Consider the following 65,524-nt stretch of genomic DNA (forward strand, 5'->3'; position numbering starts at 1 on the left):
AACTCATTTTAACTGGAGAACGTGTGGAAAATGGTATTCGAAGTGGGAAGATTCAAGTGGGTTCTGCCTCTGGTACTACAAGGAAGCCATATCAAGGAAGAAACGAATCTAATGCTATTCATAGTCAAAAGAGTCGTAGTAAGGATGACCAGAATCAGTCTGTTGGTGCCGTCCTCATCTCTGCACCAATATCTCAACAAGCTCCTAGACAAGACTACCAACGCAAGACTGATAGACCAAGGAGGCAATTCACCAAGATCAATATGCCTTTATCTCAAGCCCTACAATATCTGCTGAAAGCCAATCTGATCACCGTAAAGGATCCTCCGAAGTTTCCCAACACTGCAAGCCCGTCTTACGATCCCAAAGCTACATGTGCTTACCACTCCAATGCTACTGGGCATGATGCTGATAGTTGTTGGGCCCTGAGAAACAAAATTCAAGATATGATAGATGCTGGGGAGATCGAGTTCGAAGCTCCTGAAACTCCAAACATCATTACTGCTCCCATGCCTAATCACAAAAAGATTGATTAATACCTAGAAGGATGAACTTTTTAGATCATTAGATTTACTTTCATTTGCAATTTCTATTCTGTTTGTTTAAACACTCCAAATTATGATAGACATTATTTGTTTTAATAATCATCATCAGTGCATTGCATATGTTTGTCTTGAATAAATTATTTCGCTATCACTCTTTCTAAATTATGTCTTTACTCTGCATATGTTTTGAGATACTCAACTCCTGCTAAGCTGTAAGCCTTTTAAGGGAGGATGACGAAAACGATACCGCAACCTCATACAGTATGCTTTTGAACGGACTATGCTGACGATGTAGAGGCATTGTTTCAATCCCTAAACAGTGGAGATATAAGGATGTTAATCCCTTGTCAACCCCTTTTGAGCCTAAGAAGTAGAAGTTTCTTTCTTGTACTAATTAAAACACTTGATCATAACCTGGGGCAGGGTAGTTCTCAGTTAATTCGGTTGTGCATTCTATTTTAAGAGAATCATTCAGTACATCTTTCAACAAAGGTTTCAATCACAAGCGTTCATACGCACACATCAAAGGAGTGTTGGAGATGTCAATCAAAAGCCAATGACGGTTCATCAATCATCAAACAAGGCAGTCAATATCTTTCAAAAAAAAGAAAAAAATGGAAAAAACATATATATAAAGAAAAGCCTGCTAAGTCAAAAATCAAAAAGATGACTTAGGCAAAAATCAAGGCACCCCGCTGACTGTAAACTCAAAAAAGACAGTTCAGGCAAAAGTTAGGTGAAAAAAGAGAAGTCAATAAACTCTTGAACAACTCAAAGTTGTGACTACCAAAATGAAGAAGTGACTGTCATCTCAAAAATTTTCTCTGCTTGTGGACCATCATCATCAAAAGTGCAAATCCAAAAGTCTCTTGGAACCTGAATGCATAAGTCAAATTAACTGAGCTTAGGACTGAAGATCATCACGAAGAGGGGTGGGTACAATAAAAATTTGAGCCTTTATCCTTTGTTTCTTAAACCGTGAACCAAGCCACATTACAACCCTTGAAAGTCCTAACTGAAGCATGGTTAGTTCAAAAGCGTACTGTCACCAAAAGGGTATCCCGACTCCTTAAAGTCTACTACAAATGTTAAGTTGATATCCTGTTTTTCACAAACATCACATTATTACAAATAGCATGTTTTTACGAATATCACGCTTTTACATCTCTTGTTTTAATGTTTTTTCAAAACTCAAGACAAATGTATGCATTGCATCTCATGAATTCGTTATTAAACATATTCTGCTACATAATTTCAAATGCTAGCATCAGAAAGAACTTGCACATGGTACAACTAATGACTAAAAGTTATCCCAACAGACAAGACTACTCCGAGAAGCAATGTCTCGTACGTATACAAGGGGCATGGCATGCTTCGCCCAATCAATCTGGGGCAATCCAGTCAAGATTATAAGAATCTCAAAAGCCAAACAATCAAAGGCATACACCTCAAGTGGGTTTCAAACTATTTGTCCAAACAATCTGGGGCAATCAAGTCAAGATTCCGAGAATCTCGCAAGGATGCCAAAATAATCAGGGGCACGCATCCAAGAAGATCTGAAGCTACTCCTCAACCAACATAGGACATCATATTGGGCATATGATTACTAGGGGCATGTCTCCTAAAGTGCACATCTTATAAAGTCCTCGCAAGGCGAATCTTTCCAAAGTTCCTGCTAACTGGGGCAAATCTATACAAGTCCCGTTCGACATTTTAAGTGACGTGTCCTAAATCAAGTAGTAGTTACTATAATACTGGGGGGCAACTTTCACCCATGTCTCCCCACAAAGCCGGATTCACAAGATCATATCCCCACAGAATAATCATTAAGAAGATATCTTCAAACGCTCCCGATAAAGACATGGCGGCCCAACAGAGTTTACATCTTCAACACTGTCGCTCTCCTCCAACATGATTTATCAATATCTTTATCACCAATCAAGTCACTGATCATCTCCAAGCAGAAATCATAAATTCCCAGCTGAGCATCTTCAAGACAAGATCAGACAGTACAATTACAAGGACATAAAGATTTACTTTCTTAATCAAAGACAACATAAATCATATTCACATATCATATGTCATAAACATATTCATACACTGCATACATTACCTCATAATGAACTCATACATAACATGCAAAAGCTCTCATTTATGTTGAGGGATTCATTACATAACCCATGCATCATGAACATTGCATAAAACTGACATTGTTACCAAGTGAATATTATCTGACAGGTACATTACAAAGATTCGAATCTTATTCAAAGCCTAACGCACGGCACTCCAGACATCTACGGATGCAAATTGGGTAGTCTAACGCACGACATATCCATCAACCTAACGCACGGTTTTCCAGACATCTGAGGATGCAATCAAGATTAATCTAACGCACGATTTATTCTTCGACCTAACGCACGGTCTTCCAGACATCCACGGATGCAAATTGGGTAGTCTAACGCACGACTTATCCATCAACCTAACGCACGGTCTTCCAGACATCCACGGATGCAAATTGGGTAGTCTAACGCACGACTTATCCATCAACCTAACGCACGGTTCTCCAGACATCTACGGATGCAAATCGGATAGTCTAACGCACGACTTATCCATCAACCTAATGCACGGTTTTCCAGACATCTGAGGATGCAATCGAGAATAGTCTAACGCACGATTTATTCTTCGACCTAACGCACGGTCTTCCAGACATCTACGGATGCAAATTGGGTATTCTAACGTACGACTTATCCATCAACCTAATGCACGGTTTTCCAGACATCTGAGGATGCAATCAAGATTAGTCTAACGCACGATTTATTCTCCGACCTAACGCACGGTTTTCCAGACATCTGAGGATGCAATTGAGAATAGTCTAACGCACGATTTATTCTCCGACCTAACGCACGGTTTTCCAGACATCTGAGGATGCAATTAACGCATGATTTATTCTTCAGCCTAACATACGGCTTTTCCAGACATCTGATGATGCAAACTAGAAACAATCTAACGTACGACATATTGTAATTCTCAAGCTTCTCAAGTCAGATGGCATCTTTAAACCCATCTCTAAATAACTACTTCTCAAACACTTCAGTCTCGACATCTAGATGGCATCTTTAAGCCCATCTCCGACAAAAGTCCCTACTCCAGCTAGGGCAAATTTCTTGGTATTCTAGTGTTCAATCATCTTCCACCTTCAGATACCGACTGGCATACAAACCACTCTACATCTTCAGGTTTAAGATAATTGAACAGGGGAAGCTGTCATACCCCAAAATTTGCCCATGCTATTTTTCATACATAAAACCAAATCAAAAGACAAAGCTCCAAAACACAGTCTCCTATACAAAAGCTCTGAACTAGGGTTTGATTAATTCGATGGAAAATTATTGAATCAATGGCTCAAGGTGGTTCCATAGGGTCATTAACATCCCAAAGTATCTCCATATAAAGTTTCAAGTCAAACAGAGCAAATTTAATCCCTCAAATCCTGATTAGGTCAACAGTTGACTCTCAAGGGCAAAACAGTCATTTCAAGTCAAAATACAGTCAAAGATACTTGGTCAACAACATCATCATAACCCTAAAATCATCATTTGATCAAGGGTTGATCATGATGATGCAAGGAAAGATCAGAAAAGTCAAAAGTCAAAAGTTACTATTTTGGGCATGAACTGAAAAAGTCAACCAAACTTTGAAGATTCACCAAATATTCATACATCATCAGAAAAATTCCCAATAAAGCTTATTTTGAAGGGGATTCATTCCTCTATCCAATAGTCCAAGAATCAGAGCTCATAGGTCAATGGTTTAAGAGATATGGCTTCATACATTATAGGTCCTTTTCAAAAGTCAACAAAAAGACATTTTTCTCAAAAGGACATAAAATGAAAATGGAGAATAATTTTGATATGAGACCAAAGACACTGGCTAGAAGACTCTTTAAGGTTTCCAAAAAGTCTACAAGCTTGAAAAAATATTGAGATATGGAGAAATGACGTGGTATACAAGTTCACTTATTTTTCAGATGGGTACAAAGAAGGAAAAGCCTAAAATTCCAAATATTTCTAAATGGGCCCATTTTATTTCCATCCAAACCTCATCTTAGGCCCATGCATGCCCCAAAATATATATTCTTATATTTTTATTATTTTTATTGATATTTATGGTTTTTTATTTATTAAAAACTATAATTTAATCATGAAAATATTAAAAATAAAATATATGATTTGTTTCTCCAATTATGAGCCAAAGATTCAAGCAAATATTCTCCAAAAGTCAATCAATTTTCGTGCACATAATAATTGGGAAGATATTGGATCATTTAAGCCAAATTTGGAAGGATTCCATAAAACATTTTCAATCAAATTTCTCAAAAATTCAATCAAAGATTCAACAAAGATTTGTTTGGTTTTATAACCCTAATTCATTCTCCCATATATAAGCAAGAGCTGCAGACCTAAAGAGGGGGGATGGGCTGCCTCCAAAGAACAAAAATTCGAGTTCATAAAAAATCCAAGAAACTTTAAATCTGATTTCGGAGTTTGGGTTGGTTTCAAAGATTTTCAAAGGCGCAAGCATGTTCATTGGGTGTTCTTGAAGCTATCCTGATAATTCTCAGACCCTTACAAGTCCAGAATCGGTGAAGGTAAGCGAAATTCCGTCTTGAACTCTTTTGATTCAATTACCATAATCCGTGATGCATAAACATGTTTGGATGGTGTATTCTTGTCCGTGATGATAGCCTGAATGTTTCTGGGTGTTTAATTGGATCGTTACATGCTTATAGCGAAATTCACCATTGTTAGGTTCGAAAGCTTCGAATTAGGGTTTAACGATATAGCCAAAATCAGGCCGTGATAATACTTTCGTCATAATCAGAATGAAAAACCCAATCGATCCATGGTGTCGCACTGTGTTTTTTGCGTGTGTTTTGTAGTTTTTCTTGGTACAGGGGCTATGGCAACGAACCCACGTCTGTGGGTAAAACTCTGGATCTAAGACGACGGATGCGACGAGGAAGACAATAGGTGGCAGCGTCTGGTTGGACCATTCGAATTGCCAAGCGCGCGCGTTTGACTGAAGCAATGTTTTATTTTATTTATTATATATTTCGCATGAGATATACACAAAAGGTGTGTTGGCTCAGTGGCAAGCGTGAGACCACAACCAGAGGGGAGCAGGTTCGATCCATCCCTCACGCATATTTTGGTTTTGTTTTCTTTGATGGTTCTTGTTTCCAGATCACATGTAGGAGCCTTATCATGCATACCGTGTCTCCTCAAAATACAACCGTCAGATTATCAAACGCCTTGGATCATACACACCATAATTGAAGGATCATCATATGGACGTCCAGCCATGCCACACTGGATCATCCAGCTAAGTTTTCAATTTCTTTTCTTTTTTATTATATAACATTGTTTTTTATTGCTAATATTTTTATATATTATACAAAAATCTCTTTTTTTCTCTACAAAATATAAAAACTCTTTTCCTATCTGAATTTTATTTTTATTTTCGATTATTCGATTTTTATTTTTATTTATTTTAAAATAGAGTAAAAATTGCTTGAATTATTTTTTATAGATTAATTGTGATTAATCAATTAAAATACACTTTGACCTTTTAAAGATCCATATTTTATTTTTAATCGATTTAATTAATTAGGTCGAAGACCAATAATTAATTAAATCCGATTGTTATTCAATTCAATTTTCACTCGATTTAATATTTGCAAGAATTAACCCTACGCTGAAAATATTATTTTTCTATGCCTTTTCAGGATTACTTTTCAAATACCGTCCGACTGCGCGCCACGTCAAATACGAAGCTAAGTCTTAACCTCTTCTATTTAAATATTCAGTTTCCTTAGTTTTTATTAGGGTTTAGTGCCCCGTCGATGGAATTCCTCCTACACTTATATTGTCTCCTGTTATTTTCTATGATCAGAGTCAATGCTTCTTACTCAAGGCAAACCTTTGCCCATCAACCTTCCAATCAAAGCTAAGTATTTTTACCCTTTTCTCGCATTTTTACTTTTGTTACTTTTATTTTATTAGGGTTAACCCTAATTGTTTCCGAATCGATAATACACTCACTCTATTTTTGTTTGTCTACCTTTTCAGGGTTCGTCAGTTGCCAAAGCTACGTTGTTGGTAACCTTAAACCCTATTTTTATTTTATGTCTTTTAGTTTTTATTACTTATGTCAAACCCCATTGGGGATCCGCTGGTTTCATTATCCCCTTCCCCTTTATTGCTTTATATTACTGCGTGGTTAGTAAAATAGGGAGTGCAACCCTAAATTAATTAGAATAACTAAACACAAGATAATATAATCCGAATTGAATCACATGATTGGTGCACACACGCACGCTTTTGGGTAACCCTCTCTGTTGCCTGTTGCCTGTTGTCTGTTGCCTCGTTGCCTTGTTGCCTGTCGCCTTTGTGTTTTTTTTTGCAGAATAAGCCATGTCCCTCGAATTCGAAGATACCTCAGCCATGTTGCCTCGATAAAAAGGTCACGACCCTAAATGATGCTGCCTTCGATACACAAATGACCTCGACCCTCGGAAGTTGCCTACGGAAAAAGGCTGAGGTATCTTCTGGTTGCCTAACGAAAAATGGCTTATTCTGATCCTTGCCTTAGATTACCTGCCCTTCTATGGCATGGGACAGTCTTATGGCAAAGGATGCTTCGATGACCCTTCAATCTCCAAACGAAAGGCTTCCTGCCCTCTTATGGCAAGGATAGACCCTTTCACCCTGAAAGGCTAAAAAGAACATTTTTCATCTAACTAGGTAATTTGCCCTTAATTGCATGCTCTGGTTTAAAAATCTTTTTCTACTCTTTTTCATAAACCTTCAAAAGGCTACGCTCATTTACGAGCTAAAGTCCTTGTTTCATCATCTTCTATACATTTCTAAGCTTTTGGTTTCAAAACGAGCAAAGCAATTAAGAGCCCATGGAAAACCATGGATGCAAAGGGTGCCTCACACCTTCCCTTTGCATAATTACCCCCCGAACTTAGATTTCTTTTAAAAGGTTTTTTTCTGTTTCTTTTTGCCTTTCCGAATATTGTTTGGATAAAATAAAAGTCGGTGGCGACTCTTGCTTAACCCGACATTTCGATCGATAAAAAGTCAGTTCACCGTATTACAGTCTTTTATTAAAGTTCTTCGAGTATTTATTTCAGGGGGAGATTATTTATCTCAGGGGGAGATTGTTAATCTCAGGGGGAGACATATTCAGATGCTTATGCTATAGCTGTGTAATTTGTCTTTTGCCGTCTGTTCTTTCTGATCGCAAATTCATATCATTTATATATGTTTTTGTCATCATCAAAAAGGGGGAGATTGTTAGAACAAGATTTGTTCTGATCAATTATCTTAGTTTTGATGATAACAATAATATGAATTTTGCTTAAGATAATATGGTACTCTAATCCAATGCAATTTCCCTTTCAGGAAATATATAAAAGAGTACGCATAATTCAGCGCTCAGAAGCTTTGTCTCAAAGGGTTCAGCATGCAACATCAGAACATGGTCTGGCAAGACATCAGAAGATGGTCGAAGCAGAATCAGAACATGGGTCTATGGAAGCATCAGAAGAACAAGAGAACAGAAGCACTGAAGTTCTGATGGTATCACGCTCAGAAGCACTTCAAGGTCAGAAGATCAGAAGATGCTATGCACCAAGCTGTTTGACTCTGATGATATTCAAACGTTGTATTCACAAACATCAGATCAGAAGAAAGTACAAGTGGCAAGCTACGCTGACTGACAAAAGGAACGTTAAAAGCTACTAAAGGCTACGTCAGTAGACACAGCGTGAACAAGGCTCGAGGTAGTTGACAAAAGCGTATAACATTAAATGCGATGCTGTACGGAACACGCAAAGCATTAAATGCACTCAACGGTCATCTTCTCCAACGCCTATAAATATGAAATTCTGATGAGAAGCAAGGTTAACGATTCTGCACCAAAACAACTCATATCAAACTTGCTGAAACTCTGTTCAAATCTAAACTCAGAATCTTCATCTTCATCAAAGCTCACTACATTGCTGTTGTAATATATTAGTGAGATTAAGCTTAAACGATTAAGAGAAATATCACAGTTTGTGATTATCGCTTTCAAGAAGCATTTGTAATACTCTTAGAATTGATTACATTAAGTTGTAAGGAACTAGAGTGATCGTGTGGATCAGAATACTCTAGGAAGTCTTAGAGGTTATCTAAGCAGGTTGTAACTAGAGTGATCGTGTGGATCAGTATACTCTAGAAAAGTCTTAGAGGGTATCTAAGCAGTTGTTCCTGGAGTGATCAGTGTGTGATCAGTAGACTCTGGAAGACTTAGTTGCTGACTAAGTGGAGAACCATTGTAATCCGTGCGATTAGTGGATTAAATCCTCAGTTGAGGTAAATCATCTCTGCGGGGGTGGACTGGAGTAGTTTAGTTAACAACGAACCAGGATAAAAATAACTGTGAAATTTTATTTTATCTGTTAAGTTTTTAAAGCTACACTTATTCAAACCCCCCCCTTTCTAAGTGTTTTTCTATCCTTCACAAGTAACTTCAAATTTCAAGTATGCAACTGAATAATCTTCTAACATGAAAGTTGTAGATCTTGATCCAATGAACATCTTTGTCACATATAACCTTTTCCCAAAAAAATGAATCATTTGAGAGTTATGGGATCATGAAGTTTCAAACAAAAGACTTAGAAAAATTCTAAGTGTTTTAACCTAGTTTTTTTCCTAACTTCATGGACATTTTCACCAAGATCCAAGATGAATTTGAAAGAGAACCAAAGACCAAAGTTGAAGAGAGTTGCAAGGGATTTCCAAAGAGACCATTAGCAAAAGGTTCCAATGCTTGAGCTAAGAGATATGAATTTGTGAATAGGGCACTATAACACTTGAATGCAAGCCATTCCATGAAGAACCAAGTTTCAAATTTTTGAATCAAATCTGCATAAACCTTGCTTGCAGACCGTATAACTTGTTCAAGGCATTATAATCAGATGATTTTACTTGCTTTTGATCTATGTACCAAGTGCTTTCACCATTGCCCATTGAATTACTCCATTTATGGCACAAAGTTAACACTTCCATTCTTGTAAAACCACTTTAATAACCAACAACTCTTGCATTGAGCTCCCAACTTGTTTGTTCTGCACCAAAAGCAATCTAAACACAATAATCAAGCTTCCCATTTGCAGAAGAATCTCTCCCAAGCATGCTTAAAGGTTGTACTTCACTTTTGAAACCATAACTTTCACATTTCTTCATCAATAAGCAAAGTGGGATAACTTTCACATGTGATCACCAATTGCTCTGATTTCCACCCCCTACAAACCACATTTATTGCCTATAAATAGAGACCAAAGCCTCTTGCATCAAACACACCTCAATTCTCCAAGTCACTCTCTCATTCAAAATCTCCAAAATTGTCACTTGTACAAACTAGTGAATTTTGAGTTCCAAGCTTGTTCAGTGTCAAACAAGCTTGATTTGCTCATAGTTAAAAAAACTCAATCTACTGTGTACATCTTTATTTTGGTGTATTTTGTCATATTTGTTGAGTTCGTTTTTTTGTGTGTGTGCTTATTTTCCATACAACCTGCAGTTTTTATTGTCGCTTCTAAATGCTTCACAACTAGTGTATCTAAGTTTGCAACTTTAATTGAAGGGGACTATTCTCTACTGTAATGATGAAGACAATGGGGTTTTAGTCATGAATAAGTAGTATGTTGCCAACTCTAGTTTATTGATTCCTTTTGCATTCATTTGATAAAATTTATTTTCATAATTTTTTAGGCAACCGTTAATTGATCAATGGGTAGTCAAAGATCACGTGTCTCTTGTAGTTGTAGACGTTAATTGTATTGGTAAGGAGGAGACTCGGTTCGATGCAAAAAATGAGAAAAGATAAATAGTTTTGCATGAAATCATAAAAGATGTTATATATTTTTACACATTACTATTCATTTTGGAGGTTTTTAACCGTAAAAAACAAAACTCCTATAATTTAAACAGGATATCAGTTTTTTAATACATTTGTCTACTCAGATTTTTACCAATTATCTTACTGTCAAGCCATGTCTGTATAAGTTAACTTTTTTTTCCTTCATAAAATGTAACAGAAAAGACCAATTAGATCGACAAAAGTGTTTTTAAGGGACTTTGGTATGTTGTATGTTCTCTTATTTGAATGAAATAATTATTATCATTATCGTTGATGCCATTAGGAATGATCTAGTTGGAAACGAAAGGGTGTGGCCATGTGGAAGGAGGAAAAACAACGACAAAGACAATATGAAAGGTGTGAATTTGATGAGAGAATGGGGAACCCTAGATCTATACAAACATTAGAGAATTTTTTTGAGAAATCTAGAGAGGAACACAAGTGAAGGCCTCGTTCAAAACTTGAATCCTTCCCTTCTTTAAACACCTCACAAGAGATAATTTTGACAAAGTACGCTAATATTGAACTCAAGGAGGCCGGTATAAGAAACCATTATCAAGTCAATAAGTCTGCTCAGACTGACCGATCAAAATATTGTTGCTTCCACAAAAGTCACATCCTTAACACCAACGATTAAATCCATCTTAAGGATACAATCAAAGGGCTTATAAAAAGGCGACTATTTGAATATACCGAAGACGATAAGATGGGAAGAGAAAATAATCCCTATTGAAGAGACAGTCCCCCAAAATGAATGTTGAGGTAGTGGCTAGGGGAAAGACAAATAAATATGCAATAGGGGGACAAAAGACATAAGGGCAAGTGTCAATATATCACCTCCGTAACCGGGGGAGCCCCTAGGTCAAGCAAACTTTTCAATAGCACTTTAAAGAGGAAGATTGTTGTGCTTATGGTTGTCAACAAAAAGGAGATAGGTACATCAATCACCAACCTAGAAATACTGGTCCTCAGATTCTGCAAAAGTGATAAGGTTGGGGTAGTCTTGAATGATATATTCCCTTTGGAAATAAATGTAACCTCGCTGATTAAGTAACTTAAGGGTATGTCCATTTAGCCTCCAACTAGGGATGTGAATAGGCCAGACTGAATGATAAGAGCCTATAGTTTAGTCTATTTAAGTTTAGTCTAGTATGGCCTATTTAATAAAAAGGAAAGACTTAAGCTTTTTTGAAAGTTATTTAATTAAATAGGCCGAGCTTAAGCTATTAAAAAAGCATATGAATCCTTATAGGTCGGCCTATATATGCATATCTATTAGAAAATAGGGTAAATAGTATATAAAAGGTCTTGTTTTCTATGTAAGAAATAGGTAAAATGGACTATTTGAAAGAGTTCAACCATTTGTATTTAAACTAGTAACAAACCAACAACCCAAATTAGAAGTAAAAGAGGAGCCTAAGGGTGACGATTCGATCTATCCTTGAAAATACAAGCGATTTAGATGAACTCGAGTGCCTTGGACATGAACGCTTCGCCCTAACCTGCAACTCTAAAGCCACGAGCCTGAAAGATTAGCGAAACATCTTAATGATATGGAAGACATTTAATGTGATTGTTCACATACTTCTTTAACTACTCCATGCCCTTCTTATTTCCTTTCATGTCCATATTTGATAATGAGTTATTGATCGTAGCTTTGAAAGACTTCTCGAATGATGAAACATCTGAAAAGTCTTATGGGCAAATGTTTTAGACCGTCCAAAGGCCCAATGCAGAGGGATCCATATGTTTAGCTCAACCATGCAAAACCCAATAAAAATTACCCAACATACATAATCAGTACACGTGAGATTCAAGGTACATTTTTTTGATCTCATAACTTCACTTCATTCATCTTAGACTCTGTAAGTGACTTGAATATTGAAATCATATCTTTGAAGATCAACCATACACCACCATATCAAGATCTCAACACCTCCGCTGAAGGAGTTCAACATCGTTATTCGACATCAATTCTGGCTTACCATTTTCCATTCAATTATAAAGGAAATTTCTCACTACACCCCATACATCTCTCACGCACCACCGAATTGGGAAAAATGTCCTCCAGCTTTTGTAGATGCATCTATGGAAGCACTTTTTTTTTACATTTACGTGAAAATGTTCCGTAGATGCACATACAAAACACTTCTGTAGATGCATCCACGTAATCAACCCAAACCCAGAAAACCAGACCAACAACATTTGTAATGATAAAAGAAACATTCATTGATTAAAATCGGCATTGCATCAAAATTTCTAACAGAAAAAGGAGAAATCAAAGAAATCTAAGAAATTACAACAGTCAAAACGATATCATCTGATCCATGCATCATTTGAATGGCATCAATGTTGTTTTCCACCTCATCCCCCCAACGTTACGTTTCTCTGGTCTCAAGGGATGCCTTTGTTCTAAGTCTCTGAATCCTTCTGATGACTTCGCCAGTTTTGTACTCCCCCTCTAACCAAGACATCAGAGCCCTTTTAAGTTGGTCCAATGAATGGATGTGTCAAAATTTTATTGGCATCAGGGGTTTGAGAGGAGAGAAAATAGCACGCCCATCCCTTTTGAAAATAATCGATTCAGGAGTGGGTCGCTTAGAAGATGTTCTCTGCCATGATGGTGGCCTAAGGGATGCCATTTTTGTGTTTGTTTGTAATGTTTGTGTGTAATACAACCCCAAAAACCCAAAATTTATAGAAGCCCTTTGGTGACTATGGATCACACAATCTTTGTCACAAAATGTTCCATAGGTATATCCAGAGAAGGATTATAGATATTTTGCTTCCGTAGATGCATCTACGGAGAAAACCATAATATATAAAATTAGAGCCTTCCGTAGATACATCTACGGAAGTTTTCCTGTTAGTTCTTTAACAGAACCGAATGCAATAGCAATATAAGTAGAAGGAAAAACACACAAACACATAAACACATAAACACATAAACTAATACTTGACAAAAAATAATTATATTGCAATGTTAAAGAGTGCATATATTACACTTTGAAACTAGAAAATACATCAAAAGATTTGTCGCCGACTAAATCTATTGGTGGTTCCAATTTTGACTTTCCTTATTCACTTCCTTCTCGATGTTGTTCAATCTTTCAAATTCGTGCATCCTATCAACAAAAAGATCCGGCCACGTCTCGGCATCTTCGGTATGATGAAGATCTCATTCTGGCGACATAGGTGGTACGGGGCATCCCGGTTTCAAGTAAACTTGCACAAAGTGATTCTCTTTTAAAAGCCATCCAATAAACATAATGCGAGCATTTGAATTTGTAGGCGGTGCGGTGCAGAGTGGGAAAAGGTTTCTAAAAAACCATGTCAAGTCAATGCACACCATATCATAGGGGCATGGGGCCATCCATATATGGGAATTTCATCCATTTTGACACAGGTGCGTAAGGGGTCATCCAAGGCACAAAAGCTTCGTTAACCGCTTTAAATTTAGCTTCCTCTCCATATAACCGGATGTATGATTATTTATGCGTCTTCAACTCTTGGATGAGTTGATAACGGACAACCGTATGGCTACTCTCTCCATTACCAAGCAACACCAAGACGGCTCGGTAACCGCAATTACCGTCCCCCGCAACATCTACGATCCGCTCGATGTAAGTGTGCATAAAAACCAGCATCTCTTTGATGAATGGAATGTTCGGTGGAATAGGCATCTCTTCGATAATTGGAATTTTGGGTGAAATATGTGTTGGTGGCGGTTTGCTAATGCGAGCTCCTTGTTTGAACTTTTATGAGATTTTTGCGATTTCGGAGTAGGTAAGTCGGAAAAGAGTTTGTCGACGTGCTCACAATATGAAGGAGAGCGTGTAGTCGAGTTGTCATTCAGCGTAGGCTTCACTTTCTTCGGAGCACCCTTTGTCTTAACCGATTGAGACGACGGTTTCATGTCGGTTGTTTCTAGAAATCCAATCTTCCGCAATTGTTCTTTGATGTGGAGTTTCATATTGTCATCAACCTTCGAAAACCTCTCTTTCTCGCATTCCCTAGTACCCGTATCGTCCCTTTTAAAATTCCGCAGAGGAGGATGATATTTCCCGCTTCTTTCGCACAACATTGTTACGAAAGGGTTTCTTCTTACCGTACTATTATCCGATCTTCCTATTACCGCACCAAAGTCAAGGTTAGTTGCATTCCTATAAATCTATGTTACCATGCTTTCACGATCATCAAAGTCTTGCTTGCTATTAAAGTCACCAGCGATATTTACCGCCTTTGCGACTACCCCTTCAACATCGACTAAAGGAACTACTTCTCGTGCCATATTATTAGGGTGCACCATACCTATTTGCAAACAATTTCCAAAATAACAAAAAATTACAACACTGTTGGAAAAAACAACACAGACATTATTCCGTAGATGCACCAACGAAAGTGTTCATCTTCAACACGTACCGTAGATATATCGATGGAAGTAACATTTTTTTATTAGATATTTAATGCATAATGTGAACAATGCAATGGTTGAAAATTAATATTTACCTAAAATTCAGTCTTCTCTTGCTCCCTTTAATTTGTTACACGAAAAAGTTTGAGTTTTGGAGTGAAAAATGATATTGGAGAAGTATGATTTTTAGGTTGTGGGGAGTAAATGTTGGTGAAGAAATGTAACAATGTGGGAGTGACCATTCTGATTCAAACTATATCAGATACTTCCGTAGATGCATCTACAAAATAATGTGGCGCTAAGCCATTCCGTAGGTGCACCTATGAAAAAATTCCTAAACTGAATTTATGTGTATTTTATCCACATTTGCACTAGTTTAATATACTTGTAGATGTAGCTATGAAAGATGACAATTTTTAAAAAAAAAGTGTTTTCGGATGTACATCTACGAAAACATGGAACATAATTAAAATTTCATGCGGTGTATAAGAGAATCATGAGATTTATTGAGAAATTCTCGTTATAAAATATACTCATTAAAATAAAGAAAAGTTAAAAAATATACTCATTAAAATAAAGAAAAGTTAAAAAAATTAAATCCTTAGCTTAACATAGTACAACCCCTTTCGTTGCTAAATACTTACAAAGGAAACCTTGTTTTAACATAATAAAATATGACCATTTCTCAACCAACCTCATGGATTTCTTAAACACCATGCAAAATTCTATTTTTGTCCGCAGCTTCCGTAGATGCACATTCGGAAGCACTCTATATTTTAAAAATTTTTAGTTTTTTCCGTAGATGTATCTACGGAAGCGTATGAAATATAATGAAACTTGGGATTTTACATCTATAGAACACTCTATTTTCAATTCCTTCGATAGATACATCTACAGAAGATTTCATGAACTTTTCTTTTCAACCCCTTCCGTCGATACATCTACGGAAGATTTAATGAACTTAATTTATTTGGAATTTTTCCAATTAATTAAAAAATTAATTTGAAAATTTCCCAATTAATTTGTAACTTAATTTGAAAATTTATCAATTAATTGGAAAAATCACACGCTTCCATATATGTTGTGAACTTAATTAATTTGAAATTTTCCCAAATAATTGGAAAAATCTAAAGAATTACTATGTTTTAAGGCTTCGGTAGAGACATCTACCAAACAAAATAACTTTAAATAAAAAAGTGCTTTCGAAGATGCATCTAAGGAAGTACGAGGACGATTTTGTCAATTCGGTGATGCGTAAAATACCTATAACGTGGTGGGTTAAGAAATCTTCTAAATTTTTTTTATTAATTTTATAAACGGGTCGGGAGCAAACCCGAAATAAAATCGGATCAGTTCACCTCACCCATATCTGCAAATAAAAGAAAATCCACTTTCTTCTTCGCTCACCCCCCACCCCACTCCTCATACACACGCACATCATATCATAACTCAACAAACAAAATTGAGGATTCTTCTCCGATCTGAAACTCTTCTCTCTCGCAACACCAACACACGCTCACAAATTCTCAATCCGTAACAGAAAATAAACGCACGCATTTAAAAAATGGGGTTAGGTTTGTTAGCTTCCAAGGCCATGAGACCAACAGCCTCCAGGCTCCTCAATTTTCAAAACCCTAACAATCTTTTCCTCCGAACAATCGTCTCCAAACCGGAGCTTCGTAAACCCGAACCCGCTGCGGCGCAACCTCAGCCGGAGCCGCCGCTTGTCGATCTGTCTCCCCGGGACCCGGTTGGTGGTGCTAGGGTCCATTTCTCTAATCCTGAAGATGCAATCGAGGTGTTTGTGGATGGATTTCCTGTTAAGATTCCGAAAGGATTTTCTGTTCTTCAGGCGTGTGAGGTTGCCGGTGTTGATATCCCTCGTTTTTGTTATCATAGCAGGCTTTCGATTGCGGGAAATTGCCGGATGTGTCTCGTTGAGGTTGAGAAATCTCCTAAGCCTGTTGCATCTTGCGCTATGCCTGCTCTTCCTGGTTAGCTTCATAGCTCTTCCTTCCGTTTTCCCTTTTGATTGCCTGATTTTCTGTTAATTCTGTTGCTAGATTTTCATTTGAGCGATTTATGTTATTTGTTTGAGTTTCATCTTGTTTGTGATTTGAGTGATTCTTTTGATTAGTTCAATGCCAACAGGGTTGTTGCTTTCTGTTATTTTTGAATTTTTACTTTTGAAATGTTATGAACTTTGATCAATTTGTGTTAATTAGTTTGTAGAAAATGGCGATACCGGATAACGGTTAACTCATATGCACATGGATTATTGATCCAGTTATGTATCTAATACATTTCCTTTTATATTGGAGAAAACCCACACACACCAATGGTTAACTCACACGTCCATGGATTGATCAATTGACACAAGCAACATTAGGATGATTATAACCCAACTGAATATGTTTATTACCCTACAATACTCTCACTCAAGAGTTATAAAGAATTAAACACACGTCTCACCTATCAAATGAATCGTTCAGACACCTCCTCTCTCTAGGACATGGTTGGGACTTGGGAATGGCTTGACTCACCATATGATCACACAAGAATGAGGGTGCTTCACCTCTTCACAAGTCTCTTTATGTGTAGGAAATGACATAACTCTCATTTATGTAAATAACTTACTGCATATTAATTGTTGCACGTTTCCTAGTTCCTTCATTTCATAATAGTGGAGTTCTCCGGTACTCTAGATACATCCACCCACATCTTAAATCTCCACTATTTGCATTGTTATTTGGAAATTATAATTGATTTCCCAGCACCTTTTAACCGCCAAGTTGACATTTCTGTTTTCAGTAGTAATAACTTATGTTTTGCCTATTTTTTTGTTCAAAAAAATTCTAATACTTTCTCTTTTACGTTTTTCTTTGTATGCGCTGGTTTTCAGGTTTTGCATTACAACTTATATTTTTTTACACATATATATTTTTAACCATTTATTGTTTTGATTCTCGTTCTTGTTAAAAGTGTAATATTATCCTATGTTCATATTTAGGGATGAAAATCAAAACTGACACACCTGTGGCCAAGAAAGCTCGAGAAGGGGTGATGGAATTTTTATTGATGAATCATCCATTAGATTGCCCAATTTGTGATCAGGGTGGAGAGTGTGATCTTCAGGATCAGTCAATGGCATTTGGCTCTGATCGTGGTCGGTTCACTGATATGAAGAGATCTGTGGTGGACAAAAATCTTGGGCCATTGGTGAAGACTGTGATGACTCGGTGCATTCAATGTACAAGGTTCGTTTTTGCCTGCACACTTGATTATCTAACACATTTTGAAAACTATATCATGCATTGGAAGTTTGAAATTCATTGCGACTTTTCCCTTCTAAAAGCAATTATCAAGTGCTCTGATAATTTATATTAAAAGTATGTTTATGTTTTTGATGTCTATCTACTATCTATCTATTACTAAGAAATTGACCAAACTGTCAAAATTACCCTTCCTACTAAAAAACATTACACTACAAATTGGACAAAATAGTAACTAACAAAATCACTCAACCACTTTTCTATTGTCCAATGAAAATCAACATTTTTGCCAAGTGTCAATTGCATATTTATGATTCAACTTTTTCTCCCAAACACACATCTTCTCTCTCTTACTTAAAATTTCAAATTTTTTTTACATTTCATTTTCCCACACTTTCTTACTTTCATTTTAATTTTTCTTAATTTATTTATTATCACAAAAAATATCAATAATCGATTTTTAAATTTTAATATTACTAAAAATTTCAAATTTCTTTCACATTTCATTTTTCCATACTTTCTTACTTTCATTTTAATTTTTCTACATTTATCTATTATCACAAAAAATATTAATAATCGATCATTTAATTATTATCCCCAAAAATATTTAATTATTTCACGGGTCACTATCAACTCAATATTTAATTGTTTTAATCGATCATCACACATTTTCTCTATCTTAATTAAAATTTCAAATTTCTCTCACATTTTTTCACACTTTCTTAATTTCATTTTAATTTTTTTCTCTATTTATTTATTTATTATCACACGGGTCACTATCGACATAATGTCTATTTTATTTTAATCGATCATTGTCTTTATTTGAGAGATAATATCTTTATTTTTATTTTTTTCTCCATCTCACAATTTTTTATTATTATTTAATACAATTAAATTTCCATGATTTTTGTTTATTTTACATTTGTTTTTAAATATATTTTATATCGCATCAAATAATTTTTTTATTTCACGGGTCATTATCAACATAGTAGCTATTTTATTTTAATCAACAATTACTATTAATTGAGAGATAATTTTTATTTTTAAATGTTAATATTTCATTTTTATTATCTCCATCTTATAGTATCTTTTTTTATATGATTATTTAATATTGAATTTATATGATCATTTTTCATTTATAATTAAACCATTCATTTTTAATTTATACGTATTTAATTAAATTTTATTCAATATTAAATAAATTTACCCGTGCTTCCGCACGGGTATCTTACTAGTTCTTGTAAAAATTAAGGACTTCCTTAGTTACCTAATTTTGTCTAAAATGAAGCAATGCCATTGTTACAATATGAAAGTTTGGGAGGGAACTTACGGGATAACTATATAATTTATTTGTATTTGATTAAAATGATATTCCGGGGTGGTAATTTATTTTGACTCTATTTTGTTACTTGATTGATTATCTTACACATTTTGATAACTATATCATACATTGGAAGTCAGAAATTTGTTGGCATCTTTCCCTTCTAAATCAAGTGCTCTGATAATTATTAGTGATATGTTTATGTATTTGATATTCTTGTAAGAATTAAGGACCTCCTCGAGTTGCCTAATTTTGTCTAAAATAAAGCTGTGTCATTGTTACAGTATGATAGTTTCTGAGGGAACTTATAGGTTAACTATATAATTTTTTTGCATTTGATTAAAATGATACTCCAGGGTTGTAATTTAGTTTGACTGTATTTTTGTTACTTGATCTCATGTCATTTCTTTTAATTTCTGGTTACCGTCTGTAACATTAGGGGTGGGCAATTGTGTAAAACCCAATCTTCAACATTTGGGAGTCATGCTCTTTTTGTTGTCAATTAAATGCTATATGTAATTGTGAAACAATGTTTTTTGAATGCCTTAAAGGATCTGGTGGAATGTCACTTTCTTCCCACAGGTGTGTTAGATTTGCATCAGAGGTTGCAGGAGTTCAGGATCTTGGCATGTTAGGTCGTGGCAGCGGAGAAGAGATTGGAACATATGTTGAAAAACTCATGACAAGTGAACTCTCTGGAAATGTGATAGATATCTGTCCTGTAGGAGCACTCACTTCAAAACCTTTTGCATTTAAAGCTCGGAATTGGGAGTTGAAGGGTACAGAGACCATTGATGTTACTGATGCTGTTGGGTCTAATATTCGAATTGATAGCAGAGGTCCTGAAGTCTTGCGTATTGTTCCTCGTTTAAATGAGGTTAGATTCTGATGGAAATGCTTTATTAAACTATTTGCATTTTCCAAAGCTTTAAATTTACGTGTTGTTCTTAACATGATTTAACTTTTGCAAGAAAAGCCAAAAACCATGGTACCAAGTTTTCTGGTTCTTACTAAGGAGTGTTGTCTTGTGATTTCATAGTATGAATTTATTTGGGGAAAAATGATTTGTTTAGTTAATCTACAACAACAACCAAGCCTTATCCCACTAAGTGGGGTCAGCTACATGGATCAACTTTTGCCATAATGCTCTCCATGTTCCATAACCATACTTCTATCCAAATCCAAATCGTTAATTTCGAGATCTTAATAACTTCTCTTATAACTACACTTATAACTACAACTTATACGAATTTATGCTTACCAAAAGATGATACCAATGAATTCTGGCCTTGATCTATTTATTTAGTTGTAGGTTTAATTTATTTTGTATTACAATAATACTTTTGTTTTTTTAGGAAGCATTACAGCAATATTGTTATGACATAAGCAAGTTGATTTTCAAACTTTATTTACTGACGTCCTCTAAAACACATTATGCATATGTTTGTAAAACTGATGTTGATTTTGTGTGTGCCTGATATCAATTTGATTACTTTCTATCATTAGCAATGATTCTATTGATGCGTGTTTAGAAATTTAAGTAGAAACGACCATCAATTAAGGGTTAAAAGGAGTTGGAGGTCCAGGGTTCAAGTCCTGGCAAGGTTTAAAATATATACTAACAATTAATCACTAACAATTTGTCATTAAAAAAAGACCATCAATTAAGGACCAGAGCATCACAGTAATTTTTATTATGGGACTAAAGGATCTGTCTGTGTAATTATTCATTTTATTTCTAACTAAATAGTTGTACGTCCAAAAGAATTCATTAGTATTTTACTGTACTTGTGATTCAAAGTCTTTGGTTATGGGCAGTTGCTTTATGGAGACCTTTTAGTTAACCAGTAGTTCAATGTTATGGGAAGGGGTATTTGAGGGAAAATAAGGTGGTTGGTTATAAGTGTTATTGGGCCAATGGTCATGAATCATGGAGTAACTGTAGACTATATTATAAAATGCAGACATGGATGTGTTTTTGCAGAGTTTTGTATCCTTTCACGATAGTTTTTCAAGATAGGGTCGTGTTGAATCTTGACATAGCGAAGACCATGTACACAAATTCCCACATCCCCTGTAAATGGTCTTGCAAATTTTACGCTTCAAATGTTTTTGGGTTTAACTCCATATAATTATTTCATTTGAAAAGCTCACTTCATAGAGTCCTCCTCATGTTTTGCGGTGAATCAACTTTTTATGAAGTAACTAGTTAGGAGTCCCAATGAGGATTAATCTTTTAAGATCAAGGATGTGACTTATTTGTTCTCCGGGTTACATTTTTTATGCTTAGGCAGATTGTTTCATAATTTAAGTTTTTTGAAAAAACTTGGTGCTATTACTATGGAAGCTTTTTCATGTGTTTTACTCTTGGTGAAAGGAAAAGCTGGTTTCTGTTTGTAGTTTGCTCTTGACGCTTGTTCAACTTTCCTATTGCAGGACATAAATGAAGAATGGATTTCAGACAAAACCCGCTTTTGTTATGATGGTTTGAAGAGGCAGAGGTTAAATGACCCTATGATTCGTGGTCCTGATGGTCGCTTTAAGCCTGTGAACTGGGGTGATGCCCTAGCTGTGGTAGCAGAGGCTGCTCATCAAGTTAAACCAGATGAAATTGTTGGAATATCTGGCAAGCTTTCTGATGCCGAATCCATGATTGTTCTAAAAGATTTCTTAAACAGGATGGGGTCAAATAATGTCTGGGGTGAAGGTATTAGCGAAAATACTAATGCTGATTTGAGGTCAGGATATATTATGAATACTAGCATTGCTGGTCTTGAGAAAGCAGATGCTTTCCTATTGGTTGGCACCCAGGTATATCTCTCTTATTCATTTCAGTGAGCAGCCTCTCTAGTTTTATGTTTTGGTTAATCAATGATTCCTGTTAAACCATTCCTGTCTAGTAATACATTTGGATTGCACTGGATTTGATAACTGTTGTTTTCGAGATTCTAATTAAGAGTAGTATTCAACAACAAATAAACGGACAATTATTGTTTTTCTTGATGAGCTCGTGCTGGCATATTCTATGCATGCATATTTGGTGTCTGTTTGATTATCTTGTGTTTACTCCCACATTTGCAGCCACGGGTGGAAGCTGCTATGGTTAATGCCAGAATACGCAAGACTGTCACATCAAACCACGCCAAAGTAGGTTATGTTGGGCCTGCTACTGATTTCAACTATGATCACCAGCATCTTGGTACTGGTCCTCAAACTCTTGTTGAAATTGCCGAGGGTCGACACCCATTTTCCAAGACTATTTCAAATGCCAAGCACCCTGTTATCATTGTTGGTGCTGGGATTTTTGAAAGGAAGGATCAGGATGCAATTTTTGCAGCTATTGAAACGATTGCAAAACAAGGGAATGTTGTCAGATCTGATTGGAATGGCCTTAATGTATTACTTCTCCATGCTGCCCAGGCTGCTGCACTTGACCTTGGACTTGTGCCCCAATCTGAAAAAAGCCTTGAATCTGCCAAGTTTGTATATTTGATGGGAGCTGATGATACAAACATAGACAAGATCCCAAAGGACGCTTTTGTTGTTTATCAAGGTCACCATGGTGATAAGAGTGTTTATCGGGCTGATGTTATTTTGCCAGCAGCAGCATTCAGTGAGAAGGAAGGTACCTATGAAAATACTGAAGGATGCACACAACAAACATGGCCTGCAGTTCCAACAGTTGGTGACTCCAGAGATGATTGGAAGATAATTCGAGCTCTGTCTGAGGTAGCAGGGGTGCGTTTACCCTATGATACAATTGGCGGCGTCCGCTCCCGATTGAGGAATGTAGCACCAAACCTTGCGCAAATGGACGAGAGAGAACCAGCCGCATTGCCATCTTCATTAAGACCAACCTTCACTCAGAAGGTGGATCCAACACCATTTGGGGTTGCAGTTGAGAACTTCTATATGACTGATGCCATTACCAGGGCATCAAAGATAATGGCTCAATGCAGTGCTATGCTATTGAAGAAATGAAGCACGCATTAATTTATTTATTTTTGGTTCAAATAAAAATGCAGATTCATGTTTTTCTTTGTGGGCAATCAAGACCTTGCTTGCGCAAAACTTCGGGATGTTGGAAATACCCTATATTTTGAAATTAGGTGTTATTTGTTCCATTTGTATTATGCTGGTGTAAAAGCCACTACTTTTTTGAACTGTTGCCATGTACAATTTGGGCTACCTGACTGATGATTATTAGCTTACTCGTCTCATAAAATGAAACCTTGTTGGAATCACAAACAATTCCAAACCATATCATTCATATATGATAATTTGTCTGTTTACATTTTTATTATTATTAGCAATACATCATAGACATCAAAGCCAGAGTATTTGCATCAGCAACACAAAATGAGTTAAGGGACATAAAAACATCATACAAGACTAACTAAGGATGCAAACTAATTTGTATCCCCTGATGTTATGGTAGTTACTTCCGCACCTTTGAACAAGAAGTGATGCCTGACTCATTATATGAGCGTTCCCAATTCCTCCCATCAAAATTCTTGTTTTCATGGATTGTCATCGTTCCATGGTCAACACACCTGATTGTAACAGCAACCCCTTCTGGATTTGAGCGCGGATAATAGAATGAAGTTATACCACATATTTTGCAGAATGTGTGCTTTGCAGTGTGAGTGCCAAACGTGTAAGTTGTAATAAACTCAGCAGAATCTCCCAAAAGCTCAAATTTGTCAGCAGGTACAGTGAAGTTAGAATTGGCTCTCATGTAGCAGATTGAGCAGTTGCAGTCCCATACCTCCACACTGGAAGGAGCAATCACTTTCCATCTTACACTCTTACAATGGCAACCTCCTGTATGCATCACTGTTTCACTTTCCATTTCAGGATTCTAAACAACAATGCTCGTCAATGAAATCTTGGCTCCTGGCTCCTGTCAACTACAGTTTTTGAGATTGTTATGCATAAGACTCTATTAAGGAAAGTTGAACTTGGTATCATAAATTAATTAAAATTAAGAGCAGAAAGCTAAGGAAGAAGCAGAATGAAATATTGTTAAGAAAAATTAAATGGTGAGAAAAAATAGAAAGGAAGTAACTCACCTGATCGGATAAGAGGAAATTAGATGAGGAATACCAATTCAACTTTGCATTTCCATTTATACTACTATAATAACAATATAATATATAACAACATTAATCTAGTACGTTTATTAACTCAAGTTTCAATATTTTGGCATTTTACTGTCAGATTATGTACGGTTAAACTTATCACTGACAGATTGTTATAAAATATGTTGCTTAAGCGGTATTTATTTTTGTTGATTTCAGATAAAAATGATTTGTGAATAAAAGTCACACAAAAATGATAAATCACAACAACAACATCCAAGCATCTGGCGAGATTCACAATGGTCTGTCCTTCCTTCAACCGCTTCAATTCATGGTATCCCTCAAACAACACAAATCTGGTTTTCATTAAGTAATATTTTACACGTGGAATGTGGAAGAAGGAGTAATATATATATATATATAAAATAAAATATGACAAATATGCATGGTAAAAGGTAAATTATATATGCATGGGGTTTGAGATAAATAATAATAGTAAAAAAATAGGTGTCCAGTGTATTATATGACATTAATTAATGCAAAAAAATAAACAATAACCAACGATAAAAAATAAACAAATAACAACAATATTTCTCTTGAACTTACCATATTTAGTATATTAATGAAGTTTATATTAATAAGCAATATCAACAAATAAGTGATACGGGATCAGATTTGATTGTTTTGGTGGAATAAGATTTGATTGTTTCAGTGAGATATGAGTCAAAGTAATTAGTTAGTAATTGGAGTTTTAATTAGCATTTGAGGATGGTATTTACAAATACTTTGTCCGCTTAAATAATTGATAGTGTCAATCACTCATCTTGATTAGATGTTTTTTAAGGACCGAACTTAACATGTTCTCGAGGCCTTATAATCTATTTTTTTTAAGGTGATTCATCCATTTTATTTCTTGATCTTAATCTAACAATTCTTAATGTTGCGGATCAAATCAAACATTCTTCTTTATTATGGCATATATTTTTATTGGCCTATTGTAAATATATTTGTTAAGAAACGTGGTTGACCCTAACTCAATTCTATAAAATCCGTTGATAGAGTGGGGAAAAACGGTGGTCCAATAGATCTTAAATGAGGCTAGTAGGGTGGCAATTGCTCTCATATCATGTTGAGAAATGTGGTTGGACCTAACTTAACCCTACAAAATCGACTAATAAAGTGAAGATTGCTCCTATTTATAAGCACATGTTCAAATTATATATTGTCCAATATGAGACTCTAAACAAATACAAAAGTGTGGAAATAAGCGATCTAAACACTCTTGATGTGGATTTACTTGAGGCATACCTCTAGCGAAAACAAACACATCTATGAACCAGTGGTGGCATCACCCAGAACCAAGATGCTCTTTGTGTTTTCTGTCATTTGCAGGTGGAGGATTTTAATCACGATTTGTTGCTCTGTTCTAGGCTGAAGTTTCTTAGGAGGAAAATTCACATATGGTTGAACTTGGATATTCTCGTAGATGATGATTGTTGCAGCCACTTGCTTAAGTGTGTTGAATTATTAAATGAAAAGATGTTTAGTTGTAGAGCGGGCGTTATTTGGTTGACAATTTGTTGGTGCATATGGAAGTCTATAAATAATATCGTAATTAATAATACATGATTCGACATTGATGAACTCTTCTTTTCGATATTGTGGTTTTTTTGGTGGTGGCTTGCTATTGAATCAAAGGATAGAATTAGGTGTAATTTTTACTAGTAGTTCAAAAATCCGGTGGATTGTATTTAATTTCTATGCTTTTTCTTTTCAGCCTTTTTTTCTTTTTCATTCCAACTTTCTTTGTTTGGTTTCTTTCTTTGTAAGGTTTCTTGTAAGGGTTGGGGTACCCCTAAAACCCCATTATCTTAATACATGCTTATTAAAAAAGAAAACCAGTGGCATCAAATCTCTGATCATATCCTCAGCCACCAATATCATCAGAAAAATGGTTTAAGATCCATAGAAATGTTACTTGAAAGAGTGACATGTAACCAACCATCTACTTTATTAGGTGTTTTGACTTTGATATATCATTCAAATAACTGAAGTGAAACAGTGGCCATACATTGTCATCAACAATGCACAAATTTTAAACTACTATAGTTACACTACATCAACACACACAACACTTTTATTAATAAAACTTCATACAAAACGTGCTAATGATATCAACTAATATGTATCCCCCGGTGTTATGGTAGTTACTTCTGCACCTTTGAACATGCAGAAATACCTGTCTCATTATATGACTGTTCCCAATTCTTCCCATCGAAATTCTTGATTTCAACATCTGTCAATGTTCCGGGGTCAACACACCTGAATGTAACAGCAACCCCATCTGGATTTGAACGTGGATAATAGAATGAAGTTATACCACATATTTTACAGAATGTGTGCTTTGCAGTGTGAGTGCCAAACGTGTAAGTTGTAAGAAACTCAGCAGAATCTCCCAAGAGCTCAAATTTGTCAGCAGGTACAATAAAGTGAGTATTGCCTCTCATGTAGCAGTTTGAGCAGTTGCAGTCCCATACCACCACACTGGAAGGAGCAATCACTTTCCATCTGACACTCTTACAATGGCACCCTCCATTATGTACCACTTTTTCAGCTTCCATTTCAGGATTCTAAACAACAACGATCATCAATGAAATTAAAGTGTGCAAGAAATAATTTAGAACAAAAAGCTATGGAAGAACAAGAATTGGAATTTGAGAGGAAGTTAGTTACCTGGTTGGATGAGATGGGGCGGTAGAATTTGACAGCTCTATATCAGAACTATTAGATGAGGAATACCAATTCAACTTTGCATTTTCATTGATAGTAGTATAATAATAATTTAATATCTATTATATTAATTCTTACCTAACTCTATGGTTTTATATGGTAGATTATGAGAATGTATGACATGCGAGTACTAATGTGACGTGGCTGATACTTATCGCTCAATAATAATTATGAAATAATAAAACTATTAAATACAAATAGGTAAATGACAGAGTTAGTAACGTGAGTTGCTGTGGTGTAGTGGTTATCACGTCAGTCTTACACACTGAAGGTCTCCAGTTCGATCCTGGGCAGCAACATGTTTTTCAGTTTTTTATTTCTCAAAAGACGAAGGTTTAGTCGGCGTGCCTATTAGTTGGGCTTTGTTTATTCCTATGAATTGGGCTTTAATGTCAACTTTTTATTTCTTTTCATTGTTAATTTACAGAAAAATACTATAAGAAATAAAACTATATATTTTATTTTTTTAATGGAAGTTAGTGGATTAGATATAAGGGTATAAAAATCAACCATTCTATTATCTACTACTTTATTTTTCTTTCAAAAATTAGTAGTTTTTGCTTTTTCAAATTCATTATCTACTACTTTATTTTTCTTTCAAAAATTTGTCATTCCTTTCATCCTACCGTTATATTCCAAACAATGACATGAGATAAGTATGGGGAGACTTTATATTGTTTTGTGTTAAAGACAAAGCCACCATTATATATTCTTCAGATGAAAAGAGATAACATGCTACTTTTATTTTATAGAGATTCTTCATTGATGGTTATTCTTCATGGTGTGCCCATGTTTTCAAAGTTCTTATCAACAAAAATTGCAACTTAGTTAATATAGTGAAATCCAACCTCGTTGGAATCTTAGCCTATTTAGTTTTTTTTTTTTGGTTTTTATAAAAGAAAAAAAACTTTAATCATACACAAAAAATTTATAAAATAGTTATTAAAATTCAACGATTTAATCCAGAAAAACTCGGGAAAAATATCAATTTACAATGTGTTAGGGAATTTAAATTATTGTACCACAAATGACGACATACTAAAAAAAATTTCGTTTTAGACTTAATCTACCACCAAATTGTAATTTTAATTTAATTTAAAATTTATGAAGCTCTTAATTCCTCCTGACTTAATGCACAAGGAAGTATCCTTGGAGAAGATCAGATAACTTCTTATCTCTTTCTATAAAATCCAAACACTTATCAATCAAATGACATGGAGGGATTTATGTATTTCCTTTCAATAAAAAATAAGTGTAAGAACAAGATTTTTTTTAATACAAAATGGGCCTAAGCCCACAAAGAAAGAAAACTATAAAACAATATCACAAGAACTAGCTTCCCCGATAAATTATTAGTTAAGAGGGTAACCAAAACATCCGGACAATCTTGAAAGAAATGAGGTCCATGATAAATCTAGTGAGATATGTTGATGGCGCAATGGAAGGAAAAGTCCCACAGATCAAGGGTTTGAACCCCACAAATTGGGTTTGTAAGGGAGCTTAGAAAGATGGCAAAGAGAGATCAAGGGGTCAAGTTGTCAAGGAGGCAGAGTCAACACAACCTGGACAACGCGTCGACCCTGGTTCTGTCGACGATGCAGAAGATTGAGACTTAGAACAATTGGTGATTAAGTTTACGTTGGGGGACAACGTCGAAAGGAAGGTTCAAGCGGGTAATTTAAAATTCAAATTTCAGCAGTTAGCAAAAACTTGGCTTTTAAAATGAGCGCCAGAAACATAAGAAGCAGTTACATAGGTGTTAGAAACCCATTTGTGCATATTTTGTATATAAGTTTTGTGGTATTTCTTAAACTCTTGTGCCAAATTTGATTACCTTTTGATATATTAGTATGTAAATAAATAACTTTGTGTTTATTTTCTAAATTAAGTTAGTTTATTAACTCTTGTAATGTTTTTCTTTAGGTTTTAACAACTTTTGGGCGAGATGGAATGAGAAGAATGATCAAAACAAGCTTGCAATGAGGGTGGAATACAAAAAGAAGGAGTTTTGTGCAAGAAGGTCCGCTCAGCGGAGTCCAAGCGGACCCAGGCAGGGATTTGCAGAGATTTTTCCACCAGCAAGTCCGCTCAGCGGAGTTGAAGCGGACATGGGCAGGGACGAGCAACAAAGTTGGCTCCGCTCAGCGGACCCCCTCCGCTCAGCGGACCTTGAAGACAAATTAGATATTTTGACTGCTCCGCTCAGCGGACCTACTTTTTCAACTTTTGTTCTTAGCCACATAAAATTAATGATTAAGAGGATTAGGATACTTCTTATCATAAGATACACTTGGAGAAAAAGCTAGGGCAAGAGAAGAAGAGAAAAACCATTTTCCTTAAGAGAAAATCAAGATTTCTAAACATCTTTCTTTGATCTTCTTGAGTTTGATGTCACTAAATCTTGGTTTGTTGCTTGTTGTTGAAGCTTCCATGGATATGGAGGGCTAAGTTTCATCTTGTGTCAAGATTAGAGGTAGTTAGTTTGTAAATATGTACTTTCTTTGATCTATTATGTATGAACTTAGTTAATGATTAATACATGGTGAATATCTTGTTATTTATGTTTCATTTGTTGTTTTGGATCATTATTGAGAGATATGTTTCAAAGCTAGACCTAAAAGATATTCATCTATCAATAAACAAACTCTAGAGATAGATTTGTGAGTTGATAATCACAAGTATCAAGCTTTTAAGATTATCATGTTGATTGTCGGCATGAGAGATCATCTGACGGTGAATATGATAATAATCACGATATTGCTTAGAGATAAACGGTATCGAGAGGATACGTGATTGTATTAATCATTAATAGGTTCATATATATAATCATTAGAGTACATATGAAGCAAACTAATGAACACTAATCTTGACACAGTTTTACCAAACCGTTTTTAAATCCTAAGTTATTGTCTTTAATTTCTTTTCATGCTATTTATCTTTCATGACACTAAAAACATCCAAAACCTTAACTCAAAATACACTAAGCTGTAGAACGGCGATAATATCGCATCAATCCCTGAGGAGACGATACTAAAAATACTTATCCTATACTTTCTAACAAAATGGCGCCGTTGCCGGGGATTGGCGTTAAGATATTATAAGCATAGCAATAGTTTTTGTGTGTTTTGAGTATAAATATTATTATTATTGCCTAGTCTTTGCTCACTTTTTGGGTAGTGTTTCAGCTCTGGTTTATGCGTGGGAGTGTACCAGCAGATCAGCTTCTTTTTGATCCAGAAATTGAAAGAACTGCAAGGAGATTGAACAGTAAAACCAGAAGAAGAAGGAAACTAGCCAAAGAACGAAGATTAGCCCAAGAAGCAACTACTTCATCAGCACCACAAGTTATAGAAGAAGAGATGGAAGGGCATGGAGAACAAGATCCACCACCACCACCACCACCACCTAGAGCACCATGTGCTAACAGTCCAAGAAGAGCAGCCCAGTTTGCACGAAATGACAACAATGCAAGAAATTCTGAAATGAAGACTGGCATTCTTCAGCTACTTTATGCTAGTCCCTTTGCAGGTCTTGATCATGAGGACCCATATACACACTTGACAAAGTTTTATGAAATTGCTGGAGCAGTAGGAGCCCCTGAAAGAGAGGAAGAGCAGGTGTTTAAGAGATTATTCCCTCACTCCTTAATTGGCAAAGCAAAGGATTGGTATCTAGACCAACCCACTCAAACCATGACAAATTGGAATGAGTTAGAAGAAAAGTTTCTTGATAGGTTCTTCCCTCAGTCACGGTTACTTGAAGCAAAAACAACAATTTCAGTGTTCTCTCAAGGTGTGAATGAAACTCTCAATGAGGCATGGGAAAGGTATAAGTCAATGTTGACAAAGTGTCCTAGTCATGGATTTGATGAACTTACTCAGATTCACATTTTTCGTAATGGCTTACAACCACAACCTAAGCTTCTGTTAGATGCTACTGCTGGAGGTTCCTTGATGGCTAAGACAGCAGAGGAGGCAATAGAGATAATTGAGAAAATGGCCAGAAATGATCATCAGGTGCAACATAACCGAGGAGTTGTTCAAAAGAAACCGGGGCTTATTGAATTAGGAACCAATGATGCTATTCTTGCTCAGAATAAGCTTCTTTCTCAACAAGTGGAGGAGCTTACAAAACAAATGGCAAGGTTACCTCAACAACTCAAAGAGCTACAAGATCCTAACAAGAACAAACAAGTTGCTTCGTGTGAGCTTTGTAGTGGAGACCACCCTACCGGATATTGTCCACCGGTGAATGAAGTGAATTATATGGCGAATCAAAATCAAGGAGGCTATCAACAAAGACAAGCTCCTTACCAAAATCAAGGTGGATACCAACAAAGGCCTAATGCACCACAATATGGCCAAGGGTGGAGACAAGATAATTATCAACAAAGACAAAATCCTTATCAACAACAACCACCTTCTCAAGACAAGCCTTCAAAGTTGGAGGAGACTCTAAATCAATTCATGCAAGCATCAATGGAGAATCAAAAGAGTAATGAAGCGGCAATAAAGAATCTAGAGACTCAAGTTGGCCAACTTGCGAAACAACTAGCCGAGAAGCAAACCGGACCATCATTCACGGCAAACACTCAAACCAATCCTAAGGAGCATTGCAAAGCGGTTGTAACTAGGAGTGGGAGGGTGCTTGAAAGTGAAGTGGAGAAGGAGGTTGAGGAGGAGGAAGTTAGGATAGAAAAGGAGAAAGAGGTAGAAAGTGAAGTAGAACCAAAGAAAAATGAGGGAGTTTTAGTTGAAAATGAGAGTGAAAAAAAAAAGTGAGGAAGAAAAAGAAAAAAATAGAGAGAAAAAGAGAAAGATTCAAGAGGGAAAGAAGAAAGTTATGAGTCCTCCCGTTCGTAATCTACCTTATCCTCATGCTCCCTCAAAGAAAGATAATGAGAGGCAATATGCGCGTTTTCTTGACATATTTTGGCAATTGCAAATTAATATTCCTTTTGGGGAAGCTTTAGAGCAAATGCCAAAATATGCCAAGTTTATGAAGGACATCCTCACAAAGAAAAGAAGTTACACTGAGCCCGAAACGGTTGTCCTAGATGCTAAATGTAGTGCAATTATTCAAAGTACTTTACCAAGAAAGGGAAGAGATCCGGGAAGAGTTACTTTGCCAGTTACTATTGGTGATATTCATATTGGAAGAGGTTTGGTTGACACGGGTTCAAGTATCAATTTGATTCCTTTATCCATGGTCAAGAGGTTAGGCATTGTTGATATGAAAAATACAAGAATGACACTTCAATTAGCCGATAAGTCTACAACTATGCCTTTTGGGATAGCGGAAGATTTGCTTGTGAAAGTTGACAAGTTCTTCTTTCCAGTTGATTTTGTTGTCATTGATATGGAGGAAGATGTTGATACCCCATTGATACTAGGAAGACCTTTTATGAAGACGGCAAGGATGATGATAGACATTGATGATGGTTTGATGAAATTGAGGTTCCAAGACGAGGAAGTGTGTTTTGATCTCTCGGAAGCAATGAAACATCCAAATGATACAAGTGATTGTTTTAGAATTGATGCTATGGAGGAAGTTATCATGCAAGTTGAAAGTCGAGCTCATGTGTTCAATCCTCTTGAGAAAACATTAACCAAAGCTCTTGATGTTCTCAATGAAGAATAAGAAAAAGAGATTGAAGAGTGTTTGTGAGATCTTGATGTTTTTGAAGAGATAAGTCCTTTTGAAGCAAAGATGGAGGAGTTGAAAGATGAGCCAAAGGTGGAGGAAACTAAGTTAGAATTGAAGATGTTACCACCTCATTTGAAATATGTTTTTCTTGAAGAAGGTGGTAAGAAGCCGGTGATCATTAGTGGTTCATTGTCTAACAAGGAGGAAGAGAAATTAATTCATGTGTTGAAAGCTAACAAGGAGGCGATAGGATGGGTTCTTTCCGATCTAAAAGGAATTAGTCCAGCCTATTGTATGCATAAAATTATGATGGAGGAGGATTTTAAATCGGTAGCTCAACCTCAACGCCGGTTGAATCCTACAATGAAAGAAGTTGTAAGAAAGGAAGTGGTGAAACTATTGGAAGCCGGAATGATTTATCCTATTTCCGATAGTGCATGGGTGAGTCCAGTCCAAGTGGTACCAAAGAAAGGAGGAATGACCGTGATCACAAATGACAAGAATGAGTTGATTCCGACAACGACCGTGACGGGTTGGAGGATGTGTATTGATTACCGAAAGCTTAACCAAGCTACTAGGAAAGATCACTTCCCTTTACCTTTTATGGACCAAATGTTGGAAAGGTTATCGGGTCAAGAGTTCTATTGTTTCTTGGATGGCTACTCCGGGTACAACCAAATTTCGGTCAATCCGGAAGATCAAGAGAAAACGGCGTTCACTTGTCCCTTTGGAATTTTTGCTTATAGGCGAATGCCGTTTGGATTGTGTAATGCACCGGCCACTTTCCAAAGATGTATGCAAGCTATCTTCTCGGACTTCATAGAAAAGACAATGGAAGTTTTCATGGATGACTTCTCCGTTTTTGGAGCTTCATTTGATCTTTGTTTGAAGAATTTGGATGTCGTGTTGAAAAGATGTGTTGAAACCAACTTGGTCCTCAATTGGGAAAAATGCAATTTCATGGTTACCGAAGGCATAGTTCTTGGTCACAAAGTCTCTTCCAAAGGAATTGAAGTCGACCGAGCAAAAGTGGAGGTTATTGAAAAGTTGCCACCGCCAACAAATGTCAAAGGAATTCGAAGCTTCTTAGGCCATGCGGGATTCTATAGAAGGTTTATCAAGGACTTCTCAAAGATTGCAAAGCCTTTGAGCAACTTGCTCAACAAAGATAAGTCTTTTGTTTTTGATAATGCATGTCTTTTAGCTTTCAATGAATTGAAACAAAGATTGACTACCGCACCCATAATCATAGCGCCCGATTGGAAACTTGATTTTGAACTAATGTGTGACGCTAGTGATTATGCGGTAGGAGCGGTGTTGGGTCAAAGAAAAGGAAAAAATTTTCATGCTATACATTATGCTAGTAAGGTTCTTAATGAAGCACAAATTAATTATGCAACAACCGAAAAAGAGCTACTAGCTATTGTATATGCATTAGAAAAATTTAGGTCCTACTTAATTGGTTCGAAAGTTGTTGTTTACACTGACCATGCAGCGATAAAGTATTTGCTTACCAAGCCGGATTCAAAGCAAAGGCTAATCAGGTGGATATTGTTGCTACAAGAATTCCACTTAGAGATTAGAGACAAGAAAGGAGCGGAAAACTTGGTGGCGGATCATTTGCCAAGGTTGGTGAATGAGGAGGTAACAAACAAAGAAGAAGAGGTTTTGGAATCATTCCCTGATGAAAAGTTGTTCATGGTGGAAGAAAGGCCGTGGTTTGCTGACATGGCTAATCACAAGGCATCGGGATGGATACCGGAAGATTGGAGTAAAAGTGCAACAAAGAAGTTCCTTCATGATGCCAAATTTTATGTGTGGGATGATCCATACTTGTTCAAAATTGGTGTGGATGGTGTGTTAAGGAGATGTGTGACAAGGGAAGAAGCAATGAGAATTTTGTGGCATTGTCATAACTCACCTTATGGTGGACACTATGGTGGACAAAGAACGGCGGCAAAAGTTCTCCAATCGGGTTCTATTGGCCGACGTTATTCAAAGATGCCTACTTGCATGCACAAAGTTATGACAATTGTCAAAGAAGTGGTGGAGTGAGCAAAAGGAATGAAATGCCATTGAAAAATATGTTAGAAGTGGAAGTGTTCGATTGTTGGGGAATAGACTTTGTAGGACCATTTCCTTCGTCTTTTGGTTGTGAGTATATTTTGGTTGCGGTTGATTATGTTTCAAAGTGGGTGGAAGCAATAGCATGTCCAAAGGCGGATGGAAAGACCGTAATCAAGTTCTTGAAGAAAAACATTTTTACAAGGTTTGGAACACCAAGGATTCTCATTAGTGATGGTGGCTCACATTTTTGCAACACACAACTTGAAAAAGTCTTACAACAATATGGTGTGAAGCACAAAGTAACAACGGCCTATCATCCACAAGCTAATGGTCAAGCCGAAGTTTCCAACCGAGAAATTAAAAGAATCTTGGAAAAAACTGTTTCTTCATCAAGAAAGGATTGGTCACACAAGTTGGATGATGCTTTATGGGCTTACCGTACGGCATACAAGGCACCGATTGGTTTTACTCCGTTTCAAATGGTTTACGGGAAGAGTTGTCATTTACCCGTGGAATTGGAGCATAAGGCATTTTGGGCCTTGAAGTTGCTTAACTTTGATCCTAAGGCAAGTGGTGAAATGAGAAGATTGCAATTGCTTGAAATGGAAGAATTGCGATTACAAGCCTATGAATCCAACAAAATCTACAAGGAGAAAGTGAAGGGGTATCATGATAAAAGATTGTGGAGAAGGAGTTCAAAGAAGGCCAAATGGTTCTATTGTTCAATTCAAGGTTGAAGTTGTTTCCGGGTAAATTGAAGTCGAAGTGGTCGGGTCCGTTCCGAATCAAGGAAGTAAAAGACTATGGAGCGGTTGCGTTAGAAAATCCGACAACAAATGAAAGTTGGACTGTGAATGGTCAAAGACTCAAGCCGTATCTTGGTGGTGAAGTCGATCGAAGCTCGGAATCCGTTCCGATTTTTGATCCGTAAAGCCGCCTCGGACCGTCGAGCTAACCGACGTTAAACAAAGCGCTAGTTGGGAGGCACCCCAACGTTGTAAGTATTTTCTGTTTTATGTGCTTTGGGAAATTTGAAAAGTCGGTGGAGAAAGAATCGGGTGGAACAGACTGCTAAAAAACCAGGAAAACCAGGTTTTCTGTCATCCGCTCAGCGGACCCCCCTCTGCTGAGCGGACCTGCTAAAAACCAGAAAAATAAAAAAGGGCCCAATGGACCAAACCGGTCCAAAGGCCCATTTAAGAAAGAGGTCTGTGGCTGAGCGGGTTCAGAACCCTATCTCCCCACACTTTTGAAACCTACTTGCCTCCACTTGTTTTCTACTCCATCTCCACCATTTTCAAACCTTAAAAATTTCATTTTCTCTTCAAGCAAGTGCTGTCTCGTGTTTTTATCCATTTCCAGACAAGGTATGTGTTGTTTAGTGTTGCAATCTTTTGTTTAAAAGTATATTAGGGTTGTAGAGTTATGTTTCTTTTAGGAGTTAGTTTGATTTGGTAGTATAATTAAGATTAGAGTGTATATTATGTTTGATTTTAGTAAGAAATTCTGTCTAGGTTTTAGATTTAGGTTAGGTTAAATTTTGAATGTTAGGGTTTCATGAATTGCATGTTAATATTCTCTTTTTCATTGCTTATTTGCTTGCTTGTTGGTGCTTGAAAGGGGTTTGAAACCCCATGGTTGTTCCAGGTGCAGACCTGTGCTCTGCAGAATTTTTGAATTTCTGCGCAGGTCCGCTGAGCGGACCCTGCTGTGTGCAGAATTTCAGTCCTGCTCCCTGTGTTTGATGCAATGGTTTAGGGCCCAAGTAATGCTACAACTGAACATGTAATGCTCTATAATTGCTGCTTTTGACGATGTTTGTTCGATGTTGTGTTGTTTTTTGTAGATGTCGTCAAGAAGTGATCGGGGAAAGTGAGCTAGGCAATTGACAGGTTCAAGCTCAGGAACTTGTAGCAACCTGCCTAAAAAATTAATGTTTAGAGTCGCCACCTATTCTACCAAGGCGAATAGGAAACCTATGCAATTAAGAGATCAGGGTAAGATACTATATTCAGGTCGAGGGAAGGTGTTAGGCACCCTCAACCCTTTTCTAAAGGCTAACATTCAAAGATAAAGGTTTATGGCAAGGTTTATAAAGAAAGGTGACAGAGAGTAATTATAAAGCTAATTATATTGACAGGATTAGAATTTAGAGGAAGGAGACTCGCCTTGGTTATCCAAGTGCCTACGTATTCCTTATGGAGAATCAGAGTCAACGTAGTTCGGGCAAGGGTTGTACGCCCTTAAGGTTGTAATTTGATTTGATATGGTTTTTTAGAGGCTTTTGAATAGCCTATCGTAGTTATGATAATCCGTAGTTTGATATTCGTGGTTTTGAAAAGTGTTTTAAGATTGGGCGTACAAACCTGGTTTAATTTGTACTATTAACCTCAATAATCGATTGATTCAATTACCATAGTTAAAAGATTAATAATTTGCACCATTACCAATTTTAATCAATTAATTTGATTATCACTAATAACGAATAATAGTATTTTTTTAATTATTTTTATGAATTTTATTTGTATTGTTACCCCTCGTAATCGATTGATTCGATTAAAAAGAATAACAAATTAAAGCGAAAGGAAGGACGGTTAATCATCACAACTAATAAAATAATTGCAACCATTTAACCAAATAATAGAAACTAAATTTTATTTTAATTAAATAACATTTTAATTAAAATTATTGTTGATCATAGCGATTAATCGATTTAATCGGAACGAACAACAAATTAGAATTTTTAATAATAATATCATATATTTTTATTTACAAAAAATAATTATTATATAATTAATTAAAAAAAGAATTAATTAAAACTAAATATATTAATTAACTTAAATTAGTTATTAGGATTTTTATTCAATGTGGTTACAATTAGGGTTCATAATATGGTCATGAAATCAGGGGCGTCAGATCTAAGCTGGGAGGAGAATTGAGGGTCAGATTGAGAGGGTGTATGGTGGGCTACAGGACTAGCAGCGCATGTGATTAGGGAGGAAAATCAAAGAAAAATATTATGAAAGGGCCAGGGATTGAAACCTGGATCCTTGGGGTAAACTTCATTCACACACGCCAACTCTGCTATGGCGCTGACGTGTTAAGAGAACACCTTCGATTAATAAAATAACGAGATTAAACAGTTATATCTAAAACGCGCGCGCGATTCAAAATTAACCAACCGGAAGATGACAACACATCGTCTTCCACCCCAGACCTGCAATTCCCTGAACCAACAGCTACGAAATTGCTACGTTTTCTTCGTAGCAAATGCCAACCTGGAAAAATAGCGACTTGCCCATACACCTGTATAAACAGGGCGCGACCTATCAATCCCATTCGTCTCCACCATGCGAACACGCCTGTACCCTCAATTTGCCCTAATTTCACTTCTAACGTAAAACCCCCTTTTTAAACCCTAAAAGCTCAAATCGGACATCAATGGGAAAACACAATTAAAGCACGTAAATTCCATAAAACAAGTCCAGAAACGATCAGTGCATTGAACCAAACAATAATATGCAATTAGATTCTAATGTAGATGCTTGTATTATCCAGATCGAAGAGAGTTTTGAAGTGACTTACCTTGGCAAATATGAGGTAATTCTGGGGGTGTTGAAGCAGAGTAGCGATCCCAATAGCTTCAGAATCCCTTGATGAATCTTTTGCAATGCTTGAACCTTCTTGAAAACCTCCAATTCCTTGAAACTGGATTTGAGTTTCTTGGTGAATCTTTTTGTTCTTGTACGTGTGCTTCTCTATCAATTTTTTGTCCCCTAATCCTATGCTTTAGGTTCAGTACTTATAGGGGAATGAATTAGGTTTAGAAAAAGAGCCCAAAAACCTTTGAATCCAATCTTGCCATGTTTGAGAAATTTGATTTTGTTCTTGAATCATAAGCTACTATATTTGGCCAAAACCTCACTTATTCTTTCTCAATCCAATTATCACGAAAATTGCAATATATTTTGTCATTAATATTGATTAGAATCAATCAATATATCTTCCTTACCAAAATATTTGATTTTTATTTTAATTACATCATTAAAATGAAATAAAAAATCATATTAAATCAAATATAATGCTACATTTTGTGGCAAGTGATTTTAGGCATGCTAATGACTTGTGGACCAAGTTTGTATCATAAAACCATAGGCCCATTTGCAAAAAATTTCAATTTGAACCTTCTTTTTTCACATTTGGTCCTCCAAAATCGCCCAACTTTGATCAAGCATATCTCACTCAATTTGTAAGCTATGAGGGAGTTATAATACTTTTTGGAAACCTCAAAGTGTCCTCTACAAGCCACTTAGGAACATATTTTTCATTTGGAGCTTTTATCTTGATCATATTTTCTTTGACAAAAAACTGCTTTTGAAGGATGCTTGAGAAGGACCTGTAATCTTTTGCATCATACCTCTCAAATGAAGCATTTTCAGCTCTAGCTTGTGAGAGACAAAATTGTAGGGAATCCAATTTTCTTCAAAATAGGCTTTGAGTGGGGAATTTTTGATACTCCATGTGGAAGTTATGACCAGTCAAAGTTGCGTTGACTTTCTCCTATAAAAAACCCTAATTTGAACCTTTGGAATTTGTTCATTTCTGAGTTCTTATTAATGGATCATGATCAGTCTTTGATCAAATGATGGATATAACTTCACATACTTGATGTTTGACCAAAAATCTTGAAGTTTGACTGTATTTTGACTATAGTTGACTTTTAGGTCAACACAGTCGATTATTGGTCGTCTGAGCCATTGAGTGAGCAATCCTTGGGAATTAAAGTTTGACTTTTGACATGGAGATGCTTTGAGATATATGAGACACCTTGGGATCCATTTGAGACCTTAGAAATTCAAATGTCTTTGATAAAGTGCAAACCCTAGTTTTGGAGATCTTTGATTAGGAGAGAGTGACTTGAATAAGCCTTTGAACCTTGAGCCATTGAAGATGCATAGAGGAGGGCAAATTTTGGGGTATGACAGAACTGCTCCATAACCACCCTTCGATTCACATAGGTTCCTAGGTTCAGAGCAGCAGGCAAGGTTTGAGAAGTTGGTTGGTCGAAAGATTTGGCCTGAAAAGGTGTTTGACCTCCCACAAAGCGGTAACTTTTATCAGTTTCTGGAAAACATTGCGGAACGCAAGTGGGAAGCTTTGATCTCTCCTGATACTCAAATCAATGCGGACATCGTGCGTGAGTTCTATGCTAATGCGATTCCGATTGAGGGAAGGGTGTACACTTACACCTCCTATGTGAGAGGTAGGGGAATTTCTTTTTCAAGGGATGCAATTAACACTTTTTTGGGAAGACCTTCTCCTCGTGCTGCAGGTGATAAGTGTGAGTATGCAAGGAAAAAGGCTGCAAGAACTTGGAATATGCAGGAGATTGCTGATCTGTTATCCTTTGAGCACCGAGGGTTCACTCTTAACCCTTCCGGTTATATTCAAAAGATGGACAGGAAGAATATGACTCAAATGGCGCAGCTGTACACAGTTTTCCTCCTAAACAATGTCATGCCGAGGAGCCACACTTCTGACCTGACCATTGACATGTCTTGTCTTTTGTTTTGGATTATGACAGGTGGAGAGGTGGATGTGGCTCAAATCATTTCTGAGGAGATTAGGATCGTGGCTTCAAGTGGTACCAAGTCAGGGACGAAGCCTTCTGCTCAGCTTGGTTTTCCAAGTTTGATAATGGGACTTTGCAGGAAAGCAGGTGTGGAGTTTCCTAATGTGGCAAGCATGAAATCCACTAGTGTTGTGGACACCGGCTATGTGCACAGGCATTGCTCTCCTAAGCTAGGTGTCCAGCAGCATCCTCAGCCACAGAACATGGCTCCTCTTGCTGGTGGTAGGTATAATGAGGAATTAGCTTGCAAGTACAATTGGGCGTATTTTGATGCCAAAAGAAGATCGCAGGCGATGATTCATGATTCTCTCTACAAGCTCTATCGCCACCAAGTCAATCTGGCGGATGTTCCCTCTTTTCCTACTAATGAGGAGTATGAGGCTCATTGTGCATGGCCTGCGGAGAGGTCATTTTTCAGAGAGGGGGATGGTGAAGAGGAAGAAGAGGAAGGAGATGGCATGGAGCAGGATGATGAGGAGGATTGAGGATATCCAGTGTTGATTTTTATTGTTGTTTATTTAGTTTACGTTTAGTTCTATAATACTTTGATTTTACTTTTTGTTGTTGAACTAGTAGCATAATTTCCTATTGCTTTTGTTAGTAACTACTTTTGTGCCATCCGTATGAGGATGAGGGTTGATGTACTTTGGTGGCCGTGGGTGCCACCCGAACATATTTTGTAGGCAACTTATGCCTTTGTTGATTAAGTATTTTGTTTAAGTAATGTGTGCTTGTGTGGGCAATTTATGCCCTTGTTGTTATAATATTGTGTTTTAGTAGTAGAATAGTGTACATATATTATATGTTAAGGTGTATATAATTTTGTTGTGTTTGTCTTGGAATAGAAGTGATGCTCTAAAGAAGAAAAAGTGATAAGGTGTGTCAACATCAAAAATTTGGATGGTGATGATAATATTCTTGATGATGTTCATACCAAGGTAAGTATTTTGTTGCTTTGTAGATTATAAGGTGACTGTGAACTAAGGGCTTTACACAAAGTTTTTGTCACATTGCATTCTAGAAATTTTGTTTGTGTTTGAATCAAAATTAGGACAAAACTAGATAAGTGAGTGGACTTCCATTGTGTACAAAAATAAGAGTGTTCTAGTGATTGATGTTAACTCAAATGATTCATGTTTAATCTTGCTTTGTATGAGACATTAGAGCTTAGAAGGGATCGAGGCAAATTTTTTGAGTAGTATGAGAAAAACCACCCTAAGCAAGGCTACCCGTGAGTGTGTGATCTTTTGTAACCAATTTTGAGCCTAAATTTTTGTTTTGTCAAGTGAATCAAAGGAAAACACAATGAATTTTGATAAAGAGAAGAAGTGATTCACTTGACAATTTCTTTGGAAAACGCTTAACCCAATAGTACTTGAACCTTGAATGGAAGCATTGATGTCTTTATAGATAGAAATGTTTAAAGTTGGGGAGAGATGTTTCTTAAAGATAAAGAAAAGAAAGAAAATGGTGGTGCAATGCATTCTTTGAAAAAGGAAAATAAAAAAAAAAATTGAGAAAGAATGAGCATATGATAAAAGAGGAAAAATTTTATGATTTAAAGAAAAGGAAAGAATGCATTGTATGGTGAAAAACAAAAGGGTAACATATTAGTAGTGTTGTACATAAATAATGCTTTCCATGATCATTCACCCTTTTTGTTTCAATGGCCGTGTACATATAATATCACTTGTTTGGAACCCAGGCCAAGTTACAACCGAATGAAGTCCTCAGTGATCTTTGTCTCTATTGTCTCGTGTGCATAGTACAGATGAATATATGAATTGTTTTGGATGTGCATCATTGCTAGTGAGTGTGATTTGTCCCTTTTGCTATCATGGCAATTGTCCTTCAATTATTTTGTGAAGTGAAACCTAGGTGATTCATTCATGAACATTATCTTTTTAAGGCAATTGTGTTGAAAGTTTGTGTTCAGAAAGTGGTTCATAGTCATGTTAGAATCTTGTACAAGCAAGGAAGACTTATCTTGTAGGTATGTAACTCAAGTTTGAACCATTCAATTGATGTTACTAACCTTATGTGATTTGATGATGTATGTTTTTGAGCTAGCTTTGTTCGAGGACAAACAAAGATCAAAGTTGGGGAGAGTTGTTAGAATCCCATTTGTGCATATTTTGTATATAAGTTTTGTGGTATTTCTTAAACTCTTGTGCCAAATTTGATTACCTTTTGATATATTAGTATGTAAATAAATAACTTTGTGTTTATTTTCTAAATTAAGTTAGTTTATTAACTCTTGTAATGTTTTTCTTTAGGTTTTAACAACTTTTGGGCGAGATGGAATGAGAAGAATGATCAAAACAAGCTTGCAATGAGGGTGGAATACAAAAAGAAGGAGTTTTGTGCAAGAAGGTCCGCTCAGCGGAGTCCAAGCGGACCCAGGCAGGGATTTGCAGAGATTTTTCCACCAGCAAGTCCGCTCAGCGGAGTTGAAGCGGACATGGGCAGGGACGAGCAACAAAGTTGGCTCCGCTCAGCGGACCCCCTCCGCTCAGCGGACCTTGAAGACAAATTAGATATTTTGACTGCTCCGCTCAGCGGACCTACTTTTTCAACTTTTGTTCTTAGCCACATAAAATTAATGATTAAGAGGATTAGGATACTTCTTATCATAAGATACACTTGGAGAAAAAGCTAGGGCAAGAGAAGAAGAGAAAAACCATTTTCCTTAAGAGAAAATCAAGATTTCTAAACATCTTTCTTTGATCTTCTTGAGTTTGATGTCACTAAATCTTGGTTTGTTGCTTGTTGTTGAAGCTTCCATGGATATGGAGGGCTAAGTTTCATCTTGTGTCAAGATTAGAGGTAGTTAGTTTGTAAATATGTACTTTCTTTGATCTATTATGTATGAACTTAGTTAATGATTAATACATGGTGAATATCTTGTTATTTATGTTTCATTTGTTGTTTTGGATCATTATTGAGAGATATGTTTCAAAGCTAGACCTAAAAGATATTCATCTATCAATAAACAAACTCTAGAGATAGATTTGTGAGTTGATAATCACAAGTATCAAGCTTTTAAGATTATCATGTTGATTGTCGGCATGAGAGATCATCTGACGGTGAATATGATAATAATCACGATATTGCTTTAGAGATAAACGGTATCGAGAGGATACGTGATTGTATTAATCATTAATAGGTTCATATATATAATCATTAGAGTACATATGAAGCAAACTAATGAACACTAATCTTGACACAGTTTTACCAAACCATTTTTAAATCCTAAGTTATTGTCTTTAATTTCTTTTCATGCTATTTATCTTTCATGACACTAAAAACATCCAAAACCTTAACTCAAAATACACTAAGCTGTAGAACGGCGATAATATCGCATCAATCCCTGAGGAGACGATACTAAAAATACTTATCCTATACTTTCTAACAGTAGGATCGTGTAGACAGTCGTGTGGCTTGTAGGCAGTTATTTCGTAGACTCTAGGCAGTTATTTCATGGTATTATAAATAAGAAATCCCACAAAGGGGCTCAGGGTGTTCACTTGTACTAGAAATCACTTGTAGAAACTTCATATTCCCAGAGCGAGGAAACAAAAGTTTTCAAGAGTGCTAATCTACGTGAATCACCATTTTCACTTCAATGGAATTTTCTTATTTTTCTATCGTTCCTTTTGAACACTCTTTTTTATTTTCATTTACTTTCGAACTGTCTTTTTACATTGTCGTTCATATTGCTGAGCATAATTCTATTACGATAATAGAGTTTACCAAAGATACATTCGTTGTATATCTCTTTTGAATGTTACAATGTCATGTTGGTCATGAGTCACCTTCAGTCGGTAGCATTAACGTCTTTTTGTGGAAACTTCACTTGTTCAAGTCTTTGTAGGAAACCGTTTTCTCATAGTTAGAGCCTGTGTTGAGTTGAACAAGTCGAAACCTTTGTCACATTAGAACTTGTCTTAGGATTAACTAGTCAATCCTGCGAGTAACCCTTAGTTTGTAGGCTTTGGGAGGACTAGCGGTTGTTTACCAATTTCCACAGTAAACACATGCATAGAACTCATCTTGGTCATAGCGTCTCCACATCTATTAGTCTCCCGGGAGATATGAGTGAATCTCACTATAACATCTTCTGCGATAAGAACCTTTATGCTTCTCAGCAGTCCATTGGCTGTTCCACTATGACTACTCAAACCATTAAGCCTCGCAATGATGTTTTTTGTTGTCAGACTGAAGCTCAATTCTACTATAACCCTTACCAATCACAAGTTTGATACCTTCCAATACTGCCTGAATTTCCCCAACGTCAATTCTACAGAGGCTAATGTATTTAGAGAAATCCCGATCCAACCAGGGGATTAGGTTTTCCACCTGATATTAATGTTAGCATGTTGTTGAACGACAAAGACCCGATGCATCGCTGCACTAGCTCCATATTCCTTAGCTTTCTCAATCACCTTCCTATGAAGATTGTTCGACATCACAAAGGAACCGTGTCATGGATCCTCTTGTTCCTCTAGAACCAAAGAGTATGACAGGTTGTGGCCTAAATGTCACTCCAATTGTGATCTTCAAATTTATTACAATGCTTCGACAAATTAGCTTGTATCCACCCCTATATGCTTAGTGAAACGAAATCCTGCCCTTGGTCCCAACAAACAAGGTTTCTCCAAACTTTAGTGGCAACTTCACAATCCCTGAACACATGAATTATGTCTTCTACCCTTTTTTGACAAAGATCACACCATGGAGTGCAAACTGTCAATATGTGTAACTAACTATTAGTAAGTAACCGCTCATGTTTCATCAACCACGCAAATGGTTTGACTCATTCTGGTACATGAAGATTCCTGACTTTCACCCAATTCTCATCAATTGGTAATTGATTCAGCCCAGCAAATAGTTTTTATGCGCTTGAAATTGAAAATTCAGTATTGTTTGAATCCCTCTAAATGCAGTTGTCTTCTTCAAACTACTCTTGGGGTGGATGAATCGTCATAATTTCTCCAACTGTCTACTGATCGAAGAGGATATTAAGCAGTGGAAGAATCCATTCGTTATTGTCACCAACCAAATCCACAACGTTCTCCAAAGGAGAATTCCCATGATTCCTACTGCTAGCAGATTGGATAAAACTTGATCAAAGCCAACAATCATTCTAAATGTTGACTCGCATACCGTTACCAATATCCCAAACTCTGGCAGATTGCAACATTGACCACAATTTGAAAATATTCTTCCACAGGCTCGAATCATAATGCTTGGCAACAGTAGAATCAGGAAAATCATTCCCTCTGTCATATTTGTTCCTTACAACCTGGCACCAAAAATTATTGCAAATAAGGAAGTATTCCTTTCCTGCTACCTTCTTATACTTCACAATTATTTTGTAAGTAAGGGGGAACCTCTGAACAAGCTTAAATGAATTTTGGGAGTATAGTTCTCAGGGGGAGCTGTTTAGCTAACTCTGAACATGCTTTTATGTGATCAAACCTAATATAAATTGTTCATCAAAATACATGCTTTTGTGATCATCAAAAAGGGAGAGATTATAAGAACAAGATTTGGTTCTGCATCTAGCCTTATGTTATGCTGATAACATTACATGATATCTTAGAGAAAAATTTAGTACTCTAACAGGTTCTAACTCAGAAGAAAAGGCGTGCGACGTCATCAGGTTCTGAACTCAACACATTCTTACTCTGGAAGAAACCAATGGTGTTTACAAAGACTTAATCAAGTTCTATAATGATTTTATAACAACGATTATGATGAATGTTAGTGATAGATCTTCTGATTATGACTCTCGTGAAAGAGCTTCTAGAGACTCCTGTAGCTTTAAGATTCTATTGTCCAAGTTTTGAAGATTTTGAAGACAAGGTTCTGGAAGAACAAGTTTTGAAAATTTTGAAGACAAAGATTCTAAATACCAAATGTTGAAGACCTTGAAGACAAGGTTCTGGATGAACAAGTTCTGAAGACTCTGAAGACTTAGGTTCAGGAGATTCAAGTTTTGGCCCTTCTAAGCATGCTTCATCATATACTATCATAAGCTTCTAAAGATTAAGATAAGATCAAAATTATTTTATGTGAGGAAATAGTATGAGGTACATATGTTCCCACTATCCTGTTATGGTGGTGCAAGGATTGTACTATGATACTATGTTGTCGACCACTCCGTCACTGACCGTTGTGGACAAAACAATTGGAATTGAGTATTTTAATTCTACCCTCCAATAGACTTATTTTTGGCTATAAAATGAAGACTTGGAAGATTGAAGAAAATGTTGAACAACAGTTCTCTAAAATTATGCTGAAACGTTGCTCAAATCTCTCTGATTGTTTCTTTGTATAATTTTGTAAGCAAGTTAACTTTTGTTCTTTAATTTGGAGTAAGTGAGCTTTTGTTCATATAATTGCTTAACACTTTTGTGTTATTTGATTGTATTCAAACTTGCGTAATCTACTTTCAAAAAGCATCTGTGTAAGCACAAACCTTTGTATTTAACTTGTGAATTGATAGTTCTTTGAGAGACTAGGTTATAGTCAGATTTGTCAAGAAGACATTGAAGCATAGTATTTGAGGTTTGCAACATTGAAAGTTGGTCTTTGTTGTAGTTTCTATAATCAGTTCGGGTATAATGGATTAAGTCCTTGTTAGAAAGGCAAAATCACCTTGGCGGGTGGACTGGATTAACTTCGTTAATAGTGAACCAAGATAAAAATGACTGTGTTATTTATTTTTGTTCTTGTTTTCTTTGTTTTTGACTTAGGAAGAATTTTATGAATCAAACAAGTCCAAGGTGTTTAAAAAAGTTTCTCATTCCCCTTAGATACCTCCAAAGATTTTCTAAATTCTAAGAACTGCAAAAAATTTCACCCATTGTATCTCTAAGTTTATTGAGAATTCATAACCCTTATCTCTATCTTGAGCTGATAAAGTTTTAAAGATTGTATATAGACATGGCAATAAAACCCAGACCCACGGGTATCCACCTGAACCCGCCCCAAAGTTGACGGGGAAAACCCGCTTTGACTGGATTTGGGTTCGAGTTTGGATTTTTCCCGAATAGAAAACATGGGGATGGGTCGGGTAATGGGGACACTAGTACCCACCCCGAACTCGTCCCCGAACTCGCCCCGTTTATTTCAATATGCACATTATTATTTATATTTCATAATTTATATTATTAAATATGTGACTAATGTTTTAATAATTTGATTTGTATTTATTATTTTAAATATTTGAAATATATGTATGAAATTTTTTGAGATTGATTTATTTTGTTATTTATAATGTAATTTGATTTTTGAAAAAGTAAATATTTTTATTAAAAAAATGATTTTACGACATACATGGTGGCGGGGCGGGGATACCCGAACCCGTTAAGGACAGGTTTGGGTTTTAATTTCCCATCCCCGTTTGGGTTTGGGGCAGGTAACGGGGATTGATTGGAGATTCGGGTTTGGGGGAGGTAAAAACCGTCCCCGACCCGCCCCGTTGCCATGCCTAATTGTATAGATAAAAATGATCGAGACACATATTTATAGTTGTTGAAATCCAACGAATTATTGATAGGCCCAAACTATAGCTCATTAAATATTAAAATAAAAATATTATAAATTTCTTATAATATATTTTATATTAATTTAGAGTACCTTAGAGTATCTCTAAATTAATATAAAATATCAAAACATTAATGAAATGATCCACAAACCAAAGCGACCAAAATCGATATCCAAGAATCACCCGGATCAAACTTCTTTTCGGATTTCTGATTTTTGGCAATTTCAAAACACATTTTCTTTCTCTTCATCACTAAAAGGTTTTAAGGCATACTTTTATATTCTCCACCTTGACTTGAAACTTTGGTGATGTCAACTTATCCAACAACCCTTTTGTTGTTCTCTACCATATTAAAACACTATTCAACAACCTTGATCAAATTCAAGTCATCCTTGAACCTTTATCTCGTCACTTTTATCCACTTGCTTCCAATCAACTTTGATTTCAAACTTGTATCCACTTGCTTCCAATCACTTGTATCCACAATCATGATTCTTCAACCATCTTTGACTCTCTTTGATTTTAAATGTCTCCCTAAATGCCTCTGTTTTTGAGTTTTACAACCCTTAAATTTTGGTTCTTCAACCATCTAGAAGATGAGCATGTATTACATGCAAGTACTAACTGGCTAATATTTGTGGCTCAATGATCTGAATCATTAACTATGAAGTAATATAAAAATTAATAATAAAAATTAAACGACAATTCTCTCACCATGAGTTATTATGGTGTAGTGTTTATCACTTCAGTCTTACACATTGGGGGTTTCCAGTTCGATCTTGGGTAGTAACATTTTTTTTAATTTTTCCTTTATTTCTAAAAAAAAGGAAGGTTCAAATTCAATTGTAGCCCATCATGTATGTATTAATTTAGAGGAATTGTCTTTCCACCCTTAGTGGTGCCTTCCATACTCTTGAAAACCCGAAAATGCCATTCATGCATACAGAGATGCACCTTTGGACGCATCCAAAATCACGTTAATCCTCTCTTTTCTGAGTTTTGCCCCAGTTTAAAAAAAGATGGTTTTGGGATGCATCTTTGTATAATGTTTGGGTGTTTATGGAGATGCATCTCCGAAGTACCCCCTGCACTCATTTATGGAGTTTTGTTATTCACACAAATGATTTAAATAACAAGTCCCTAATATTTTTGGAGATGCACTTCCGAAAATTCCCAACGCAAAATTTGATAAAATACCTCCTTGCACGATCTTCTCTCTCATGCTAAAAACACACTCCATTGCAAAACCCTTAAAACATTTTATCTCATCCTCAATCAATTATTCAATACCAAAACATCATTATTGTATTTCATCACTTCAAATGGAGCAAAACAAGTTGGAATCGCAGGTAAAGATTATTCATTTCATTCCTCATTCCTTGCATTTACCAACCAAGGATTTGGAAGTTGAAACAAGATTTGAAAATGTTTCAGATAAGATACAATCATTTGTAACAATGGTATGCCAAAGAAGTAGCATGTACCAACCAAGGATTTGGAAGTTGAAACAAGATTACATAAGATCGAGGAACTGTGAGTGTCTGTTTAAATTGCGCGAACACCTTTTGGCAGATGAGACATGGAAATTTAATGTGATTTCCGATATACATAATCATGTCTAGACTGACAAGCTAGCCGATCATCCCGTTGTATGTTGTAACACCCCGATATCCGCTGCACGCATCAACCGTGTCGGCCAACCGAGCATGTTACCCGGCTTAATCAATAATCCCCCTAGGTCCGCTTATCGGCTGCCCAGGAAATATTGTTTTTGCCTCCCGCAGGAATCGAACCATGTACCTAGGGGTTAAGTACATATTCATAGCAATTCCTGCTACCACTTGACCATATAGCTCAATTGGTAGCAGGAATTGCTATGAATATGTACTTAACCCCTAGGTACGTGGTTCGATTCCTGCGGAAGGCAAAAACAATATTTCCTAGGCAGCCGATAAGCGGACCTAGGGGGGATTATTGATTAAGCCGGTAACATGCTCGGTTGGCCGACACGGTTGATGCGTGCAGCGGATATCAGGGTGTTACATTAAAAAGGCGCCTTTTTATGTAACACCCCGATATCCGCTGCACGCATCAACCGTGTCGGCCAACCGAGCATGTTACCGGCTTAATCAATAATCCCCCCTAGGTCCGCTTATCGGCTGCCCAGGAAATATTGTTTTTGCCTCCCGCAGGAATCGAACCATGTACCTAGGGGTTAAGTACATATTCATAGCAATTCCTGCTACCAATTGACCATATGGTCAAGTGGTAGCAGGAATTGCTATGAATATGTACTTAACCCCTAGGTACATGGTTCGATTCCTGCGGGAGGCAAAAACAATATTTCCTGGGCAGCCGATAAGCGGACCTAGGGGGGATTATTGATTAAGCCGGTAACATGCTCGGTTGGCCGACACGGTTGATGCGTGCAGCGGATATCGGGGTGTTACATATGTCACCTTGTTTTTGAGAAGAGGGAACTTGTTTCGGACATGCCATTAAAAATGGTGGCTCCGAAAAACATACTCCCATCTTTGAAATGGAAAAGATCTCTAAATGTTTCAATTATCAAGCAAATATACAACGTGCGTGCTCGAGATAACAAGGCGATAAGAAGACCAAGAACTAAGATGCAACAACTATTAAAGCTTTTCGAAGATGACGACTATATTTCAAGGTACAGATTTTGTGAGGATAAATTTATCGTTCGAGATATTTTTTGGAGTCATTCCAATTCCGTGATGTTGTTCAACACCTGTTCCTCCGTGCTCATAATTGACTTAACATACAAAACTAACAAGTATAGACTTCCAATCTTGAAAATTATTGGTGTTACTTCTATGGAAATGGCTTATTCAGTTGGTTTTGAATTTTTGAAATCCAAAAAAAGAGGACAACGTTACACGAGCTTTGGAAATGTGCAAGACTATGTTGAAGGACCAAGAAAACATGCCACGAGTCATAATCACCAACGTGACACCACACTGATGAATTTGGTTGCAACGAAGTTTCCTACATCATCCGCGTTACTTTGTAAGTATCCCAAAACAAAAAAATGTGAGAAGTCGAGTAAAATTCGCGGTTGGCGCCAAACAAATCAAGACGGAAGATAGAAAAATGGTCAAACCTGGTGTGGTGGTGGAATAGATAATTGATGCATGGAATGGCATAATAAATTCTTCAATGAAATGATTATATGCCAAATCGGTTCTACATATCAGGAGTGTGTGCCATATATCCAGATTTTCTAAAATATATTGAGGGCACGATTCTGGATTAGGTTAAAGAGAAAATTGTTTGTGCATGGACCGACCAGGTTTGACAATTAGGCAATGTAATAACTAACATAGTTGAATCTACACATGCTAGACTGATGAATTGGTTGGGAAACCGTAAAGGTGATTTTTGTTGAGATTGGGACGCTGTTAACCAAATTCTCTGAAACCAACATAATGAGATACATACATCTTTCGGTCGGAGCATTATTGTGTTAGAACACCGATTCAAAGACAACATCCTTTATTCACATTTGGTTGACAAAGTATTTTGGGCGGCATCTGAATTTTATTTTTCACTAAGCCAAGTGAGAAAATAAAACAAGTTCGGATAGCTCAAAGAATGGATTTCCACTTAAGAAGACTTACGGTCTTCCATATGCTTGTTTAATTTCAAAGAAGATGAAGCTTGAAAAACCAATACGTACGAATGAAGTTTGCACTCATTGAAAAATGCTAAATTTTGATAATGATGGTGTGATGAAGGATGATAAATCAAACATATCTATCATGATTAAGTGAGAAGTCATCCAGGAGAGATTCATGAAAGCTGATGATATAATGAAATTGCACATCAAAGAGCAACCAAGGAAGATTTCCTATCTAGATGAAACTAATTCGAAACCACCTTCAGAACTAGCTAAAACAAAGGGTGCCCCTAAAAAGGTTAAACCGACACAAAGTGATAACTCCACGAGACAATCTCTTTCATACTTTGAACATGTTGACTCACACTTTCCGGATTCTCCAACTCCAAAATCCCAAAAGAGTGTTTTCAAGGATGCTCGCATTATCAAACCATCTACCTCACCACCATCACCAAAAATATCCATAATGAAGAAATGCTGCTTTTTTATGCACAAATACATTGAGCGGGTTAAAAATGTTGGAGGAGGCGACAACTGTGGTTTTCGAGCTGTTTCAGGTTTGTTTAAGAAGGGAGATGATGACTACCAATTTGTATGTTTTCATCTTATACAAAAGATTAGGACACATAGAGAATCATACATAAAGCTATACTTGAACAAAGCAAATTACAATGCAATTCTCAATGTTCTAGTTCCTTGTTTTAGTGGTACGGCTCCGTTCGATAAATGGATGCGCTTGCCAAAAATGAGACACCTTATAACAAGTGCTTATGATAGGGTGTGTATTGCTTTAACACGATATGGTTTCTCAGAAACATTCCTTTCACTTAGGAGTAAGCCACCTCAAAACCCATCTGAACACATCATATGTATAGGTTGGTTATCAAAAACACAACATTTTTCATATTTATTTGTAATCGGGATGTCCTATACCATAGACATCACTGGAGAGGATGACACATTTCACACAAGATGTTGAATCTTAGCTAGATCACTTTTTAGAAAGGATGGAAGATTTTTCCTAGTTGAGCGACATTGAAAGAGAAGCAAATAAGGAAAGATCGAAAAATGAACCACCAATGGATTTAGGAAGTGACATATGTTTTGATGCATTTTAGTTGTAATCTAACAAAGTAACACATTTTTTGTATGTAACGCACTGCATACTGTTATAAAATATGGTGGTATTTTTTGGACAATTTTTGTGTTTTGTAATTCTGCTTTGCATAATACCGTGGTTGTGTTCTGCATAATTTTTTGGTTGTTCCAGAGATGCATCTCCGGACACACCTGCTAATTATTAAAAAAAATCAACACAGGGGATCATCCGGAGATGCATCTTCGAATAGACCCTTATTTAAAAATATAAAAAAGTGCGGATCCAGAGATGCATCTTCGAATTCTATCTTGATTATATGATAGGGTTTGTAAGGTCCTTATTGATCTATAATTTCCATAAATAGGGTCTTTAATTCCATTTTCTTTATAAAAACCAGAATGAATCTCTATTCTCATCTTGCATTTGTGTATTTCAATGGAAGAAATCCCCCATTTTAGTTTAAGGTGTCCGAGGACACACTTTTCATCGATTTGAAATCTAAACGAATTACTCTCCTGCAATATCCATAAAATCATAAAGTTGTCAAACTCAAATACCATTCACCCTCAATTGACACCGAAAAAAAAGATACAATTCACCATTCTTAAATTGAAGACGCATGATAATTTAAAAAAATATTATATAAAATAAAACTAATATTTTGATCAATTTTAAATTTTTATGGTGGTTAGTGGATTAGATATAAGAGTATAAAAATAAACTCTTCTATTTTTGACTACTCATTTTAGTTTTTGCTTTTTCAAATCCATTATCCCCTACTTTAATTTTCTTTCAAAAATATCTCAATCCCTTCATCCTACCGTTATATTCCAAACAATGACATGAGGTAAGTGTGGAGACACTTTGTAATGTTGTGTTAAAGATAAAGCCACCATCATACATTCTTTAGATGGAAAGTGATAACATGCTACTTTTTATATAGAGATTCTCCATTGATGGTTAGTCTTCATAATGTGCCGTTGTTTTCAAAGTTATTGTCAACAAAAATTGCAACTTAATTAGTTAATATAGTGAAATTTAACCTCGTTGGAATCTTAGCTTCTTTAGTTTAAAAAAAAAAAAAAACTTATTAATAAAAAGAGATCATCTTAGCATAACAAATACAAATAATCATACACACAAAGTTTACAAAATCACACCATCCCTAATAAACACAAGATCTTTTCACCATTCCACCTTTGTTTTAACTTGTCTCTCTCACAACCATACTTAAAACCCAAACCCTATACCACATGCTATATCTCCTGATCAAACCTATGCCTCCAACAACTATTTTTGCAACAAAGTAAAATTGAACATCTTAGCCTCTTTAGTAATGGATTGCACACCGATTTTATATTTAAAACTTTATATTTTAAAAAGTTAATATAGTGAAAGAGGAGATGAATAATAGGGTAAAATATAAAATTATTCATGTATAACATATGAATATATTATGCAGGTATATAGTATAATGAATACTAAGGTGTTCATATTTGCATTCATATCTACTTATTTAAGCGGATAATTATTCGAACTTATGTGTGTATTTATTTTTTAAATTTTTATCCTATTCATTGTTGATATTTTTGTAAATACCCATTACGGATGGGCCAAATTATCATCCTTATGCTTATGATACATTTTCTTTAGTTCACAAGCTTAAATTCTTAAGAAAAACAACTTAAGTAACTACATAAGTTCAATAATAAAAATATTTTGCTCTAAATTTCAAAATCAAGTATCATATTTTGATAAAAAGTTTCGACATTAGTTTTTTTTAATTAAATATTTGATCCTAAACCGACTAATTTGAAGAAGACCAATCACACAATTTATTAGTGAGAGATTTCATTCAAAACCAAAATTTCTGTAACATGAATTATTTTTTTTCTCTTTCATCTCTTTCTCACTTCTTTCTTCCAAAAAAATCTTTCAATCTATAATTTAAGAAAATTAATTGTTGTGGAAAAGTCCAAAATACCCTTATTTTTGTAAATGATACCTAAACAAAAATGAAGTCTGTATACGGGAAAAAAATCTATTATTGACCTAAATATTTTTATATACGAGAAATTGTATTTATGATCAAATATTTTTTATCAAAAAATGGTATACGGGAAAAAATATATTATTGATATAAATATTTTAATATACGAAAATTTAATATTGATCCAAATATTTTTGTAAATGATACCTAAACAAAAATAATATTTGTATACGGAAAAAAAAATTATTATTTACGAAAATTGGTATTTATGACCCAAATATTTTTTATTTAAAAATGGTATACGGGAAAAATGTTATTATTGATCTAATTTTTTTCTTTTTTAACATTTTTATTTAAGATAAATGATATATCCAAATTTGCGTAACCGAACAGAACCCGTGCGTATGCACGGATTTGTTACTAGTTTAGATAAAAAGTTTCGACATTAGTTTTTTTTTAATTAAATATTTGATCCTAAACCGACTAATTTGAAGAAGACCAATCACACAATTTATTAGTGAGAGATTTCATTCAAAACCAAAATTTCTGTAACATGAATTATTAATATCTAGATGTATTTGAAGGAGAGATCTTGAGAGAAACATTCTCTCATTCCAAGTCTTTTTCATATATATTTTTTTTTATAAATCTGTAAATTTAATTGTATCAGTATTTAGATCAAGCTTTATCTAATTTAACCCATTAAGAATGGTTGATTACATAACTTTCGCATTATATTTTATTCAGAATTATATTTCTATTTAAATCATTAATCTCGACTAATAAAAATATTTAAATATAAAATTAAAAACCTTATAAAATATGTTTAAATTATGTTTTTTTAATGTCAAATTCGAATATCTAATTTGATTATTTTTTGATAAAAATTCATGCCACTTTATATTACTTTTTTGTCAAACAAAGGTCTAATCAATCTTTTTCCTCCTATTTAGGCTTCTCTATATGTGAAACACTTGATTCTATTCTACACTTTCTACATTGTTTTAAAGTGACCCAAATTAAATCCTAACAAGAAAACGAAATGAAGGTTGTGGGGGAACAAGTCCATGTACCCTTTCGGTAAAGTCCCACTGTGATTTGAGGAAGATATGGAACAATGCACATGGATCCCCTAACAGCACCTAGTGCCACCTGATGCCACTATGGACCCCATTGTCATGAATTAGGGTCCTATCATGGTTATTGCTTCTACAGTAGTTCATTGAGAACCTGAAAATATTTATGGTACAACACTACAATCATTCAACTTTGAGCTGGATTCACATGCATAACTTTTCATTTGCTACCATTTTGTTCAACTTTGATTGCTTCCTTAATGTCTTTGGTTGGAGTAGATTAACGAAATAATAATAACAATTAGAATCGCACACACACAACTGTGTATATTAGGGTTCAGAGTCTGATAATCACGTTTAACCTAACAATAACTCATTTTGTCCGATGAGTTGGAATTTGCGGACGGTTGAAATAAAACTTCTTGTAACTATAATGTATAACTTTTAATCTAGTATGACCAAGTCTTGTTTACTTAGGTTGAGTCCCACCTATAATAAATACACAAATGAGGTGATAGATCAAATCATCTTAAAGTGTAGTATAAAATATCTTTAAGAAGTTAAGGACATTGATTGATCCAAGGTCCACAATACCTAAAACCACAACTTATATCACACGTTTTAATTCCAATTTATATAAGCATGATCACTAGCTCATATATACATACACAATTTATATAAGAATTATCAAATGAAATGATTTGAAGATAATGGTCTAAGAATCTTGAAATAAAATGATCCAAAGATATTTAAGGATTAGTTAACTGCCATGTATTTATTAGTTGGCTAGCTTAAGAAATACTTCAAAACTTAACCGATTTGACTAGATCAAGATGACTTAATGTGTGTGCATGAATCATGACTATATATCTTGCTCTCACTTCCCCCATTTGTTAGCATGTGGGAAGAGGTCCAATATTAACTATAATGTCGCCAGTTGTGTGGGCCATTGCTTTATTTTCATATGCTATACCTGATTTTTATATTCATTTATAGAAGGACATGTGGTTTAACAAAAACTGACATGATGAAATTTGAATGGTTTTTATTCATTAACTCTATGTAGTGATTTAACTCTATTTACACCAACTTTTGGAAAACAAGTTTAATTTATTTTATCTTGCTCAATTTATGAAATAGAGAGACGAGGGAGATAGCAAGACAATGAAAAATTACAAAGCATTAATATCTTTTAACGTTATGCATCTCATAGTGTCTGACACATGTCAGTATTTGCCATTTACATTTACATGATACTTATATGATACGTATTATAAAACTCAAATAAATATTTTAAAGTTTTTTTCTTAATACTCTTTGAATTAGTGTCTGAAACTCGCATGACACTCAGACAATACATGTTAAATAACTCATACACGTGTTTAAAAGAAAGTTCTTTTTTTCTTAGACGAACCTTACACATTTTTTAGATTTCTTCCACGAGAACATAAACTTATCTTGTTCAGGCGACGAGGAATATGTCATTTTGGAGCCCTGCTCTAAAGAGGAGCGGGTTAACATGGTTAACCATGTTGATAAAATGAGTTTTTTTTACATGCATCTCCTTGTTATATATGACTTAGGGTGTTGATTTCTTTTATAATTTTTGAATTTGAGGTCCTTTAGACAATCAATATTGCCCATTCGCAGATATCTCACAGCTGATGTGTTTTCATAAGGGCATTCGAGATCTAGAAGCCATCTAGACGACGACTACTGATTCCCTCGATACTAGCGGACAACCATGTGGTGATAAACGACTTCAACCGTGATTACATGACCATTTACAATGCTGGAAGTCATTGAGATTTTAGAGGAATTTGCCATTATGAGCTACATTAAATGGTTGAGCTTGATCAATATGACGACTAGGAGAGGGAAAATATTGAATATTTGTGCAAGTTTGGTCTAATGCTTGATCATTATGGTTGAGCTTGATCAATATGACGATTGGGAGAGGGAAAATATTGAGCTTGATCAATCACTGTCTTTATCTAATGCTTATTTATCTTGTTTGAAGAGAATGGCCCCATGAACATTGCTAAGAGGAAATCTCTCCTTTCACGAGGAAAAAATATGAATGGGGCGAGAAGTGGCCTGAAGACCCTAAAAGCCACTTTGGTGGCATGCTTCTCAAAGGAAAGAATATGCTTGTTCAAAGGGGCACCATCCTTTCTCTTAGGCCTATCAGGATTCTCAACCTTGGGGAGGTTGAATGAGCTTCATCTCTGGTTCAAGGTCAGAAAGGCAAAGATGTTCAACCTTCGATAACCATCAATTTGGAGGATGGTGATGACATAGAACACGATGGATCGTCCATAAGGGTAACAAGCTCTAAGGATCCTTCAAATAGCATAATGGTGCCTCTGTTTAGAATACGTACTTTGATGACAAAAGTTTTATGGATGTCCCCTTCAATTTCTATGGAGACTTCCACAATGATCATAAAATGGCGAGTTAATTGGGGTCCAGGAAGATGTCTAACTTGGTAGAGACCTATATGCTAAGGGGTCTTATGGTGGAAAGTTTGATTTTTGACGCTCACAATCAGTTAGATAGGTTTGTCATGGACCTGAAGACCAAACTAAACACACTAAGGAAAACACTCACTTAGACCTAACAATCACTAAAGTCCATATCTAAGGAGCGTGATGAGGTGCAAAATTTTTTAAATGAAATGAAGAAATATTACAAAAATAAATATGAAGACACCAAGAAACTTGGCGAAGAGTTTTCCAAATAAATAGCGAGCTCAAGACCTCGAATGAGTCTTTCAAGGAGGAATCCCTCCTTAAGAAGAAATTGGAAGAGAATCTATCAGATTCCAAGGACGAGGTGGTCGATGTTGCTGATAGGTTATGTTAGAGGGCCTAGGCACATATGACCTTCCTCTATCTTGGCCTAAATTTGAGCGAGCTTGACTTTTTTCAAATTTCATAAAAGATGGCCAACTTATACACGATGAGACGAGCTTGATTATGAAACGGTCCTCCTACTAAGAAGGGGAATGTCCCTTCTCCAGAGGCTACTCCTCCTATCAACGAGGAGGTGCAATTTCAAAAAGAGGGTGAACCCCTTGTGTCCAGCCTCCTAACCCCTAAGATTTTTCCTGTTGTAATCTTGTATGTTATTCTTTATTTGTGCTTTTCACCCTTTGTATGCCCATTAGTAACAACACCCTTCAAGGTTTTTTTAATTAAAATGTTCACTCCTTTTGGAAGTTTATTTATGAAATTTTTAGGATTATGTATCTTATATAATTCTTATTACTAGGGCATAGTACTGGGGTGTGTTCCTCATTGGGATTTAGGCTAAGTCTTCGGCTTAGGTGGAGATGATTCCTTGTTTGGCATTAAGTGAACAACATGTTAAGGCAGAAATGACTCTTTATCAAGGTCAATTATAATAGCCTAATGATGCGACAATGAATCCTTCTCATGATCCAACAATATTTCTTGATAAGGTTGCAGAAATTCCTTCTTAAGATCCAACAAGATTTTTTTAATGATGAGGCAAGGATTCCTTAGCTTTCACTATCCGATTCATTCTTCACCCTCTCAATCTCGTGTTAAATCATTTTAATTAGGCTTGAAAGCTAAAACTAGAAAATAATTTAAGAGAAATTTCATCGTTTCGATTATCGAGTCCTGTCTAAATGACGATCCTCACATACAGGACTCACACGAATTTAATGGGACACGACTCTATGCACAAACAATATAAATACGGTGAGTAGAGGTTGGGACATCATATTGATAATACAAGTATACAATAAATAAATTAAAATGATAATATAAATAACCTATAAAAATACTTTAATTTAAACTGAAGACTTCGAGTAGAGACAGCTGGAAAGTAACTCGGTACAATTATGCCGACAAGATTATGATCCAAGAGAAAACAATACAAAATCGTAAGACTAATGGTGTGATAATCCCTCAATGCAAAGTATTATCACTTTGCAAAATGAATTGCCCAGAACTAATTCGCCAGAGCTTCCACGTGCAAACTTCGATAGCACGTGGTGAAATGTTGCTGTGTGGCTCTTCTCGTGATGGGGAAGTGAAGTCCTTGATTGGATGATTTTGATTTTCAACCATAGCTGGTATTAGTATTGGATCAGTTTGGTAAGATTGTATTTGATTCGGAACTCGTGGATTCGACGTCTTATACTAATAATACGCTCTGGTTCATCGATTTGTTGTTCTAATTCCTCACCTTGTGAGCTAGTGCTTGGCATACAATCGATGAATTAAAGATAAATAAAATTTGGTTGTCTTAGTCGATACTGCGCAACAAGGGAATCACAATATGACTAAATTAGTCCCCGACAACGGCGCCAAAAACTTACCACTTTATGGGTTCATATCCTTCATATCCCATATAAGGGTTCAACGATATAACATGATATAGCGACAAGGATCCCTTATTAAAGTCCAACAAGTTAGTATAATATGGTGACAATGATCTCTTAGAAAGGTCCATCAACATAGTCTGGTAAGGCGACAAGGATCTCATATAGGGTCTAGCAAGATAGTCGAATAAAGTGGCAAGGATCCCATATAAGGGTCGAACATGATAGCCTAATAACGTGGCAAAGATCCCTTGTAAGAGTTCCACAAGATACATTGGTAAGGCGGCAAGGATCTCTTGTAAGGGTGAAGCAAAATAGTATGGTAAGGTGGCAAGGATCCTTTGTAAGGGTCCAACAATATCTCCAACATATAAAGAATTTATGACATTAGTAAGTTAAGAAAATAGGGCGACCCATTGAAATTTATGCCCTTGCAAGGGTAAAGTGTCACCTTATCTTTGTTATTCATTAAAAATATTTTGATAGTTCATACATTGGCGAGATAAATGTCATCACCTTATTCAATCGAGAAGAAATATAACACAATTAACTATAATAATATCTCAGGTTTATCGAGTTCCAGGTTCTAGGAATGAGTCGTATATCTAGTTCTTAAAGCTTATATGTACCTAGTGGAACTTTTGATGCATCTAGTATAAGCCTTCCCAATTAGGAAGCAACTTTCTAATCCAAGTAGGTGTGACTACTTTCGTAAGCACCAGATCCCCTTCCTTCATATCCCTCGAGATCATATTGGAATTGTATCTCCCAAGTAGCTATTTGCTTGGCTAAAAATTCATGAATGTGTGGGGATCTCTCTAGAATTTTAGATCATGGGAGAAGGGTATATAAGTCACTACTTATTCTATTTGCACAAAGGAATTAAATTAAGTTAGCTTAATAATTGTTATATATTTCGTTAGTTTATAGAAAAAATATGAGTCTCCTTCAGGCGTGTCTTACCTTCTTCATTAAAATGCTCACGCAGTCATGGGGGTGTGTCAATCTCAGTTGATAACATGGTGTCTACACCATAAACCATTTTCAATGGCATTTCCTTAGTGGCAGAGTGGGTTGTATGATACACCCACATATCCTTTGCAAAGACTATATTTAAGTACAAATATATGCCTTGGGCGAGAAATGTCAAATTAATTAGAATAAAAAAGAACGGTATACCTCATGCACCTATTCGGCCCATAGACCTTTGGTGTCATCTAACTTATTCTTTATCCCATAGAGGATAACTTAGTTGGCTGACTCGGCCTATCCATTGGCACTCGATGGATAATTGAAAAGAAATTTGTTGGAATTCCCAACTGATGGCAGAACTCCACTGCAGTTGAGCTAGATAACTTATTCTTGTTATCTAAGATGATACATCTCAGAAAACCAATCCGTTAAATAATTCGATTCCAGTAGAAGCATCAGACTCTTTCTAGTATGACTTTAGATTCAACATCTTATTCTATCCACTTTGTGAAGAAGTCCACTCCCACAAGTAAGAACTTTAGTTGACTTGACGCTAAAGGGAAATGACTGGGATATAGGATTAAGTGGAGAATTCTGGCTAGAGCTTGATGAAGGTTTGAGTGTCTCTAACATATGTCTTATTTAATAATGAATTATGTGTTATCCTTCATCCCAATCGGTTAATAGTAATCAACCATCAGTAGCTTATAAGCGAGGGCCCCCCCACTAATATGGCTTCGACACACCCCTTAATGGACCTTTGTAAGAATCGTGGTAGTCTCATTCTCGCCTTGGAATTTGAGCATGGGGGAAGTTATTCCCATATTGTAAAGTTTCCTCAGCTACCATGGTGTACTTTGCTGCAAACCTTATGGTCCCCTTTGCTTTGCTTTTCCTTTCTCTGAAGGAAGTTCTTTTGGTGTCTATGATATTACCTCTTATTTCTCTATATTAGGTGATGCGTTTTGTAGAAAAAGTAAGTTATAAAATTATCGCATATACAGAGACTAGCGGTTTTAAAGACTGTTCACTAGCTTTTTAATATTTTTAGTAGATAAAGGGTTGTGTATTGATTATGATGCATTGGAGTAAATAACATGAAAATAAATAACAGAAAGTAAAATGGAGATTTCAGTGTTAATATTGAGAAAACTTGCTAGGGTAGATTCCATCATTACACATTTATCGTGTACGCTCATAAGTCATTAATATGCTCCTTTTCTCAGTCATTAATATTACCACATGTTGCTCTCATTTGTATTACCTTTCAGTATCAATGTCGTGAGATCGGTGTAATACCCAATAGATGATATATCGGACTATTAACCAATACAAAGCATTAAGTTCTAATGATTATAAAGCAGCAAGACTCCACACCAATCTATACTACAATATATGCATATAGTGAACACAAACCTATCTCTTGGTTCTAGTATCCAATATATGACTAACTTAGATCTAGTCATTACAAGCACCTTTTGATGTCATGCCACAACATGAAAACATGTTTTAGGTAGTAAAGCTAAAACATACATTAAGATTAAAGAGTTATCAATATTAAAGTATGAGTATAACTATATAGAACACCAAGATCTATTTAGTACATGAATATAATGACTACATCTAACCCCCAACAAAGATATTTTAGCTACACTTACTCATGGTAAGCGTAAACACATGAAACTCTGAGAAGTTAATCATTGAAGTGTGATCTGCCCTATCACTTGAGTAGCGCTTCCGCCTTCAGGTTTCCTCTCTTATTCTCATCTTATAGACCTACTTCAAATCTGTATTACCATAGAGTTTTACTTTGGCATGGTTTCAACATGCTAAATCGTTTTTTTCCAGTTCTTTTCACCTATTTTTTATTAAAGCATACAAGTAAAGCCCAAACAAGTATTTTCTTACTTTTCATAAATAAATTGGGAGTTATTACATCATTTGTTTCTTAAGTAAGTCAATAAATTTTAACGTATTAAACGTAAATCAGGAACTTATAAACTTTCCCCAACTTATCTTTTTGTTTATCCTCAAACAAAATTAATCAGATGATTCATAAATGTTTAAAATGGAGGTTTCTTTTGACAGGGGTGACTAACATGGGCCAAGAGTTTTTGATTTTTTGGTGGCATTGTGTTGTTTTTAAATGAAAGTTCATAACCAATATCATGATTATCCATTAACCATATCATACAGATGAATAATTTACTTGACCAACGTAAGATTTTTAAAACATGTCTAAATCAACAGTATATCATTCATCTTAATCGTGATATCATTGAGTATCTTTCAATGGTTAGTATTTCTCCCAATAATTCAGACAATGCATGTACTATAATAGTATTGTGTATCTTATCTAAGTATTATCACAAGTTATATCATCAGCCATGGATCACTAAGGTCTTTATTTTAATTGTAATGTGGCTGGACTTTACAAAAAATATTGGCTTTTCTTTGGATTCAAAAGCCTAAAGATAAGAGAGCAAAAGGTACCCCTTTTCACTAATTTCTCTTTCTTTGGTACTTGTTTTTTTGTATGCTTGACTTTGATTTTGTCGAGCATTTTTATTTTTGTTCTTGTGCCAATACTACTTGAGTTTTTCTTTAGAAAACTGTTTTCTTTTCTTTTTCTCCCCAAATTTTGTTTTTTCAATACCCTTGCTTTTATGTGCTCTCATACCCTTAAGATAAGGTAGTGAACATTGTTTTTATTTTCAAATATGGCTAATGGTTATAACTTTGAAAGATTTTTTTTCATTGTACGACTCAAAGGGGTTTGTCAAAGGATTCACACCCTTACAAGGTAGGCTTTTTAGGTCAAGTAGTTTTTTACTCAATACAAATAATGTCTTGTCATATCCATGACTTTCAAATATATCAAGTAATTAGCAAGACTAATTCAAAGTCTAGATGATTAGCATGCATGTCTACTCTCATTATTTTTAAAAAACATGAGGTTGCACACATCTCATATTACGATTACTGACGTATGTCAATGTGTTTTCTCTAGACAGTAGAAAAGTCAAACTTCGCATAAAGCAAAGAATTCATAATCATACTATATTTCACAAATAGTTAGGCGCCAATCATGAATGAAGCATTTAAAGATAACAAAACTTTTTTCATTCCACTTGTTCTTTAACCTTTTGTTGTAACCCTATCATTGGTGATTCCACACGTTTTTTTACTGTTGAGATCATTATTTGAACCATCTGTAGACAAACTTCCTTTTTGGTTGCAATTTTTCAAAAAATAAACAAAACAAAAAATTAAAGCTTAATCATGAAAATAATTAAAACAAACAGATATAGGTTTAGCTTGGATCATCTTTACATTCCACACCTTGTAGAAAAAATTTGTTTGTCCTTAGACAACAAAATAATGAGTGTTGCAAAGATGTCCTTGTCTTGCCTTGTGATCCTCGCTTAGCCCGCATATGCAACCAAGCGCGCTAGACGCACTAGGTCGCGCTTAGCGCTCCCTATATGACAACAGTAGTATATGATTTTTCTATGTCATTTTCTTCGTTTTGTGCATATTCAATTTGGAAGTAGATCACCCATAAATATCACAATATTCAAAATATGTTAGGAACTAGGGAGTGTTCATATACTTGTACAAAATGGCCACACACCTAAGTTCATTTTATATCTCATTGTTAATAATTCTACGTCATTAAAATAAAACATAGAAAATGTTCACGAAATACTTATACAAAACTAATAAAAATAGTAAAACTTCACATTGATGTTGCTCATGTCGTATCGATCAGACACTCTCGTCAACACTTTTGTCATACTCATCTTCCCCTTCCGCTTTTTTTCATCCTCTACTTGGGCTTCTGTTGCTCCTTTCCCGCTATCATGACCACTTCTCCCTCATAATGGAATGACCTATTATTGGGCCATTGCAAATAGCTACAAAACTCGTCTTGAGTGGGAACTTATTTAAACAGAGCATGTCGTTCATGCATTCGCAATTGCAACCTATTCAAAGAAATTAATATACAACATATTTTATTGAAAGCATCCCAACCATTAGAGAATCAAGCTCTCATAATAAGATCCATGCTATCAAAGCTTATTGCCTCATATT

General features: G+C 35.7%; 4 protein-coding genes and 1 non-coding gene across 5 annotated transcripts; 3 read left to right on the forward strand and 2 right to left on the reverse strand.

Moving 5' to 3' along the window:
* The first annotated feature begins 16,315 nt into the window (after positions 1-16,315).
* Positions 16,316-23,798, forward strand: LOC131625518 (NADH dehydrogenase [ubiquinone] iron-sulfur protein 1, mitochondrial-like). Its single transcript, XM_058896368.1, has 5 exons — positions 16,316-16,925; positions 17,942-18,188; positions 20,107-20,401; positions 21,961-22,335; positions 22,606-23,798. Exons 1-5 carry the CDS (start codon positions 16,496-16,498, stop codon positions 23,503-23,505), a joined length of 2,247 nt encoding a protein of 748 aa, XP_058752351.1. The 5' UTR covers positions 16,316-16,495; the 3' UTR covers positions 23,506-23,798.
* Positions 23,745-24,614, reverse strand: LOC131625519 (uncharacterized). Its single transcript, XM_058896371.1, has 2 exons — positions 24,597-24,614; positions 23,745-24,427 (listed from the first exon to the last, which is right to left on the reverse strand). Exon 2 carries the CDS (start codon positions 24,374-24,376, stop codon positions 23,963-23,965), a length of 414 nt encoding a protein of 137 aa, XP_058752354.1. The 5' UTR covers positions 24,377-24,427; positions 24,597-24,614; the 3' UTR covers positions 23,745-23,962.
* A 1,957-nt stretch (positions 24,615-26,571) lies between these two features.
* On the reverse strand, positions 26,572-27,460 carry LOC131625487 (uncharacterized). The gene is made up of 2 exons (XM_058896342.1): positions 27,339-27,460; positions 26,572-27,235 (listed from the first exon to the last, which is right to left on the reverse strand). Exon 2 carries the CDS (start codon positions 27,224-27,226, stop codon positions 26,813-26,815), a length of 414 nt encoding a protein of 137 aa, XP_058752325.1. The 5' UTR covers positions 27,227-27,235; positions 27,339-27,460; the 3' UTR covers positions 26,572-26,812.
* A 161-nt stretch (positions 27,461-27,621) lies between these two features.
* Positions 27,622-27,694, forward strand: TRNAV-UAC (transfer RNA valine (anticodon UAC)). Its single transcript has one exon. It is a non-coding gene; the product is annotated as a tRNA-Val (tRNA).
* Positions 27,695-52,113: 24,419 nt separating this feature from the next.
* Positions 52,114-52,917, forward strand: LOC131625468 (uncharacterized). The gene has a single exon (XM_058896328.1). The coding sequence runs from the start codon at positions 52,114-52,116 to the stop codon at positions 52,915-52,917; it is 804 nt and encodes a 267-aa protein (XP_058752311.1).
* Positions 52,918-65,524: the final 12,607 nt, after the last annotated feature.

The sequence above is a fragment of the Vicia villosa genome, unplaced genomic scaffold (assembly GCF_029867415.1).
Source record: "Vicia villosa cultivar HV-30 ecotype Madison, WI unplaced genomic scaffold, Vvil1.0 ctg.000218F_1_1, whole genome shotgun sequence".
In the NCBI taxonomy this organism is placed as follows: Eukaryota; Viridiplantae; Streptophyta; class Magnoliopsida; order Fabales; family Fabaceae; genus Vicia; species Vicia villosa.

Bases quoted from the DNA above. Each gene is read 5' to 3' on its own strand.
- LOC131625518 (XM_058896368.1), top strand. From the start codon at position 16,496: ATGGGGTTAGGTTTGTTAGCTTCCAAGGCCATGAGACCAACAGCCTCC. The intron at 16,926-17,941 runs GTTAGCTTCATA...GTTCATATTTAG, and splicing joins CGCTATGCCTGCTCTTCCTG to GGATGAAAATCAAAACTGAC. The intron at 22,336-22,605 runs GTATATCTCTCT...CCACATTTGCAG, and splicing joins TCCTATTGGTTGGCACCCAG to CCACGGGTGGAAGCTGCTAT.
- LOC131625519 (XM_058896371.1), bottom strand. From the start codon at position 24,376: ATGGAAAGTGAAACAGTGATGCATACAGGAGGTTGCCATTGTAAGAGT.
- LOC131625487 (XM_058896342.1), bottom strand. From the start codon at position 27,226: ATGGAAGCTGAAAAAGTGGTACATAATGGAGGGTGCCATTGTAAGAGT.
- LOC131625468 (XM_058896328.1), top strand. From the start codon at position 52,114: ATGAAAGCTGATGATATAATGAAATTGCACATCAAAGAGCAACCAAGG.